Source organism: Octopus bimaculoides, chromosome 18, assembly GCF_046866305.1.
Source record: "Octopus bimaculoides isolate indiv1 chromosome 18, ASM4686630v1, whole genome shotgun sequence".
NCBI classification, from domain to species: Eukaryota; Metazoa; Mollusca; class Cephalopoda; order Octopoda; family Octopodidae; genus Octopus; species Octopus bimaculoides.
Genome location: NC_142945.1, coordinates 41354593 through 41426681, shown reverse-complemented (window position 1 = coordinate 41426681; position 72089 = coordinate 41354593).

The window sequence follows — 72089 nt, the reverse complement described above, 5'->3', positions numbered from 1 at the left end:
ATATATATATATCTATATTTATATATATATATATATATATACTTATTTATATATACATATATATTTATTTATATACATACATATATATATATATTTTTATATATATATTTATTTATATATATATATATATTTATAGGTAAATGATAGGATTGCCTCAATCCTTCATATGAATATTTATTTATATATATATATATATATATATATATATTTATTTATATATATATATATACATTTATATATATATATATATATTTACTTATCTATATATACATTTATTTATATATATATATTTATGTATATATATATATTTTTTTATATATTTATTAATGTATATATATGTATATATATGTATATATATATATATATATATATATATATATATATATATATATATATATATATAAATATTTATTTATATATATTTATATTTTTTTTATTTATGTGTTTCAGCCAAGTGGCTGCGGTCATGCTGGTGCACCACCGTAATTTTCACGTTCCTCGCATGGCTCTTCTCCCCCACCTGATATGGTCCAGTCAAGAGTTTTGATGGCACATCTGGTGTATAAGAGAATTTGACATAGCTGCCCTAAACTGCGTCTCATTACGAACCATTGGTTCGTCTGGTATCGTGGAGAGGAAAGTGTCAAGTTTTGTCTTGAAGACCTCCGCATCCATGTCTTGCATGTCTCTCAAATGTTTTGGCAGGGCATTGAAGAGCTGAGGTCCTCTGAAACCGAGGCTGCTGCAGTATCTCGTTCTTATGTGAGATGCAGTGGACGGTACCTTTGGCATCATGCAGTGTGACCCGTGCGGGCATTCCTGTAGTACTTGGTGCCAAATTTTGGCACCAGTCCTTCCAGTATTTTCCATATGTATATTAATACATATCTCTCCCGCCTGCGCTCCAGGGAGTAGAGACCTAGTGCCTTCAGTCGCTCCCTGTAGTTCATCTGTTGGACTGTGGCGATCTTTTTTGTATAGTGCCGCTGAATTGCCTTGAGTTCTGCTGTCCGCCTAACACTGTGTGGTGACCACAATTCAGAGCAATAGTCTAGGCGGCTCAGAACAAATGTCTTCCACAGAGTCAACATGACTTTTTGATCCCTTGTGCGGAATGTCCTCAGTATCCACCCTGCCAGTTGTCTGCACTTCGCTGTCAACTTGACAATGTGCATGTGAAATGATGCATCACTACACATGTTGATGCCCAGATCTCTTACTGTTTGTGGTTCTGGGATTGCAGTACCTCCAGGCTCTGTGTATGCCAGTTGGGAGGTACTTGTGGTCTTGTAGCGCAGTACTTGAAATTTCTTTGCATTGAACTGCATATTATTTTGCTCTGCCCACTCATATATTGCATTTAGGTCATTCTGCAGGCTTACAATATCATCAGGATTCTTTATTGCCTGAGATATCTTTGTGTCATCAGCATAGCTAATGACAGTGGCTCTCCGAGTGACCGTGGGCATGTTCAGAAGGGCCACTATGAACAGTAGTGGCCCCAGAACAGTTCCTTGTGGTACACCGCTCAATATTTGTGTTTCCCTAGATAGTTCTCCATTGGCTGCAATGTATATTTATTTATATTTATATATTTAATAATGTATATTTATAAATATATATATTTATTTATATTTATTTATATATATATATATATATATATATATATATATATATATATATTAATATATTTATATATATATATATTTATTTATATATATATATATTTATATATAAATATATATTTATTTATATGTATATATATATTTATTTGTTTATATATATATTGATTTATATAAATATTTATTTACATATTTATATTTATATATATATATATATATATATATATATATATATATATATATATATATATATTTACTTATATATATATATATATATATATATATATATATATATATATATATATATATTTATTTATATATATATATATTTATATATATATATATATATATATATATTGATTATATATATATATATATATATATATATATATATATATATATATATATATATATATATATATATATATATATATATATATAAATAAATACATATATATATATATAAATATTTATTTATATATACACGTTTGTTTATTCGTTATTACGTAAGTTCGTTCGCTCTTTCTTACGTACGTCCTTCTCAACGTATATACGTACGTTCGTATGTTAGCTCGTTCTTTCGTGCCTAAGTACGTACGTTCTTTCGTATGTACGTATGTACGTTCGTTTGTTCATGCGCTCGTACGTACATGCGTTCATTGAATCGTTCGTTCGTACGATCTTAAGTACGTACGTACGTTCCTACGTTCGTTCGTTCGTGCGTGCTTACGTACGTACGTTCGTTCTTTCGTTCGTTCGTTCGTACGTTCGTTCGTTATTTCATTCGTACGTTCCTACGGTCGCTCTTGCGTTCGTTCGTTCGATCGTAAATACTTAATTACGTACGTACGATCGTTCGTACGTACGTTCGTTTGCTTGCTCCTTCATTTCGTTTGTTCGTTCGTTCGTACATACGTTCATTTGCTCGTACGTAGATGCTTTCGTTCGTGCTTGCGTACGTACGTTCATTCTTTCGTACGTACGTTCGTTCGTTCGTCCGTTCGGTCTTTCGTACGTATGTACGTACGTTCGTGCGTTATTTCATTCGTACGAACGTACGTTCCTACGGTCGCTCTTTCGTTCGATCGTAAATACGTAATTACGTACGTACGATATTTCGTTCGTTCGTACGTATATAAGTTCATTCGTTAGTTCGTTCGTACGTTCGCTTGATCCTTCATCTCGTTCTTTCGTTACTTCGTTTGTTCGTACTTACGTTCGTTTGTTTTTTTGTGAATTCGTGCGTACGTACATTCGTTCGTTAGTTCGTTCGTACGTTTAATGGTAGTACGTACGTTCCTACGTTCGTTCGTTCCATCGTTCATTCGTTCTTTCGTTCGTTCGTCCGTCCGTTCGGTCGTTCGTTCGTTATTTCATTCGTACGAACGTACGTTCCTACGGTCGCTCTTGCGTTCGTTCGTTCGATCGCTCGTTTGTTCGTTCGTACGTACTATCGTTCGTTCGTTCGATCGTAAATACCTAGTTACGTACTACGATATTTCGTTCGTTCGTACGTACATACGTAATTTCATTTGTTAGTTCGTTCGTTCGTACGTTCGCTTGCTCCTTCATTTCCTTCGTTCTTTACTTCGTTCGTTCGTACGTACGTTCGTACGCACGTTCGTTCATTTGTGCGATCGTTCGTTCTTTCGTACGTATGTACTTACGTACGTTCATTTCTCGTTTGTTCGTTCGTACCTAGGTACATACATTCGTTCGTTCCTTCAATCGTTCTTTCTTTTGTTTGTACGATTATTCATTCATTGGACCGTTCGTACGTACGTACGTACGTTCGTTCGTTGGATCACTCGTTCATTGGTATCTACATGCGTACGTATATACGTTGGTTCGTTTGTACGTACGCACTTACGTACGTGCTTACGTACGTACGTTCGTTCGTTGGATCGGTCTTTTGTTCTTTTGTGCATCCGTAGGTACGTACGTTCGTTCGTTCGTGCTTACGTACGTACGTTCGTTCTTTTGTTCGTACGTCCGTCCTTTCGTTCGGTCGTTCGTACGTACGTTCGTTCGTTCTTTCGTACGTACGTTCGTTCTTTCGTTCGTACCTACGTATATACTTACATTCGTTCGTTCCTTCAATCGTCCTTTCCTTTGTTTGTTCGATCGATCGTTCATTGGTCCGTTCGTACGTACGTTCGTTCGTTGGATCGTACGTTCATTCGTACGTATGTACGTACGTTCGTTCTTTCGTTCGTACGAAAGTACGTTCGTTCGAACAGACGTACGTACGTACGTATATGCGTTGGTTCGATTGTACTTACGTAATTACATACGTGCGTACGTTCGTTCGTTAGATCGTTCGTTTGTTCTTTTCCGCATTCGTACGTACGTACGTTCCTTTATTAGTTCGTACGTTCGTAGGTACGTACGTTCCTACGTTCGTTTGTTTCGATCGTTCGTTCGTTCTTACGCACGTACGTTCGTTCGTCCGTCCGCACGTACGTACGTTCGTTCGTTATTTCATTCGTACGAACGTACGATCCTACAGTCGCTCTTGCGTTCGTTCGTTCGCTCGTAAATACGTAATTACGTACGTACGATATTTTGTTCGTTCGGACGTACATACGTAAGTTCATTCTTTAGTTCGTTCGTACGTTCGTTCTTACGTTCGCTTGCTCCTTCATTTCGTTGGTACGTACTATCGTTCGTTCGTACATACGTTCATTCTCTCGTTCGTACGTACGGAGGTACGTAGATGCTTTCGTTCGTTTATTCTGGCGTCCGTCCGTACGATCGTTCGTTCTTTCGTACGTACGTTTCCTCGAACGAACGAACGAAATGAAGCAGCAAGCGACCGTACGAACGAACGTACGACCGAACTAACGAATGAACTTACGTACGTACAAACGAACCAACGTATATACGTACGTATGTACGAATGAACGAACGATCCAACGAAAGAACGAACGAAAGTACGTACGTACGGACGGACGAAAGAATAAACGAACGAAAGCATCTACGAACGAACGAACGAGCGAATGAACGTATGTACAAACGAACGATAGTACGTACGTTCGAATGAAAAACGAAATGAAGGAGCAAGCAAACGAACGTACGTGCGAACGAACTAATGAATGAAATTACGTATGTAACGATCGAACGAACGTAGGAACGTACGTACGAATGCACAACAGAACAAACGAACGATCCAACAAACGAACGTACGTTCAAACGGACCAACGTATATACGTACGTATGTACGTACGAATGAACATACGTAAGTACGAACGAACGAACGTACTTTCGTACGAACGAAAGAACGAACGTACCTACGTACGTACGAATGAACGAAAGATCCAACGAACGAACGAACGTACGTAAGAACGAACGATCGAACAAACAAAAGAAAGAACGATTGAAGGAACGAAAGAATGTAAGTATGTACGTAGGTACGAACGAAAGAACGAACGAACGAACAAACGAACGTACGTACGAACGATCGAACGAACGTACGGACGGACGCCAGAATAAACGAACGAAAGCATCTACGTACCTCCGTACGTACGAACGAGAGAATGAACGTATGTACGAACGAACGATAGTACGTACCAACGAAATGAAGGAGCAAGCGAACGTACGAACGAAATAAAGAATGAACTTACGTATGTACGTCCGAACGAACAAAATATCGTACGTACGTAATTACGTATTTACGATCGAACGAGCGAACGAACGAACGCAAGAGCGACCGTAGGATCGTACGTTCGAACGAATGAAATAACGAACGAACGTACGTACGTGCGGACGGACGAACGAACGTACGTACGTACGTACCTACGAACGAACGATCGAAACAAACGAACGTAGGAACGTACGAACTAACAAACGAACGTACGTACGTACGAATCCAGAAAAGAACAAACGAACGATCGAAAGTACGTACGTACGGACGAAAAAATAAACGAACGAAAGCATCTACGTACGAACGAACGAGCAAATGAACGTATGTACGAACGAACGAACGAAATGAAGGAGCAAGCAAAGGAACGTACGTGCGAACGAACTAACGAATGACCTTACGTACGTTTGTACGTACGAAGGAACGAAATATCGTATATACGTATTTACGATCGAACGAACGAACGCAACTGCGACCGTAGGAACGTACGTTCGTACGAGTGAAATAACGAACGAACGTACGTACGTAAGCACGAACGAACGTACGATCGATCGAACGAACGTAGGAACGTACGTACGAATGCACAAAAGAACAAACGAACGATCCAACAAACGAATGTACGTTCAAACGAACCAACGTATATACGTACGTATGTACGTACGAATGAACATACGTAAGTACGAACGAACGTACGTACTTTCGTACGAACGAAAGAACGAACGTACCTACGTACGTACGAATGAACGAAAGATCCAACGAACGAACGAACGTACGTAAGAACGAACGATCGAACAAACAAAAGAAAGAACGATTGAAGGAACGAACGAATGTAAGTATGTACGTAGGTACGAAAGAAAGAACGAACGTACGAACAAACGAACGTACGTACGAACGATCAAACGAACGTACGTACGAACGATCAAACGAACGTACGGACGGACGCCAGAATAAACGAACGAAAGCATCTACGTACCTCCGTACGCACGAACGAGAGAATGAAAGTATGTACGAACGAACGATAGTACGTACCAACGAAATAAAGGAGCAAGCGAACGTACGAACGAACTAAAGAATGAACTTACGTATGTACGTCCGAACGAACAAAATATCGTACGTACGTAATTACGTATTTACGATCGAACGAGCGAACGAACGAACGCATGAGCGACCGTAGGATCGTACGTTCGAACGAATGAAATAACGAACGAACGTACGTACGTGCGGACGGACGAACGAACGTACGTACGTACGTAAGAACGAACGAACGATCGAAACAAACGAACGTAGGAACGTACGAACTAACAAACGAACGTACGTATGTACGAATCCAGAAAAGAACAATCGAACGATCCAACGAACGAACGTACGCACATATTTAATTACGTAAGTACAATAGAACCAACGCATATACGTATGTACGTACGTATATAGGTATGTACGAACGAACGTACGTACGTACGAACGAACGAACGAAATGAAGCAGCAAGCGAACGTACGAATGAACGTACGACCGAACTAACGTATGAACTTACGTACGTACGAACGAACGAAATACCGTACGTACGTAATTACGTATTTACGATCGAACGAACAAACGAAAGTACGTACGAACGCAAGTGCGACCGTAGGAACGTACGTTCGTACGAATTAAATAATTAACGAACGACCGAACGGACGGACGAACGAACGAACGTACGTACGAACGAACAAACGAATGAACTAACGTACGTACGTACGAATGCACAAACGAACGATACAACGAACGTACGTACAAACGAACCAACGTATATACGTACGTACGTACGAATGAACGAACGATCCAACGAAAGAACGAAGAAATGTACGTACGTACGACCGGACCAATGGACGAATGATCAAACAAACAAGAGAAAGAACGATTGAAGGAAAGAACGAATGTAAGTATGTACGTAGGTACGAACGAGCAAACGAGGAAACGAACGTAAGTAATTACGGACTGACGAAAGAACGAACGAAAGTGCGTACGTACGGACGGACGGACGGACGAAAGAATAAACGAACGAAAGCATCTACGTACGAACGAACGAGCGAATGAACGTATGTACAAACGAACGATAGTACGTACGTTCGAATGAACGAACGAAAGTAGGAACGTACGTACGAATGCACAAAAGAACTAACGAAAGATCCAACAAACGAACGTACGTTCAAACGAACCAACGTATATACGTACGTATGTACGTACGTATGTACGTACGTATGTACGTACGAATGAACGAAAGATACAACGAACGAACGAACGTACGTAAGAACGAACGATCGAACAAACAAAAGAAAGAACGATTGAAAGAAAGAACGAATGTAAGTATGTACGTAGGTACGAACGAACAAACGAGAAACGAATGTACGTATGTACGTACTGACGAAAGAACGAACGAAAGTACGTACGTACGGACGAAAAAATAAACGAACGAAAGCATCTACGTACGAACGAACGAGCAAATGAACGTATGTACGAACGAACGAACGAAATGAAGGAGCAAGCAAAGGAACGTACGTGCGAACGAACTAACGAACTAACGTTTGTACGTACGAAGGAACGAAAGATCGTATATACGTATTTACGATCGAACGAACGAACGCAACTGCGACCGTAGGAACGTACGTTCGTACGAGTGAAATAACGAACGAACGTACGTACGTAAGCACGAACGAACGTACGATCGATCTAACGAACGTAGGAACGTACGTACGAATGCACAAAAGAACAAACGAACGATCCAACAAACGAATGTACGTTCAAACGAACCAACGTATATACGTACGTATGTACGTACGAATGAACATACGTAAGTACGAACGAACGTACGTACTTTCGTACGAACGAAAGAACGTACCTCCGTACGTACGAACGAGAGAATGAACGTATGTACGAACGAACGATCGTACGTACCAACGAAATGAAGGAGCAAGCGAACGTACGAACGAACTAAAGAATGAACTTACGTATGTACGTCCGAACGAACAAAATATCGTACGTACGTAATTACGTATTTACGATCGAACGAGCGAACGAACGAACGCAAGAGCGACCGTAGGATCGTACGTTCGAACGAATGAAATAACGAACGAAGGTACGTACGTGCGGACGGACGAACCGACGTACGTACGTACGTAAGAACGAACGAACGATCGAAACAAACGAACGTAGGAACGTACGAACTAACAAACGAACGTACGTACGTACGAATCCAGAAAAGAACAAACGAACGATCCAACGAACGAACGTACGCACGTATGTAATTACGTAAGTACAATCGAACCAACGCATATACGTATGTACGTACGTATGTTCGAACGAACGTACTTTCGTACGAACGTACTTTCGTACGAACGAAAGAACGAGGAAACGAACGTACGTAATTACGTATTTACGATCGAACGAACAAACGAAAGTACGTACGAACACAAGTGCGACCGTAGGAACGTACGTTCGTACGAATTAAATAACTAACAAACGACCGAACGTACGTTCAAACGAACCAACGTATATACGTACGTATGTACGTACGAATGAACATACGTAAGTACGAACGAACGAACGTACCTGCGTACGTACGAATGAACGAAAGATCCAACGAACGAACGAACGTACGTACGAAAGAACGAGCGTACGTACGGACGGACGCCAGAATAAACGAACGAAAGCATCTACGTACCTCCGTACGTAAGAACGAGAGAATGAACGTATGTACGAACGAACGATAGTAAGTACGAACGAAATGAATGAGCAAGCGAACGTAAGAACGAACGTACGAACGAACTAAAGAATGAACTTACGTATGTACGTCCGAACGAACAAAATATCGTACGTACATAATTACGTATTTACGATCGAACGAACAAACAAAAGTACGTACGAACGCAAGTGCGACTGCAGGAACGTACGTTCGTACGAATTAAATAACTAACGGACGAACGAACGAACGTACGTACGAACGAACAAACGAATGAACTAACGTACGTACGTACGTACGAATGCACAAACGAACGATACAACGAACGTACGTACAAACGAACCAACGTATATATGTACGTACGTACGAATGAACGAACGATCCAACGAAAGAACGAACGAATGTACGTACGTCCGACCGGACCAATGGACGAACGATCAAACAAACAAGAGAAAGAACGATTGAAGGAAAGAACGAATGTAAGTATGTACGTAGGTACGAACGAACAAACGAGGAAACGAACGTACGTAAGTACGTACTGACGAAAGAACGAACGAAATTACGTACGTACGGACGGACGAAAGAATAAACGAACCAAAGCATCTACGTACGAACGAACGAGCGAATGAACGTACAAACGAACCAACGTATATACGTACGTACGTACGTATGAACGAACGATCCAACGAAAGAACGAACAAATGTACGTAAGTACGACCGGACCAATGGACGAACGATCAAACAAACAAGAGAAAGAACGAATGTAAGTATGTACGTAGGTACGAACGAACAAACGAGGAAACGAACGTACGTATGTACGTACGAAGGAACGAAATATCGTACATACGTATTTACGAACGAACGAACGAACGCAAGTGCGACCGTAGGAACGTACGTTCGTACGAATGAAATAACGAACGAACGTACGTACATACGTAAGCACGAGCGCAAGCTCTTGCGTTCGTTCGATCGTAAATACATAATTATGTACGTACGATATTTTGTTCGTTCGGACGTACATACGGAAGCTCATTCTTTAGTTCGTTCGTACGTTCGTTCTTACGTTCGCTTGCTCCTTCATTTCATTGGTACGTACTATCGTTCGTTCGTACATACGTTCATTCGCTCGTTCGTACGTACGGAGTTACGTAGATGCTTTCGTTCGTTTTTTCTTTCGTCCGTCCCTACGCACGTACGTACGTTCGTTCGTACTTACGTACGTTCGTTTCCTCGTTCTTTCGTTCGTAGGAAAGTACGTTCGTACGAAAGTACGTTCGTACGAAAGTACGTTCGTTCGAACATACGTATATGCGTTGGTTCGATTGTACTTACGTAATTACATACGTGCGTACGTTCGTTCGTTGGATCGTTCGTTTGTTCTTTTCTGCATTCGTACGTACGTCCGTTCGTTTGTTAGTTCGTACGTTCGTAGGTTCGTACGTTCCTATGTTCGTTTGTTTCGATCGTTCGTTCGTTCTTACGTACGTACATACGTTCGTTCGTCCGTCTGAATGAAATAACGAACAAACGTACGATCCTACGGTCGCTCTTGCGTTCGTTCGTTCGCTCGTTCGATCGTAAATATGTAGTTACGTGCGTACGATATTTTGTTCGTTCGGACGCACATACGTAAGTTCATACTTTAGTTCGTTCGTACGTTCGCTTGCTCCTTCATTTCGTTGGTACGTACTATCGTACGTTCGTACATACGTTCATTCTTTCGTTCGTACGTATGGAGGTACGTAGATGCTATCGTTCGTTTATTCTGGCGTCCGTACGTTCGTTCGATCGTTCGTACGTACGTTCGTTTGTTCGTTCGTTCGTTCTTTCGTTCGTACCTACGTACATACTTACATTCGTTCGTTCCTTCAATCGTTCTTTCTTTTGTTTGTTCGATCGTTCGTTCTTACGTACGTTTGTTCGTTCGTCGGATCTTTCGTTCATTCGCACGTACGTACGTACGTTCGTTCTTTCGTTTGTACGAAAGTACGTTCGTTCGTTCGTACTTACGTTCATTCGTACGTATATACGTTGGTTCGTTGTTTCTTTTGTGCTTTCGTACGTACGTTCCTACGTTCGTTCGATCGATCGAGCGTTCGTTCGTGCGTACGTACGTACGTTCGTTCGTTATTTCACTCGTACGATCGTACGTTCCTACGGTCGAACTTGCGTTCGTTCCTTCGTACGTACATACGTACGTAAGTTCATTCGTTAGTTCGTTCGCACGTACGTTCGTTTGCTTGCTCCTTCATTTCGTTTGTTCGTTCGTACGTACGTACTATCGTTCGTTCGTACATACGTTCATTCGCTCGTTCGTTCGTACGTAGATGCTTTCGTTTGTCTATTCTTTCGTCCGTCCGTACGTACGTAATTTCGTTCGTTCTTTCGTCAGTACGTACTCACGTACGGTCGTTTCCTCGTTTGTTCGTTCGTACCTACGTACATACTTACATTCGTTCTTTCCTTCAATCGTTCTTTCTCTTGTTTGTTTGATCGTTCGTCCATTGGTCCGGTCGTACGTACGTACATTCGTTCGTTCATTCGTACGTACGTACGTATATACGTTGGTTCATTTGTACGTACGTTCGTTGTATCGTTCGATTGTTCCTTTGTGCATTCGTACGTACGTACGTTAGTTCATTCGTTCGTTCGTTCGTACGTCCGTTCGTTCATTAGTTATTTAATTCGTACGAACGTACGTTCCTACGGTCGCACTTGCGTTCGTACGTACTTTCGTTTGTTCGTTCGATCGTAAATAAATACGTAATTACGTACGTACGATATTTCGTTCGTTCGTACGTACGTAAGTTCACTCGTTAGTTCGGTCGTACGTTCGTTCGTACGTTCGCTTGCTGCTTCATTTCGTTCGTACGTACATACTTACATTCGTTCGTTCCTTCAATCGTTCTTTCTTTTGTTTGTTCGATCGTTCGTTCTTACGTACGTTCGTTCGTTCGTTGGATCTTTCGTTCATTCGTACGTACGAAGGTACGTTCGTTCTTTCGTTCGTACGAAAGTAGGTTCGTTCGTTCGTACTAACGTATGTTCATTCGTACGTAAATACGTACGTATATACGTTGGTTCGTTTGAACGTACTTTCTTTTGTTGGATCGTTCGATTGTTCTTTTGTGCATTCGTACGTACATTCCTACGTTCGTTCGATCGATCGTGCGTTCGTACGTGCTTACGTACGTACGTTCGTTCGTTATTTCATTCGTACGAACGTACGATCCTACGGTTGCTCTTGCGAACGAAATGAAGCAGCAAGCGAACGTACGAACGAGCGTACGACCGAACTAACGAATGAACTTACGAACGAACGAAATATCGTACGTACGAACGAACGAAATATCGTACGTACGTTATTCCGTATTTACGATCGAACGAGCGAACGAACGAACGAGCGAACGAACGAACGCAAGAGCGATCGTAGGATCGTGTGTTCGAACGAATGAAACAACGAACGAACGTACGTACGTGCGGACGGACGAACGAACGTACGTACGTACGTAAGAACGAACGAACGATCGAAACATACGAACGTAGGAACGTACGAACTAACAAACGAACGTACGTAAGTACGAACGACAGTACGTACGTGCGTAGGGACGGACGCAAGAAAAAACGAACGAAAGCATCTACGTAACTGCGTACGTACGAACGAGCGAATGAACGTATATAGGTATGTACGAATGAACGTATATAGGTATGTACGAACGAACGTACGTACGTACGAACAAACGAACGAAATGAAGCAGCAAGCGAACGTACGAACGAACGTACGACCGAACTAACCAATGAACTTACGTACGTACGAACGAACGAAATATCGTACGTACGTATTTACGTATTTACGATCGAACGAACAAACGAAAGTACGTACGAACGCAAGTGCGACCGTAGGAACGTACGTTCGTACGAATTAAATAACTAACGAACGACCGAACGGACGGACGAACGAACGAACGTACGTACGAACGAACAAACGAATGAACTAACGTACGAATGCACAAACGAACGATACAACGAACGTACGTACAAACGAACCAACGTATATACTTACGTACGTACGCATGAACGAACGATCCAACGAAAGAACGAACGAATGTACGTACGTACGACCGGAACAATGGACGAACGATCAAACAAACAAGAGAAAGAACGATTGAAGGAAAGAACGAATGTAAGTATGTACGTAGGTACGAACGAACAAACGAGGAAACGAACGTAAGGAATTACGTACTGACGAAAGAACGAACGAAAGTACGTACGTACGGACGGACGGACGCACGGACGAAAGAATAAAGGAACGAAAGCATCTACGTACGAACGAACGAGCGAATGAACGTATGTACAAACGAACGATAGTACGTACGTTCGAATGAACGAACGAAATGAAGGAGCAAGCAAACGAACGTACGTGCGAACGAACTAATGAATGAAATTACGTATGTACGTACGAAGGAACGAAATATCGTACATACGTATTTACGATCGAACGAACGGACGCAAGTGCGACCGTAGGAACGTACCTTCATACGAGTGAAATAACGAACGAACGTACGTACTTACGTAAGCACGAACGAACGCACGATCGATCGAACGAAAGTAGAAACGTACGTACGAATGCACAAAAGAACTAACGAACGATCCAACAAACGAACGTACGTTCAAACGAACCAACGTATATACGTACGTATGTACGTACGTATGTACGTACGTATGTACGTACGAAGGAACGAAAGATACAACGAACGAACGAACGTACGTAAGAACGAACGATCGAACAAACAAAAGAAAGAACGATTGAAGGAAAGAACGATTGAAGGAAAGAAGGAATGTAAGTATGTACGTAGGTACGAACGAGCAAACGAGAAACGAACGTACGTAAGTACGTACTGACGAAAGAACGAACGAAAGTACGTACGGACGGACGGACGAAAAAATAAACGAACGAAAGCATCTACGTACGAAAGAAGGAGCGAATGAACGTATGTACGAACGAACGAACGAAATGAAGAAGCAAGCAAACGAACGTACGTGCGAACGAACAAACGAATGAACTTACGATCGAAACAAACGAACGTAGGAACGTACGAACTAACAAACGAACGATCCAACGAACGAACGTACGCACTTATGTAATTACGTAAGTACAATCGAACCAACGCATATACGTATGTACATACGTATGTTCGAACGAACGTACTTTCGTACGAACGAAAGAACGAGGAGACGAACATACGTAAGTACGAACGAACGTACCTAAGTACGAACGAACGTACGTACGTGCGTAGGGACGGACGAAAGAAAAAACGAACGAAAGTATCTACGTTACTCCGTACGTACGAACTAGCGAATGAACGTATATAGGTATTTACGAATGAACGTATATAGGAATGTACGAACAAACGTACGTACGTACGAACGAACGAACGAAATGAAGCAGCAAGCGAACGTACGAACGAACGTACGACCGAACTAACGAATGAACTTACGTACGTACGAACGAACGAAATATCGTACGTACGTAATTACGTATTTACGATCGAACGAACAAACGAAAGTACGTACGAACGCAAGTGCGACCGTAGGAACGTACGTTCGTACGAATTAAATAACTAACGAACGACCGAACGGACGGACGAACGAACGAACGTACGTACGAACGAACAAACGAATGAACTAACGTACGTACGTAAGCACAAAACAACAAACGAACGATCCAACAAACGAACGTACGTTCAAACGAAACAACGTATATACGTACGTATGTACTGACAAATGAACATACGTAAGTACGAACGAACGAACGTACTTTCGTACGAACGAAAGAACGAACGTACCTACGTACGTACGAATGAACGAAAGATCCAACGAACGAACGATCGTACGTAAGAACGAACGATCGAACAAACAAAAGAAAGAACGATTGAAGGAACGAACGAATGTAAGTATGTACGTAGGTACGAACGAAAGAACGAACGAACGAACAAACGAACGTACGTACGAACGATCGAACGAACGTACGGACGGACGCCAGAATAAACGAACGAAAACATCTACGTACCTCCGTACGTACGAACGAGAGAATGAACGTATGTACGAACGAACGATAGTAAGTACCAACGAAATGAAGGAGCAAGCGAACGTACGAACGAACTAAAGAATGAACTTACGTATGTACGTCCGAACGAACAAAATATCGTACGTACGTAATTACGTATTTACGATCGAACGAGCGAACGAACGAACGCAAGAGCGACCGTAGGATCGTACGTTCGAATGAATGAAATAACGAACGAACGTACGTACGTGCGGACGGACGAACGTACGTACGTACGTACGTACGTAAGAACGAACGAACGATCGAAACAAACGAACGTAGGAACGTACGGACTAACAAACGAACGTACGTACGTACGAATCCAGAAAAGAACAAACGAACGATCCAACGAACGAACGTACGCACGTATGTAATTACGTAAGTACAATCGAACCAACGCATATACGTATGACCGTACGTATGTTCGAACGAACGTACTTGCGTACGAACGAAAGAACGAGGAAACGAACGTACGTAAGTACGAACGAACGTACGTACGTGCGTAGGGACGGACGAAAGAAAAAACGAACGAAAGCATCTACGTAACTCCGTACGTACGACCCAACTAACGAATGAACTTACGTATGTACGAACGAACGAAATATCGTACGTACGTAATTACGTATTTACGATCGAACGAACAAACGAAAGTACGTACGAACGCAAGTGCGACCGTAGGAACGTACGTTCGTACGAATTAAATAACTAACGAACGACCGAACGGACGGACGAACGAACGTACGTACGAACGAACAGACGAATGAACTAACGTACGTATGTACGAATGCACAAACGAACGATACAACGAACGTACGTACAAACGAACCAACGTACATACGTACGTACGTACGAATGAACGAACGATCCAACGAAAGAACGAACGAATGTACGTACGTACGACCGGACCAATGGACGAACGATCAAACAAACAAGAGAAAGAACGATTGAAGGAAAGAACGAATGTAAGTATGAACGTAGGTACGAACGAACAAACGAGGAAACGAACGTAAGTAATTACGTACTGACGAAAGAACGAACGAAAGTGCGTATGTACGGACGGACGGACGGACGGACGAAACAATAAACGAACGAAAGCATCTACGTACGAACGAACTAGCGAATGAACGTATGTACAAACGAACGATAGTACGTACGTTCGAATGAACGAACGAAATGAAGGAGCAAGCAAACGAACGTACGTGCGAACGAACTAATGAATGAAATTACGTATGTACGTACGAAGGAACGAAATATCGTACATACGTATTTACGATCGAACGAACGGACGCAAATGCGACCGTAGAAACGTACCTTCGTACGAGTGAAATAACGAACGAACGTACGTACTTACGTAAGTACCAACGAACGCACGATCGATCGAACGAAAGTAGGATCGTACGTACGAATGCACAAAAGAACTAACGAACGATCCAACAAACGAACGTACGTTCAAACGAACCAACGTATATACGTACGTATGTACGTACGAATGAACGAAAGATACAATAAACGCACGAACGTACGTAAGAACGAACGATCGAACAAACAAAAGAAAGAACGATTGAAGGAAAGAACGATTGAAGGAAAGAACGAATGTAAGTATGTACGTATGTACGAACGAACAAACGAGAAACGAACGTACGTAAGTACGTACTGACGAAAGAACGAACGAAAGTACGTACGTTCGGACGGACGGACGAAAAAATAAACGAACGAAAGCATCTACGTACGAACGAACGAGCGAATGAACGTATGTACGAACGAACGAACGAAATGAAGGAGCAAGCAAACGAACGTATGTGCGAACGAACTAACGAATGAACTTACGTACGTTTGTACGTACGAAGGAACGAAATATCGTATATACGTATTTACGATCGAACGAACGAACGCAACTGCGACCGTAGGAACGTACGTTCGTACGAGTGAAATAACGAACGAATGTACGTACGTAAGTGCGAACGAACGCACGATCAATCGAAAGAACTTAGGAACGTACGTACGAATGCACAAAAGAAAAACGAACGATCCAACAAACGAACGTACGTTCAAACGAACCAACGTATATACGTACCTATGTACGTACGAATGAACATACGTAAGTACGAACGAACGAACGTACCTGATTTCGTTCGTTTATTTTTCGTCCGTCCGTCCGTACGTACGTAATTTCGTTCGTTCTTTCGTCAGTACGTAATTACTTACGTTCGTTTCCTCGTTTGTTCGTTCGTACCTACGTACATACTTACATTCGTTCTTTCCTTCAATCGTTCTTTCTCTTATTTGTTTGATCGTTCGTCCATTGGTCCGGTCGTACGTACGTACATTCGTTCGTTCTTTCGTTGGATCGTTCGTTTATTCGTACATAAGTTTATACGTTGGTTCGTTTGTACGTACGTTCGTTGTATCGTTCGATTGTTCCTTTGTGCATTCGTACGTACATACATTAGTTCATTCTTTCGTTCGTACGGACGTTCGTTCGTTCGTACGTACGTTCGTTCGTTCGTACGTACGTTCGTTCGTTCGACCGTCCGTTCGGTCGCTCGTTCGTTATTTTATTCGTACGAAAGTACGATCCTACGGTCGCTCTTGCGTTCGTTCGTTCGCTCGTTCGATCGTAAATACGTAATTACGTACGTACGATATTTTGCTCGTTCGGTCGGACATACGTAAGTTCATTCTTTAGTTCGTTCGTACGTTCGCTTGCTCCTTTATTTCGTTGGTACGTACTATCGTTCGTTCGTACATACGTTCATTCTCTCGATCGTACGTACGGAGGTACGTAGATGCTTTCGTTCGTTTATTCTGGCGTCCGTCCGTCCGTACGTTCGTTCGATCGTTCGTACGTACGTTCGTTTGTTCGTTCATTCGTACCTACGGACATACTTACATTCGTTCGCTCATTCGTACGTACGTACGTACGTTCATTGTATCGTTCGTTTGTTCCTTTGTGCATTCGTACGTACGTACGTTAGTTCGTTCGGTCGTTCGTTTGTTATTTAATTCGTGCGAACCTACGTTCCTACGGTCGCATTGCGTTCGTACGTACTTTCGTTTGTTCATTCGATCGTAAATACTTAATTACGTACGAACGATATTTCGTTTGTTCGTACGCACGATATTTCGTTCGTTCGTAAGTTCATTCGTTAGTTCGGTCGTACGTTCGTTCGTACGTTCGCTTGCTGCTTCATTTCGTTCGCAAGAGCGACCGTAGGATCGTACGTTCGTACGAATGAAATAACGAACGAACGTACGTACGTACGTAAGCACGTACGAATGCACAAAAGAACAATCGGACGATCCAACTAACGAAAGTACGTTCAAACGAACCAACGTATATACGTACGTATGTACGTACGAATGAACATACGTAAGTACGAACGAACGATCCTACTTTCGTACGAACGAAAGAACGAACGTACCTTCGTACGTACGAATGAACGAAAGATCCAACGAACTAACGAACGTACGTAAGAACGAACGATCGAACAAACAAAAGAAAGAACGATTGAAGGAACGAACGAATGTAAGTATGTACGTACGAACGAAATGAAGCAGCAAGCGAACGGACGAACGAACGTACGACCGAACTAACGAATGAACGTACGTACGTACGAACGAACGAAATATCGTACGTACGTAATTACGTATTTATTTACGATCGAACGAACAAAGGAAAGTACGTACGAACGCAAGTGCGACCGTAGGAACGTACGTTCGTACGAATTAAATAACTAATGAACGAACGGACGTACGAACGAACGAACGAATGAACTAACGTACGTACGTACGAATGCACAAAGGAACAATCGAACGATACAACGAACGTACGTACAAACGATCCAACGTATATACGTACGTACGTACGAATGAACGAACGATCCAACGAAAGAACGAATGTAAGTATGTAAGTAGGTACGAACGAACAAACGAGGAAACGAACGTACGTAAGTACGTACTGACGAAAGAACGAACGAAATTACGTACGTACGGACGAAAGAATAAACGAACGAAAGCATCTACGTACGAACGAACGAGCGAATGAACGTATGTACGAACGAACGATAGTACGTACGAACGAACGAACGAAATGAAGGAGCAAGCAAACGAACTAACGAATGAATTTACGTACGTACGTATGTACGTACGAAGGAACGAAATATCGTACATACGTATTTACGAACGAACGAACGAACGCAAGTGCGACCGTAGGAACGTACGTTCGTACGAGTGAAATAACGAACGAACGCATGTACGTACGTAAGCATGAGCGAACGCACGATCGATCGAACGAACGTAGGAACGTACGTACGAATGCACAAAAGAACGATCCAACAAACGAACGTACGTTCAAACGAACCAACGTATATACGTACGAATGAACATACGTAAGTACGAACGAACGAACGTACGTAAGAACGAACGATCGAAAAAACAAAAGAAAGAACGATTGAAGGAACGAACGAATGTAAGTATGTACGTAGGTACGAACGAACGAACAAACGAACGTACGTACGAACGATCGAACGAACGTCCGGACGGACGCCAGAATAAACGAACGAAAACATCTACGTACCTCAGTACGTACGAACGAGTGAATGAACGTATGTACGAACGAACGATAGTACGTAAGAACGAAATGAAAGAGCAAGCGAACGTACGAACGAACTAAAGAATGAACTTACGTATGTACGTTCGAACGAACAATATATCGTACGTACGTAATTACGTATTTACGATCGAACGAGCGAACGAACGAACGCAAGAGCGACTGTAGGATCGTACGTTCGAACGAATGAAATAACGAACGAACGTACGTACGTGCGGACGGACGAACGAACGTACGTACGTACGTAAGAACGAACAAACGATCGAAACAAACGAACGTTGGAACGTACGAACTAACAAACGAACGTACGTACGTACGAATCCAGAAAAGAACAAACGAACGATCCAACGAACGAACGTACGCACGTATGTAATTACGTAAGTACAATCGAACCAACGCATATACGTATGTACGTACGTATGTTCGAACGAACGTACTTTCGTACGAACGAAAGAACGAGGAAACGAACGTACGTACGTGCGTAGGGACGGACGAAAGAAAAAACGAACGAAAGCATCTACGTAACTCCGTACGTACGAACGAGCGAATGAACGTATATAGGTAAGTACGAATGAACGTATATAGGTATGTACGACCGAACGTACGTACGTACGAACGAACGTACGTACGTACGAACGAACGTACGTACGTACGAACGAACGAACGAAATGAAGCAGCAAGCGAACGTAATATCGTACGTACGTAATTACGTATTTACGATCGAACGAACAAACGAAAGTACGTACGAACGCAAGTGCGACCGTAGGAACGTACGTTCGAACGAATTAAATAACAAGCGAACGACCGAACGGACGGACGAACGAACGAACGTACGTACGAACGAACAAACGAATGAACTAACGTATGTACGTACGAATGCACAAACGAACGATACAACGAACGTACGTACAAACGAACCAACGTATATATGTACGTACGTACGAATGAACGAACGATCCAACGAAAGAACGAACGAATGTACGTACGTACGACCGGACCAATCGACGAACGATCAAACAAACAAGAGAAAGAACGATTGAAGGAAAGAACGAATGTAAGTATGTACGTAGGTACGAACGAACAAACGAGGAAACGAACGTAAGTAACTACGTACTGACGAAAGAACGAACGAAAGTACGTATGTACGGACGGACGGACGGACGAAAGAATAAACGAACGAAAGCATCTACGTACGAACGAACTAGCGAATGAACGTATGTACAAACGAACGATAGTACGTACGTTCGAATGAACAAACGAAATGAAGGAGCAAGCAAACGAACGTACGTGCGAACGAACGAATGAATGAAATTACGTATGTACGTACGAAGGAACGAAATATCGTACATACGTATTTACGATCGAACGAACGGACGCAAGTGCGACCGTAGGAACGTACCTTCGTACGAGTGAAATAACGAACGAACGTACGTACTTACGTAAGCAGGAACGAACGCACGATCGATCGAACGAAAGTAGGAACGTACGTACGAATGCACAAAAGAACTAACGAACGATCCAACAAACGAACGTACGTTCAAACGAACCAACGTACATACGTACGTATGTACGTCCGTATGTACGTACGAATGAACGAAAGATACAACGAACGAACGAACGTACGGAAGAACGAACGATCGAACAATCAACAGAAAGAACGATTGAAGGAATGAACGATTGAAGGAAAGAACGAATGTAAGTATGTACGTAGGTACGAACGAACAAACAAGGAAACGAACGTAAGTAATTACGTACTGACGAAAGAACGAACGAAAGTACGTACGGACGGACGGACGGACGAAAAAATAAACGAACGAAAGCATCTACGTACGAACGAACGAGCGAATGAACGTATGTACGAACGAACGAACGAAATGAAGGAGCAAACAAACGAACGTACGTGCGAACGAACAAACAAATGAACTTACGATCGAAACAAACGAACGTAGGAACGTACGAACTAACAAACGAACGTACGTACGTACGAATCCAGAAAAGAACAAACGAACGATCCAACTAATGAACGTACGCACGTATGTAATTACGTAAGTACAATCGAACCAACGCATATACGTATGTACGTACGTATGTTCGAACGAACGTACTTTCGTACGAACGAAAGAACGAGGAAACGAACGTACGTAAGTACGAACGAACGTACGTAAGTACTAACGAACGTACGTACGTGCGTAGGGACGGACGAAAGAAAAAACGAACGAAAGCATCTACGTAACTCCGTACGTATGAACGAGCGAATGAACGTATATAGGTATGTACGAATGAACGTATATAGGTATGTACGAACGAACGTACGTACGTACGAACGAACGAACGAAATGAAGCAGCAAGCGAACGTACGAACGAACGTACGACCGAACTAACGAAGGAACTTACGTACGTACGAACGAACGAAATATCGTACGTACGTAATTACGTATTTACGATCGAACGAACAAACGAAGGTACGTACGAACGCAAGTGCGACCGTAGGAACGTACGTTCGTACGAATTAAATAACTAACGAACGACCGAACGGACGGACGAACGAACGTACGTACGAACGAACAAACGAATGAACTAACGTACGTATGTACTAATGCACAAACGAACGATACAACGAACGTACGTACAAACGAACCAACGTATATACGTACGTACGTACGAATGAACGAACGATCCAACGAAAGAACGAACGAATGTACGTACGTACGACCGGACCAATGGACAAACGATCAAACAAACAAGAGAAAGAACGATTGAAGGAAAGAACGAATGTAAGTATGTACGTAGGTACGAACGAACAAACGAGGAAACGAACGTAAGTAATTACGTACTGACGAAAGAACGAACGAAAGTACGTACGTACGGACGGACGGACGGACGAAAGTATAAACGAACGAAAGCATCTACGTACGAACGAACGAGCGAATGAACGTATATACAAACGAACGATAGTACGTACGTTCGAATGAACGAACGAAATGAAGGAGCAAGCAAACGAACGTACGTGCGAACGAACTAATGAATGAAATTACGTATGTACGTACGAAGGAACGAAATATCGTACATACGTATTTACGATCGAACGAACGGACGCAAGTGCGACCGTAGGAACGTACCTTCGTACGAGTGAAATAACGAACGAACGTACGTACTTACGTAAGCACGAATGAACGCACGATCGATCGAACGAAAGTAGGAACGTACGTACGAATGCACAAAAGAACTAACGAACGATCCAACAAACGAACGTACGTTCAAACGAACCAACGTATATACGTACGTATGTACGTACGAATGAACGAAAGATACAACGAACGAACGAACGTACGTAAGAACGAACGATCGAACAAACAAAAGAAAGAACGATTGAAGGAAAGAACGATTGAAGGAAAGAAGGAATGTAAGTATGTACGTAGGTACGAACGAACAAACGAGAAACGAACGTACGTAAGTACGTACTGACGAAAGAACGAACGAAAGTACGTACGTACGGACGGACGGACGAAAAAATAAACGAACGAAAGCTTCTACGTACGAACGAACGAGTGAATGAACGTATGTACGAACGAACGAACGAAATGAAGGAGCAAGCAAACGAACGTACGTGCGAACGAACTAACGAATGAACTTACGTACGTTTGTACGTACGAAGGAACGAAATATCGTATATACGTATTTACGATCGCACGAACGAACGCAACTGCGACCGTAGGAACGTACGTTCGTACGAGTGAAATAACGAACGAACGTACGTACGTAAGTGCGAACGAAGGTACGGACGGACGCCAGAATAAACGAACGAAAGCATCTACGTACCTCCGTACGTACGAACGAGAGAATGAACGTTTGTTTCGTACGTTCGTTTCCTCGTTCATTCGTTCGTACGAAAGTACGTTCGTAGGAACGTACGTACGAATGCACAAAAGAAAAACGAACGATCCAACAAACGAACGTACGTTCAAACGAACCAACGCATATACGTACCTATGTACGTACGAATGAACATACATAAGTACGAAAGAACGAACGTACCTGATTTCGTTCGTTTATTTTTCGTCCGTCCGTACGTACGTAATTTCTTTCGTTCTTTCGTCAGTACGTAATTACTTACGTTCGTTTCGTCGTTTGTTCTTTCGTACCTACGTACATACTTACATTCGTTCTTTCCTTCAATCGTTCTTTCTCTTGTTTGTTTGATCGTTCGTCCATTGGTCCGGTCGTACGTACGTACATTCGTTCGTTCTTTCGTTGGATCGTTCGTTTATTCGTACGTACGTGCGTTTATACGTTGGTTCGTTTGTACGTACGTTCGTTGTATCGTTCGATTGTTCCTTTGTGCATTCGTACGTACGTTCGTTCGTACGTACGTACGTTCGTTCGTTCGACCGTCCGTTCGGTCGTTCGTTCGTTATTTCATTCGTACGAACGTACGATCCTACGGTCGCTCTTGCGTTCGTTCGTTCGCTCGTTCGATCGTAAATACGTAATTACGTACGTACGATATTTTGTTCGTTCGGACGGACATACGTAAGTTCATTCTTTATTTCGTTCGTACGTTCGCTTGCTCCTTCATTTCGTTGGGACGTACTATCGTTCGTACGTACATACGTTCATTCTCTCGTTCGTACGTACGGAGGTTCGTAGATGCTTTCGTTCGTTTATTCTGGCGTCCGTCCGTCCGTACATTCGTTCGATCGTTCGTACGTACGTTCGTTTGTTCGTTCGTTCGTACCTACGGACATACTTACATTCGTTCGTTCATTCGTACGTACGTACGTATATACGTTGGTTCGTTTTATACGTACATTCGTTGTATCGTTCGTTTGTTCCTTTGTGCATTCGTACGTACGTACGTTAGTTCGTTCGGTCGTTCGTTCGTTATTTAATTCGTACGAACCTACGTTCCTACGGTCGCACTTGCGTTCGTACGTACTTTCGTTTGTTCATTCGATCGTAAATACGTAATTACGAACGTACGATATTTCGTTCGTTCGTACGTACGATATTTCGTTCGTTCGTACGTACGATATTTCGTTCGTTCGTACGTACGATATTTCGTTCGTTCGTAAGTTCATTCGTTAGTTCGGTCGTACGTTCGTTCGTACGTTCGCTTGCTGCTTCATTTTGTTCGCAAGAGCGACCGTAGGATCGTACGTTCGTACGAATGAAATAACGAACGAACGTACGTACGTACGTAAGCACGTACGAATGCACAAAAGAACAATCGGACGATCCAACTAACGAAAGTACGTTCAAACGAACCAACGTATATACGTACCTATGTACGTACGAATGAACATACGTAAGTACGAACGAACGAACCTACTTTCGTACGAACGAAAGAACGAACGTACCTTCGTACGTACGAATGAACGAAAGATCCAACGAACGAACGAACGTACGTAAGAACGAACGATCGAACAAACAAAAGAAAGAACGATTGAAGGAACGAACGAATGTAAGTATGTACGTACGAACGAAATGAAGCATCAAGCGAACGTACGACCGAACTAACGAATGAACTTACGTACGTACGAACGAACGAAATATCGTACGTACGTAATTAGGTATTTATTTACGATCGAACGAACAAAGGAAAGTACGTACGAACGCAAGTGCGACCGTAGGAACGTACGTTCGTACGAATTAAATAACTAACGAACGACCGATCGAACGGACGTACGAACGAACGAACGTACGTACGAATGCACAAAGGAACAATCGAACGATACAACGAACGTACGTACAAACGAACCAACGTATATACGTACGTACGTACGAATGAACGAACGATCCAACGAATGAACGAACGAATGTACGTACGTACGACCGGACCAATGGACGAACGATCAAACAAACAAGAGAAAGAACGATTGAAGGAAAGAACGAATGTAAGTATGTACGTAGGTACGAACGAACAAACGAGGAAACGAACGTACGTAAGTACGTACTGACGAAAGAACAAACGAAATTACGTACGTACGGACGAAAGGATAAACGAACGAAATCATCTACGTACGATCGAACGAGCGAATGAACGTACGTAAGTTCATTCTTTAGTTCGTTCGTACGTTCGTTCTTACGTTCGCTTGCTCCTTCATTTCGTTCGTACGTACTATCGTTCGTTCGTACGTACGTTCAATCTCTCGTTCGTTCGTACATACGTTCATTCTCTCGTTCGTACGTACGGAGGTACGTAGATGCTTTCGTTTCTTTATTCTGGCGTCCGTCCGTGCGTTCGTTCTTTCGTACGTTCATTCGTTTCCTCGTTTGTTCGTTCTTTCGTTCGTACCTACGTACATACTTACATTCGTTCGTTCCTTCAATCGTTCTTTCTTTTGTTTGTTCGATCGTTCGTTCATTCGTACGTACGTACGTATATACGTTGGTTCGTTTGTACGTACGTTCGTTGTATCGCTCGTCTGTGCATTCGTACGTACGTACGTACGTATAAACGTTGGTTCATTTGAACGTAATTTCGTTTGTTGGATCGTTCGATTGTTCTTTTGTGCATTCGTACGTACGTTCCTACGTTCGTTCGATCGATCGTGCGTTCGTACGTGCTTACGTACGTACGTTCGTTCGTTATTTCTTTCGTACGAACGTACGATCCTACGGTCGCTCTTGCGAACGAAATGAAGCAGCAAGCGAACGTACGAACGAACGTACGACCGAACTAACGAATGAACTTACGAACGAACGAAATATCGTACGTACGAACGAACGAAATATCGTACGTACGTAATTACGTATTTACGATCGAATGAACAAACGAAAGTACGTACGAACGCAAGTGCGACCGTAGGAACGTAGGTTCGTACGAATTAAATAACTAACGAACGACCGAACGAACTAACGTACGTACGTACGAATGCACAAAGGAACAAACGAACGTACGTACAAACGAACCAACGTATATACGTACGTACGTACGAACGATCGAACGAACGTACGGACGGACGGACGCCAGAATAAACGAACGAAAGCATCTACGTACCTCCGTACGTACGAACGAGAGAATGAACGTATGTACGTACGAACGGTAGTACGTACCAACGAAATGAAGGAGCAAGCGAACTTACTTACGTATTTACGATCGAACGAGCGAACGAACGAACGCAAGAGCGACCGTAGGATCGTACGTTCGTACGAATGAAATAACGAACGAACGACCGAACGGACGGTCGAACGAACGAACGTACGTACGAACGAACGAACGTACGTACGAACGAACGAACGTACGTACGAACGAACGAATGAACTAACGTACGTACGTACGAATGCACAAAGGAACAATCGAACGATACAACGAACGTACGTACAAACGAACCAACGTATATACGTACGTACGTACGAATAAACGAACGATCCAACGAAAGAACGAACGAATGTACGTACGTACGACCGGACCAATGGACGAACGATCAAACAAACAAGAGAAAGAACGATTGAAGGAAAGAACGAATGTAAGTATGTACGTAGGTACGAACGAACAAACGAGGAAACGAACGTAAGTAATTACGTACTGACGAAAGAACAAACGAAATTACGTACGTACGGACGGACGTACGAAAGAATAAACGAACGAAATCATCTACGTACGATCGAACGAACGTACGTAAGTTCATTCTTTAGTTCGTTCGTACGTTCGTTCTTACGTTCGTTTGCTCCTTCATTTCGTTCGTACGTACTATCGTTCGTTCGTACATACGTTCATTCTCTCGTTCGTTCGTACATACGTTCATTCTCTCGTTTGTACGTACGTAGATGCTTTCGTTTGTTCATTCTGGCGTCCGTCCGTACGTTCGTTCGTTCTTTCGTACGTACATTCGTTTCCTCGTTTGTTCGTTCTTTCGTTCGTACCTACGTACATACTTACATTCGTTCGTTCCTCAATCGTTCTTTCTTTTGTTTGTTCGGTCGTTCGTTCTTACGTACGTTCGTTGGATCTTTCGTTCATTCGTATGTACGTAGGTACGTTCGTTCTTTCGTTCGTACGAAAGTACGTTCGTACTTACGTATGTTCATTCGTACGTATATACGTTCGTATATACGTTGGTTCGTTTGAACGTACGTTCGTTTCTTGGATCGTTCGTTCATTCGTACGTACGTATATACGTTGGTTCGTTCGTCTGTGCATTCGTACGTACGTACGTTAGTTCATTCGTTCGTACTTACGTTCATTCGTACGTATATACGTTGGTTCGTTTGAACGTACGTTCGTTTGTTGGATCGTTCGTTTGTTCTTTTGTGCATTCGTACGTACGTTCCTACGTTCGTTCGATCGGGCGTTCGTTCGTGCTTACGTACGTACGTACGTTCGTTCGTTATTTCACTCGTACGATCGTACGTTTCTACGGTCGCACTTGCGTTCGTTCCTTCGTACGTACATACGTACGTAAGTTCATTCGTTATTTCGTTCGCACGTACGTTCGTTTGCTTGCTCCTTCATTTCGTTTGTTCGTTCGTACGTACGTACTATCGTTCGTTCGTACATACGTTCATTCGCTCGTTCGTTCGTACGTAGATGCTTTCGTTCGTTTATTCTTTCGTGCGTCCGTACGTACGTAATTTCGTTCGTTCTTTCGTCAGTACCTACTTACGTACGTTCGTTTCCTCGTTTGTTCGTTCGTACCTACGTACATACTTACATTCGTTCTTTCCTTCAATCGTTCTTTCTCTTGTTTGTTTGATCGTTCGTCCATTGGTCCGGTCGTACGTACGTACATTCGTTCGTTCTTTCGTTGGATCGTTCGTTCATTCGTACGTACGTACATATATACGTTGGTTCGTTTGTACGTACGTTCGTTGTATCGTTCGTTTGTGCATTCGTACGTACGTACGTTAGTTCATTCGTTTGTTCGTTCGTACGTACGTTCGTTCGTTAGTCCGTCCGTTCGGTCGTTCGTTACTTATTTAATTCGTACGAACGTACGTTCCTACGGTCGCACTTGCGTTCGTACGTACTTTCGTTTGTTCGTTCGATCGTAAATACGTAATTACGTACGTACGATATTTCGTTCGTTCGTACGTACGTAAGTTCATTCGTTAGTTCGGTCGAACGTACTGAGTTACGTAGATGCTTTCGTTCGTTTTTTCTTTCGTCCGTCCCTACGCACGTACGTACGTTCGTTTCCTCGTTCTTTCGTTCGTACGAAAGTACGTTCGTTCGTTGGATCGTTCTTTTGTTCTTTTCTGGATTCGTACGTACGTACGTTCGTTTGATTGTTCGTACGTTCCTACGTTCGTTTGTTTCGATCGTTCGTTCGTTCTTACGTACGTACGTACGTTCGTTCGTCCATCCGCACGTACGTACGTTCGTTCGTTATTTCATTCGTTCGAACGTACGATCCTACAGTCGCTCTTGCGTTCGTTCGTTTGCTCGTAAATACGTAATTACGTACGTACGATATTTTGTTCGTTCGGACGTACATACGTATGTTCATTCTTTAGTTCGTTCGTACGCTCGCTTGCTCCTCCAATTCGTTGGTACGTCCTATCGTTCGTTCGTACATACGTTCATTCTCTCGTTCGTACTTACGGAGGTACGTAGATGCTTTCGTTCGTTTATTCTGGCGTCCGTCCGTACGTTCGATCGTTCGTACGTACGTTCGTTCGTTCGTACCTACGTACATACTTACATTCGTTCGATCCTTCAATCGTTCTTTCTTTTGTTTGTTCGATCGTTCGTTCTTACGTACGTTAGTTCGTTCGTTCGTTCGTACTTACGTATGTTCATTCGTACGTACATACGTATATACGATGGTTCGTTTGAACGTACGCTCGTTTGTTGGATCGTTCTTTTGTTCGTTTGTGCATTCGTACGTACGTTCCTACGTTCGTTCGATCGTGCGTTCGCTCGTGCTTACGTACGTACGTACGTTCGTTCGTTATTTCACTCGTACGAACGTACGTTCCTACGGTCGCACTTGCGTTCGTTCGTTTGTTCGTAAATACGTATTTACGATATTTCGTTCCTTCGTACGTACATACGTACGTACGTAAGTTCATTCGTTAGTTCGTTTGCTTGCTCCTTCATCTCGTTCGTTCGTTCGTACGTACGTACGTACTATCGTTCGTTTGTACATACGTTCATTTGCTCGTTCGTTCGTACGTAGAAGCTTTCGTTCGTTTATTCTTTCGTCCGTCCGTCCGTACGTACGTAATTTCGTTCGTTCTTTCGTCAGTACGTACTTACGTACGTTCGTTTCCTCGTTTGTTCGTTCGTACCTACTTACATACTTACATTCGTTCTTTCTCTTGTTTGTTTGATCGTTCGTCCATTGGTCCGGTCGTACGTACGTACATTTGTTCGTTCTTTCGTTGGATCGTTCGTTCATTCGTACGTACGTACGTATATACGTTCGTTCGTTTGTACGTACGTTAGTTGTATCGTTCGATTGTTCCTTTGTGCATTCGTACGTACGTACGTTAGTTCATTCGTTCGTTCGTTCGTACGTCCGTTCGTTCGGTCGTTCGTTAGTTATTTAATTCGTACGAACGTACGTTCCTACGGTCGCACTTGCGTTCGTACGTACTTTCGTTTGTTCGTTCGATCGTAAATACGTAATTACGTACGTACGATAGTTCGTTCGTTCGTACGTACGTACGTTCATTCGTTAGTTCGGTCGAACGTTCGCTTGCTGCTTCATTTCGTTCGTTCGTTCGTACGTACGTACGTTCGTTCGTACATACCTATATACGTTCATTCGTACATACCTATATACGTTCATTCGCTCGTTCGTACGTACGGAGTTACGTAGATGCTTTCGTTCGTTTTTTCTTTCGTCCGTCCCTACGCACGTACGTACGTACGTTTCCTCGTTCTTTCGTTCGTACGAAAGTACGTTCGTTCGTTGGATCGTTCTTTTGATCTTTTCTGGATTCGTACGTACGTACGTTCGTTTGTTAGTTCGTACGTTCCTACGTTCGTTTGTTTCGATCGTTCGTTCGTTCTTACGTACGTACGTACGTTCGTTCGTCCGTTCGCACGTACGTACGTTCGTTCGTTATTTCATTTGTTCGAACGTACGATCCTACAGTCGCTCTTGCGTTCGTTCGTTCGCTCTTGCGTTCGTTCGTTCGCTCTTGCGTTCGTTCGTTCGCTCGTAAATACGTAATTAGGTACGTACGATATTTTGTTCGTGCGGACGTACATACGTAAGTTCATTCTTTAGATCGTTCGTACGTTCGCTTGCTCCTTCATTTCGTTGGTACGTACTATCGTTCGTTCGTACATACGTTCATTCTCTCGTTCGTACGTACGGAGGTACGTAGATGCTTTCGTTCGTTTATTCTGGCGTCCGTCCGTACGTTCGATCGTTCGTACGTACGTTCGTTCGTTCGTACCAACGTACATACTTACATTCGTTCGATCCTTCAATCGTTCTTTCTTTTGTTTGTTCGATCGTTCGTTCTTACGTACGTTCGTTCGTTCGTACTTACGTATGTTCATTCGTACGTACATAGTTCGTATATACGTTGGTTCGTTTGAACGTACGTTCGTTTGTTGGATCGTTCTTTTGTTCGTTTGTGCATTCGGACGTACGTTCCTACGTTCGTTCGATCGTGCGTTCGCTCGTGCTTACGTACGTACGTACGTTCGTTCGTTATTTCACTCGTACGATCGTACGTTCCTACGGTCGCACTTGCGTTCGTTCGTTCGTTCGTAAATACGTATGTACGATATATCGTTCCTTCGTACGTACATACGTACGTACGTAAGTTTATTCGTTAGTTCGTTTGCTTGCTCCTTCATCTCGTTCGTTCGTTCTTTCGTCAGTACGTACTTACGTACGTTCGTTTCCTCGTTTGTTCGTTCGTACCTACTTACATACTTACATTCGTTCTTTCCCTTGTTTGTTTGATCGTTCGTTCATTGGTCCGGTCGTACGTACGTACATTTGTTCGTTCTTTCGTTGGATCGTTCGTTCATTCGTACGTACGTACGTATATACGTTCGTTCGTTTGTACGTACGTTAGTTGTATCGTTCGATTGTTCCTTTGTGCATTCGTACGTACGTACGTTAGTTCATTCGTTCGTTCGTTCGTACGTCCGTTCGTTCGGTCGTTCGTTAGTTATTTAATTCGTACGAACGTACGTTCCTACGGTCGCACTTGCGTTCGTACGTACTTTCGTTTGTTCGTTCGATCGTAAATACGTAATTACGTACGTACGATATTTCGTTCGTTCGTACGTACGTACGTTCATTCGTTAGTTCGGTCGTACGTTCGCTTGCTGCTTCATTTCGTTCGTTCGTTCGTACGTACGTACGTTCGTTCGTACATACCTATATACGTTCATTCGTACATACCTATATACGTTCATTCGCTCGTTCGTACGTACGGAGTTACGTAGATGCTTTCGTTCGTTTTTTCTTTCGTCCGTCCCTACGCACGTACGTACGTTCGTTTCCTCGTTCTTTCGTTCGTACGAAAGTACGTTCGTTCGTTGGATCGTTCTTTTGTTCTTTTCTGGATTCGTACGTACGTACGTTCGTTTGTTTCGATCGTTCGTTCGTTCTTACGTACGTACGTACGTTCGTTCGTCCGTTCGCACGTACGTACGTTCGTTCGTTATTTCATTTGTTCGAACGTACGATCCTACAGGCGCTCTTGCGTTCGTTCGTTCGCTCTTGCGTTCGTTCGTTCGCTCTTGCGTTCGTTCGTTCGCTCTTGCGTTCGTTCGGTCGCTCGTAAATACGTAATTATGTACGTACGATATTTTGTTCGTGCGGACGTACATACGTAAGTTCATTCTTTAGATCGTTCATACGTTCGCTTGCTCCTTCATTTCGTTGGTACGTACTATCGTTCGTTCGTACATACGTTCATTCTCTCGTACGTACGTACGGAGGTACGTAGATGCTTTCGTTCGTTTATTCTGGCGTCCGTCCGTACGTTCGATCGTTCGTACGTACGTTCGTTCGTTCGTACCAACGTACATACTTACATTCGTTCGATCCTTCAATCGTTCTTTCTTTTGTTTGTTCGATCGTTCGTTCTTACGTACGTTCGTTCGTTCGTTCGTACTTACGTATGTTCATTCGTACGTACATAGTACGTATATACGTTGGTTCGTTTGAAAGTACGTTCGTTTGTTGGATCGTTCTTTTGTTCGTTTGTGCATTCGTACGTACGTTCCTACGTTCGTTCGATCGTGCGTTCGCTCGTGCTTACGTACGTACGTACGTTCGTTCGTTATTTCACTCGTACGATCGTACGTTCCTACGGTCGCACTTGCGTTCGTTCGTTCGTTCGTAAATACGCATGTACGATATATCGTTCCTTCGTACGTACATACATACGTACGTAAGTTCATTCGTTAGTTCTTTTGCTTGCTCCTTCATCTCGTTTGTTCGTTCGTACGTAGAAGCTTTCGTTCGTTTATTCTTTCGTCCGTCCGTCCGTACGTACGTAATTTCGTTCGTTCTTTCGTCAGTACGTACTTACGTACGTTCGTTTCCTCGTTTGTTCGTTCGTACCTACTTACATACTTACATTCGTTCTTTCTCTTGTTTGTTTGATCGTTCGTCCATTGGTCCGGTCGTACGTACGTACATTTGTTCGTTCTTTCGTTGGATCGTTCGTTCATTCGTACGTACGTACGTATATACGTTCGTTCGTTTGTACGTACGTTAGTTGTATCGTTCGATTGTTCCTTTGTGCATTCGTACGTACGTAGGTTAGTTCATTCGTTCGTTCGTTCGTACGTCCGTTCGTTCGTTAGTTATTTAATTCGTACGAACGTACGTTCCTACGGTCGCACTTGCGTTCGTACGTACTTTCCTTTGTTCGTTCGATCGTAAATAAATACGTAATTACGTACGTACGATATTTCGTTCGTTCGTACGTACGTAAGTTCATTCGTTAGTTCGGTCGTACGTTCGTTCGTACGTTCCTTCAATCGTTCTTTCTTTTGTTTGTTCGATCGTTCGTTCTTACGTACGTTCGTTCGTTCGTGGGATCTTTCGTTCATTCGTACCTACGAAGGTACGTTCGTTCTTTCGTTCGTACGAAAGTAGGTCCGTTCGTTCGTACTTACGTATGTTCATTCGTACGTACATTACGTACGTATATACGTTGGTTCGTTTGAACGTACTTTCGTTTGTTGGATCGTTCGATTGTTCGTTTGTGCATTCGTACGTGCTTACGTACGTACGTACGTTCGTTCGTTATTTCATTCGTACGAACGTACGATCCTACGGTCGCTCTTGCGAACGAAATGAAGCAGCATGCGAACGTACGAACGAACGTACGACCGAACTAACGAATGAACTTACGAACGAACGAAATATCGTACGTACGAACGAACGAAATATCGTACGTACGTAATTACGTATTTACGATCGAACGAGCGAGCGAATGAACGAGCGAACGAACGAACGCAAGAGCGACCGTAGGATCGTATGTTCGAACGAATGAAATAACGAACGAACGTAAGTACGTGCGGACGGACGAACGAACGTACGTACGTACGTAAGAACGAACGAACGATCGAAACAAACGAAAGTTGGAACGTACGAACTAACAAACGAACGTACGTACGTACGAATCCAGAAAAGAACAAACGAACGATCCAACGAACGAACGTACGCATGTATGTAATTACGTAAGTACAATCGAACCAACGCATATAAGTATGTACGTACGTATGTTCGAACGAACGTACTTTCGTACGAACGAAAGAACGAGGAAACGAACGTACGTAAGTACGAACGAACGTACGTAAGTACGAACGACAGTACGTACGTGCGTAGGGACGGACGAAAGAAAAAACGAACGAAAGCATCTACGTAACTGCGTACGTACGAACGAGCGAATGAACGTATATAGGTATGTACGAATGAACGTATATAGGTATGTCCGAACGAACGCACGTACGTACGAACGAACTAACGAAATGAAGCAGCAAGCGAACGTACGAACGAACGTGCGACCGAACTTACGAATGAACTTACGTACGTACGTACGAACGAAATATCGTACGTACGTCATTTCGTATTTACGATCGAACGAACAAACGAAAGTACGTACGAACGCAAGTGCGACCGTAGGAACGTACGTTCGTACGAATTAAATAACTAACGAACGACCGAACGGACGGACGAACGAACGAACGTACGTACGAACGAACAAACGAATAAACTAACGTACGTACGTACGAATGCACAAACGAACGATACAACGAACGTACGTACAAACGAACCAACGTATATACGTACGTCCGTACGAATGAACGAACGATCCAACGAAAGAACGAACGAATGTACGTACGTACGACCGGACCAATGGACGAACGATCAAACAAACAAGAGAAAGAACGATTGAAGGAAAGAACGAATGTAAGTATGTACGTAGGTACGAACGAACAAACGAGGAAACGAACGTAAGTAATTACGTACTGACGAAAGAACGAACGAAAGTAGGTACGTACGGACGGACGAAAGAATAAACGAACGAAAGCATCTACGTACGAACGAACGAGCGAATGAACGTATGTACGTTTATTTTTTCGTCCGTCCGTCCGTACGTACGTACTTTCGTTCGTTCTTTCGTCAGTACGTACTTACGTACGTTCGTTTCTCGTTTGTTCGTTCGTACCTACGTACATACTTACATTCGTTCTTTCCTTCAATCGTTCTTTCCTTCAATCGTTCTTTCCTTCAATCGTTCTTTCCTTCAATCATTCTTTCTTTTGTTTGTTCGATCGTTCGTTCTTACGTACGTTCGTTCGTTCGTTGTATCTTTCGTTCATTCGTACGTACATACGTACGTACATACGTACGTATATACGTTGGTTCGTTTGAACGTACGTTCGTTTGTTGGATCGTTCGTTAGTTCTTTTGTGCATTCGTACGTAAGTTCCTACTTTCGTTCGATCGATCGTGCGTTCGTTCGTGCTTACGTAAGTACGTACGTTCGTTCGTTATTTCACTCGTACGATGGTACGTTCCTACGGTCGCACTTGCGTCCGTTCGTTCGATCGTAAATACGTATGTACGATATTTCGTTCCTTCGTACGTACATACGTAATTTCATTCATTAGTTCGTTCGCACGTACGTTCGTTTGCTTGCTCCTTCATTTCGTTAGTTCATTCGAACGTACGTACTATCGTTCGTTTGTATATACGTTCATTCGCTCGTTCGTTCGTACGTAGATGCTTTCGTTCGTTTATACTTTCGTCCGTCCGTCCGTACGTACGGACTTTCGTTCGCTCTGTCGTCAGTACGTAATTACTTACGTTCGTTTCCTCATTTGTTCGTTCGTACCTACGTACATACTTACATTCGTTCTTTCCTTCAATCGTTCTTTCTCTTGTTTGTTTGATCGTTCGTCCATTGGTCCGGTCGTACGTACGTACATTCGTTCGTTCTTTCGTTGGATCGTTCGTTCATTCGTACGTACGTACGTATATACGTTGGTTCGTTTGTACGTACGTTCGTTGTATCGTTCGTTTGTGCATTAGTACATACGTACGTTAGTTCATTCGTTTGTTCGTTCGTACGTGCGTTCGTTCGTCCGTCCGTTCGGTCGTTCGTTAGTTATTTAATTCGTACGAACGTACGTACCTACGGTCGCACTTGCGTAAGTACGTACCTTCGTTTGTTCGGTCGATCGTAAATACGTAATTACGTACGTACGATATTTCGTTCGTTCGTACGTACGTAAGTTCCTTCGTTAGTTCGGTCGTACGTTCGTTCGTACGTTCGCTTGCTGCTTCATTTCGTTCGTTCGTTCGTACGTACGTACGTTCGTTCGTACATACCTATATACGTTCATTCGTACATACCTATATACGTTCATTCGCTCGTTCGTACGTACGGAGTTACGTAGATGCTTTCGTTCGTTTTTTCTTTCGTCCGTCCCTACGCACGTACGTACGTTCGTTCGTACTTACGTACGTTCGTTCGTACTTACGTACGTTCGTTCGTACTTACGTACGTTCGTTCGTACTTACGTACGTTCGTTCGTACTTACGTACGTTCGTTCGTACTTACGTACGTTCGTTCGTACTTACGTACGTTCGTTTCCTCGTTCTTTCGTTCGTACGAAAGTACGTTCGTTCGAACATACGTACGTACATACGTATATGCGTTGGTTCGATTGTACTTACGTAATTACATACCTGCGTACGTTCATTAGTTGGATCGTTCGTTTGTTCTTTTCTGGATTCGTACGTACGTACGTTCGTTTGTTAGTTCGAACGTTCCTACGTTCGTTTGTTTCGATCGTAAGTTCATTTGTTTGTTCGTTCGCACGTACGTTCGTTTGCTTGTTCCTTCATTTCGTTCGTTCGTTCGTACATACGTTCATTCGCTCGTTCGTTCGTACGTAGATGCTTTCGTTCGTTTATTTTTTCGTCCGTCCGTCCGTCCGTACGTACTTTCGTTCGTTCTTTCGTCAGTACGTAATTACTTACGTTCGTTTCCTTGTTTGTTCGTTCGTACCTACGTACATACTTACATTCGTTCTTTCCTTCAATCGTTCATTCCTTCAATCGTTCTTTCTTTTGTTTGTTCGATCGTTCGTTCTTCCGTACGTTCGTTCGTTCGTTGTATCTTTCGTTCATTCGTACGTACATACGGACGTACATACGTACGTATATGCCTTGGTTCGTTTGAACGTACGTTCGTTTGTTGGATCGTTCGTTAATTCTTTTGTGCATTCGTACGTACGTTCCTATTTTCGTTCGATCGATCGTGCGTTCGTTCGTGCTTACGTAAGTACGTACGTTCGTTCGTTATTTCACTCGTACGAAGGTACGTTCCTACGGTCGCACTTACGTCCGTTCGTTCGATCGTAAATACGTATGTACGTTATTTCGTTCCTTCGTACGTACATACGTAATTTCATTCATTAGTTCGTTCGCACGTACGTTCGTTTGCTTGCTCCTTCATTTCGTTCGTTCATTCGAACGTACGTACTATCGTTCGTTTGTACATACGTTCATTCGCTCGTTCGTTCGTACGTAGTTGCTTTCGTTCGTTTATACTTTCGTCCGACCGTACGTACGTACGTACTTTCGTTCGTTCTTCCGTCAGTACGTAATTACTTACGTTCGTTTTCGCGTTTGTTCGTTCGTACCTACGTACATACTTACATTCGTTCATTCCTTCAATCGTTCTTTCTCTTGTTTGTTTGATCGTTCGTCCATTGGTCCGGTCGTACGTACGTACATTCGTTCGTTCTTTCGTTGGATCGTTCGTTCATTCGTACGTACATACGTATATACGTTGGTTCGTTTGTACCTACGTTCGTTGTATCGTTCGTTTGTGCATTCGTACGTACGTACGTTCGTTCGTCCGTCCATTCGGTCGTTCGTTAGTTATTTAATTCGTACGAACGTATGTTCCTACGGTCGCACTTGCGTTCGTACGTACTTTCGTTTGTTCGTTCGATCGTAAATACGTAATTACGTACATACGATATTTCGTTCGTACGTACGTACGTAAGTTCATTCGTTAGTTCGGTCGTACGTTCGTTCGTACGTTCGCTTGCTGCTTCATTTCGTTCGTTCTTTCGTACGTACGTACGTTCGTTCGTACATACCTATATACTTTCATTCGTACATACCTATATACGTTCATTCGCTCGTTCGTACGTACGGAGTTACGTAGATGCTTTCGTTCGTTTTTTCTTTCGTCCGTCCCTACGCACGTACGTACGTTCGTTCGTACTTACGTACGTTCGTTTCCTCGTTCTTTCGTTCGTACGAAAGTACGTTCATTCGAACATACGTACGTACATACGTATTTGCGTTGGTTCGATTGTACTTACGTAATTACGTACGTGCGTACGTTCGTTCGTTGGATCGTTCGTTTGTTCTTTTCTGGATTCGTACGCACGTACGTTCGTTTGTTAGTTCGTACATTCCTATGTTCGTTTGTTTCGATCGTTCGTTCGTTCGTTCGTACGTACGTTCGTTCGTCCATCCGCACGTAAGTACGTTCGTTCGTTATTTCATTCGTTCGAACGTACGATTCTACGGTCGCTCTTGCGTTCGTTCGTTCGCTCGTTCGATCGTAAATACGTAATTACGTACGTACGATATTTTGTTCGTTCGGACGTACATACGTAAGTTCATTCTTTAGTTCGTTCGTACGTTCGCTTGCTCCCTCATTTCGTTGGTACGTACTATCGTTCGTTCGTACATACGTTCATTCTCTCGTTCGTACGTACGGAGGTACGTAGATGCTTTCGTTCGTTTATTCTGGCGTCCGTCCGTACGTTCGTTCGATCGTTCGTACGTACGTTCGTTTGTTCGTTCGTTCGTTCTTTCGTTCGTACCTACGTACATACTTACATTCGTTCGTTCCTTCAATCGTTCTTTCTTTTGTTTGTTCGATCGTTCGTTCTTACGTACGTTAGTTCGTTCGTTGGATCTTTCGTTCATTCGTACGTACGTCGGTACGTTCGTTCTTTCGTTCGTACGAAAGTACGTTCGTTCGTTCGTACTTACGTATGTTCATTCGTACGTACATACGTACGTATATACGTTGGTTCGTTTGAACGTACGTTCGTTTGTTGGATCGTTCGTTTGTTCTTTTGTGCATTCGTACGTACGTTCCTACGTTCGTTCGATCGATCGTGCGTTCGTTCGTGCTTACGTACGTACGTTCGTTTGTTATTTCACTCGTACGAACGTACGTTCCTACGGTCGCAGTTGCGTTCGTTCGTGCGATCGTTCGATCGTAAATACGTAATTACGTACGTACGATATTTTGTTCGTTCGGACGGACATACGTAAGTTAATACTTTAGTTCGTCCGTACGTTCGCTTGCTCCTTCATTTCGTTGGTACGTACTATCGTTCGTATGTACATACGTTCATTCTCTCGTTCGTACGTACGGAGGTACGTAGATGCTTTCGTTCTTTTATTCTGGCGTCCGTACGTTCGTTCGATCGTTCGTACGTATGTTCGTTTGTTCGTTCGTTCGTACCTACGGACATACTTACATTCGTTCGTTCATTCGTACGTACGTACGTATATACGTTGGTTCGTTTGTACGTACGTTCGTTGTATCGTTCGATTGTTCCTTTGTGCATTCGTATGTACGTACATTAGTTCATTCGTTCGTTCGTACGAACGTTCGTTCGTTCGTACGTACGTACGTTCGTTCGTTCGACCGTCCGTTCGGTCGTTCGTTCGTTATTTCATTCGTACGAACGTACGATCCTACGGTCGCTCTTGCGTTCGTTCGTTCGCTCGATCGCTCGTTCGATCGTAAATACGTAATTACGTACGTACGATATTTTGTTCGTTCGGACGGACATACGTAAGTTCATTCTTTAGTTCGTTCGTACGTTCGCTTGCTCCCTCATTTCGTTGGTACGTACGTTCGTTGTATCGATCGTTTGTTCCTTCGTGCATTCGTACGTACGTACGTTCGTTCGTCCGTCCATTCGGTCGTTCGTTAGTTATTTAATTCGTACGAACCTACGTTCCTACGGTCGCACTTGCGTTCGTACGTACTTTCGTTTGTTCATTCGATCGTAAATACGTAATTACGTACGTACGATATTTCGTTCGTTCGTAAGTTCGTTCGGTCGTACGTTCGCTTGCTGCTTCATTTCGTTCGCAAGAGCTACCGTAGGATCGTACGTTCGTACGAATGAAATAACGAACGAACGTACGTACATAAGCACGTACGAACGCACGATCGATCGAACGAACGTAGGAACGTACGTACGAATGCACAAAAGAACAATCGAACGATCCAACAAACGAAAGTACGTTCAAACGAACCAACGTATGTACGTACGAATGAACATACGTAAGTACGAACGAACGAACCTACTTTCGTACGAACGAAAGAACGAACGTACCTTCGTACGTACGAATGAACGAAAGATCCAACGAACGAACGAACGTACGTAAGAACGAACGATCGAACAAACAAAAGAAAGAACGATTGAAGGAAAGAACGATTGAAGGAAAGAACGAATGTAAGTATGTACGTAGGTACGAACGAACAAACGAGGAAACGAACGTAAGTAATTACGTACTGACGAAAGAACGAACGAAATTACGTACGTACGGACGGACGGACGAAAAATAAACGAACGAAATCAGGTACATTCGTTCGTTCGTACTTACGTATGTTCATTCGTACGTACATAGGTACGTATATACGTTGGTTCGTTTGAACGTACGTTCGTTTGTTGGATCGTTCGTTTTTCTTTTGTGCATTCGTACGTACGTTCCTACGTTCGTTCGATCGATCGTGCGTTCGTTCGCACTTACGTACGTACGTTCGTTCGTTATTTCACTCGTACGAACGTACGTTCCTACGGTCGCAGTTGCGTTCGTTCGTTCGATCGTAAATACGTATATACGATATTTCGTTCCTTCGTACGTACAAACGTACGTAAGTTCATTCGTTAGTTCGTTCGCACGTACGTTCGTTTGCTTGCTCCTTCATTTCGTTCGTTCGTTCGTACATACGTTCATTCACTCGTTCGTTCGTACGTAGATGCTTTCGTTCGTTTATTTTTTCGTCCGTCCGTCCGTACGTACGTACGATCTTTCGTTCATTCGTACGTACGTAGGTACGTTCGTTGTTTCGTTCGTACGAAAGTACGTTCGTTCGTTCGTACTTACGTATGTTCATTTGTCAGTACATACGTACGTATATACGTTGTTTCGTTTGAACGTACGTTCGTATGTTGGATCGTTCGTTTGTTGTTTTGTGCTTACGTACGTACGTTAGTTCATTCGTTTGTTCGTACGTACGTACGTTCGTTCGTTCGTCCGTCCGTTAGGTCGTTCGTTAGTTATTTAATTCGTACGAACGTACGTTCCTACGGTCGCACTTGCGTTCGTACGTACATTCGTTTGTTCGTTCGATCGTAAATACGTAATTACGTACGTACGATATTTCGTTTGTTCGTACGTACGTAAGTTCATTCGTTAGTTCGGTCGTACGTTCGTTCGTACGTTCGCTTGCTGCTTCATTTCGTTCGTTCGTTCGTACGTACGTGCGTTCGTTCGGACATACCTATATACGTTCATTCGTACATACCTATATACGTTCATTCGCTCGTTCGTACGTACGCAGTTACGTAGATGATTTCGTTCGTTTTTTCTTTCGTCCGTCCCTACGCACGTACGTACTGTCGTTCGTACTTACGTACGTTCGTTCGTACTTACGTACGTTTGTTTCCTCGTTCTTTCGTTCGTACGAAAGTACGTTCGTTCGAACATACGTACGTACATACGTATATGCGTTGGTTCGATTGTACTTACGTAATTACATACGTGCGTACGTTCGTTCGTTGGATCGTTCGATCGTAAATACGTAATTACGTACGTCCGATATTTTGCTCGTTCGGACGTACATACGTAAGTTCATTCTTTAGTTCGTTCGTACGTTCGCTTGCTCCCTCATTTCGTTGGTACGTACTATCGTTCGTTCGTACATACGTTCATTCTCTCGATCGTACGTACGGAGGTACGTAGATGCTTTCATTCGTTTATTCTGGCGTCCGTCCGTCCGTACGTTCGTTCGATCGTTCGTACGAACGTTCGTTTGTTCGTTCGTTCGTACCTACGGACATACTTACATTCTTTCGCTCATTCGTACGTACGTACGTACGTATATACGTTGGTTCGTTTGTACGTACGTTCGTTGTATCGTTCGTTTGTTCCTTTGTGCATTCGTACGTACGTACGTTAGTTCGTTCGGTCGTTCGTTAGTTATTTAATTCGTACGAACCTACGTTCCTACGGTCGCATTGCGTTCGTACGTACTTTCGTTTGTTCATTCGATCGTAAATACGTAATTAAGTACGTACGATATTTCGTTCGTTCGTAAGTTCATTCGTTAGTTCGGTCGTACGTTCGTTCGTACGTTCGCTTGCTGCTTCATTTCGTTCGCAAGAGCGACCGTAGGATCGTACGTTCGTACGAATGAAATAACGTACGTACGTACGATATTTCGTTCGTTCGTACGTACGTAAGTTCATTCGTTAGTTCGAACCAACGTATATACGTACGTACGAACGAATGAACGAACGATCCAACGAAAGAACAAACAAATGTACGTACGTACGACCGGACCAATGGACGAACGATCAAACGAACAAGAGAAAGAACGAATGTAAGTATGTAAGTAGGTACGAACGAACAAACGAGGAAACGAACATACGTAAGTACGTACTGACGTAATTACGTACGTACGGACGAAAGAATAAACGAACGAAAGCATCTACGTACGAACGAACGAGCGAATAAACGTATGTACGAACGAACGGTAGTACGAACGAACAAAATGAAGGAGCAAGCAAACGAACTAACGAATGAACTTACGTACATACGTATTTACGAACGAACGAACGAACGCAAGTGCGACCGTAGGAACGTACGTTCGTACGAGTGAAATAACGAACGTACGTACGTACGTAGGCACGAGCGAACGCATGTAGGAACGTACCTACGAATGCACAAAAGAACAAAAGAACGATCCAACAAACGAACGTACGTTCAAACGAACCAACGTATATACGTACGTATGTACGTACGAATGAACATACATAAGTGCGAACGAACGTACGTAAGAACGAACGATCGAACAAACAAAAGAAAGAACGATTGAAGGAACGAACGAATGTAAGTATGTACGTAGGTACGAACGACCGAACAAACGAACGTACGTACGAACGATTGAACGAACGTACGGACGGACGCCAGAATAAACGAACGAAAGCATCTACGTACGCACGAACTAAAGAATGAACTTACGTATGTACGTCCGAACGAACAAAATATCGTACGTACGTAATTACGTATTTACGACCGAACGAGCGAACGAACGAACGCAAGAGCGACCGTAGGATCGTACGTTCGAACCAATGAAATAAAGAACGAACGTAAGTACGTGCGGACGGACGAACGAACGTACGTACGTACGTAAGAACGAACGAACGATCGAATCAAACGAACGTAGGAACGTACGAACTAACAAACGAACATACGTACGTACGAATCCAGAAAAGAACAAACGAACGATCCAACGAACGAACGTACGCACGTATGTAATTACGTAAGTACAATCGAACCAACGCATATACGTATGTACGTACGTATGTTCGAACGAACGTACTTTCGTACGAACGAAAGAACGAGGAAACGAACGTACGTAAGTACGAGCGAACGTACGTAAGTACGAACGAACGTACGTAAGTACGAACAAACGTACGTACGTGCGTAGGGACGGACGAAAGAAAAAACGAACGAAAGCATCTATGTAACTCTGTACGTACGAACGAACGAACGAAATGAAGCAGCAAGCGAACGTACGACGGAACTAACGAATGAACTTACGTACGTACGAACGAACGAAATATCGTACGTACGTAATTACGTATTTACGATCGAACGAACAAAGGAAAGTACGTACGAACGCAAGTGCGACCGTAGGAACGTACGTTCGTACGAATTAAATAACTAACGAACGACCGAACGGACGGACGAACGAACGAACGTACGTACGAACGAACAAACGAATGAACTAAAGTACGTACGTACGAATGCACAAACGAACGATACAACGAACGTACGTACAAACGAACCAACATATATATGTACGTACGTATGAATGAACGAACGATCCAACGAAAGAAAGAACGAATGTACGAACGTACGACCGAACCAATGGACGAACGATCAAACAAACAAGAGAAAGAACGATTGAAGGAAAGAACGAATGTAAGTATGTACGTAGGTACGAACGAACAAACGAGGAAACGAACGTACGTAAGTACGTCCTGACGAAAGAATAAACGAACGAAAGCATCTACGTATGAACGAACGAGCGAATGAAAGTATGTACGAACTAACGATAGTACGTACGTAAGAACGAACGAACGTACGGACGGACGCCAGAATAAACGAACGAAAGCATCTACGTACCTCCGTACGTACGAACGAGAGAATGAACGTATGTACGAACGAACGATAGTACGTACGAACGAAATGAAGGAGCAAGCGAACGTAAGAACGAACGTACGAACGAACTAAAGAATGAACTTACGTACGTTCGTTCGATCGTACGTAGATGATTTCGTTCGTTTATTCTTTCGTCCGTCCGTCCGTACGTACGTAATTTCGTTCGTTCTTTCGTCAGTACGTAATTACTTACGTTCGTTTCCTCGTTTGTTCCTTCGTACCTACGTACATACTTACATTCGTTCTTTCCTTCAATCGTTCTTTCTCTTGTTTGTTTGATCGTTCGTCCATTGGTCCGGTCGTACGTACGTACATTCGTTCGTTCTTTCGTTGGATCGTTCGTTTATTCATACGTACGTACGTTTATACGTTGGTTCCTTTGTACGTACGTTCGTTGTATCGTTCGATTGTTCCTTTGTGCATTCGTACGTACGTACGTTAGTTCATTCGTTCGTTCGTACGTACGTTCGTTCGTACGTATGTACGTTCGTTCGTTCGACCGTCCGTTCGGTCGTTCGTTCGTTCGTTCGTAGGATCGTACGTTCGAACCAATGACATAAAGAACGAACGTAAGTACGTGCGGACGGACGAACGAACGTACGTGCGTACGTAAGAACGAACGAACGATCGAATCGAACGAACGTAGGAACGTACGAACTAACAAACGAACGTACGTACGTACGAATCCAGAAAAGAACAAACGAACGATCCAACGAACGAACGTACGCACGTATGTAATTACGTAAGTACAATCGAACCAACGCATATACGTATGTACGTACGTATGTTCGAACGAACGTACTTTCGTACGAACGAAAGAACGAGGAAACGAACGTACGTAAGTACGAACGAACGTACGTACGTGCGTAGGGACGGACGAAAGAAAAAACGAACGAAAGCATCTACGTAACTCCGTACGTACGAACGAGCGAATGAACGTATATAGGCATGTACGAATGAACGTATATAGGTATGTACGAACGAACGTACGTACGTACGAACGAACGTACGTACGTACGAACGAACGAACGAAATGAAGCAGCTAGCGAACGTACGACCGCACTAACGAATGAACTTACGTACGTACGAACGAACGAAATATCGTACGTACGTAATTACGTATTTACGATCGAACGAACAAACGAAAGTACGTACGAACGCAAGTGCGACCGTAGGAACGTACGTTCGTACGAATTAAATAACAAACGAACGACCGAACGGACGGACGAACGAACGAACGTACGTACGAACGAACAAACGAATGAACTAACATACGTACGTACGAATGCACAAACGAACGATACAACGAACGTACGTACAAACGAACCAACGTATATATGTACGTACGTACGAATGAACGAACGATCCAACGAAAGAAAGAACGAATGTACGTACGTACGACCGGACCAATGGACGAATGATCAAACAAACAAGAGAAAGAACGATTGAAGGAAAGAACGAATGTAAGTATGTACGTAGGTACGAACGAACAAACGAGGAAACGAACGTACGTAAGTACGTACTGACGAAAGAACAAACGAAATTACGTACGTACTGACGAAAGGATAAACGAACGAAATCATCTACGTACGATCGAACGAGCGAATGAACGTACGTAAGTTCATTCTTTAGTTCGTTCGTACGTTCGTTCTTACGTTCGCTTGCTCCTTCATTTCGTTCGTACGTACTATCGTTCGTTCGTACATACGTTCAATCTCTCGTTCGTTCGTACATACGTTCATTCTCTCGTTCGTACGTACGGAGGTACGTAGATGCTTTCGTTTGTTTATTCTGGCGTCCGTCCGTGCGTTCGTTCTTTCGTACGTTCATTCGTTTCCTCGTTTGTTCGTTCTTTCGTTCGTACCTACGTACATACTTACATTCGTTCGTTCCTTCAATCGTTCTTTCTTTTGTTTTTTCGATCGTTCGTTCATTCGTACGTACGTACGTATATACGTTGGTTCGTTTGTACGTACGTTCGTTGTATCGTTCGTCTGTGCATTCGTACGTACGTACGTACGTATATACGTTGGTTCGTTTGAACGTACTTTCGTTTGTTGGATCGTTCGATTGTTCTTTTGTGCATTCGTACGTACGTTCCTACGTTCGTTCGACCGATCGTGCGTTCGTACGTGCTTACGTACGTACGTTCGTTCGTTCATTCTTTCGTACGAACGTACGATCCTACGGTCGCTCTTGCGAACGAAATGAAGCAGCAAGCGAACGTACGAACGAACGTACGACCGAACTAACGAATGAACTTACGAACGAACGAAATATCGTACGTACGAACGAACGTAATATCGTACGTACGTAATTACGTATTTACGATCGAATGAACAAACGAAAGTACGTACGAACGCAAGTGCGACCGTAGGAACGTAGGTTCGTACGAATTAAATAACTAACGAACGACCGAACGGACGGACGAACGAACGAACGTACGTACGAACGAATGCACAAAGGAACAAACGAACGTACGTACAAACGAACCAACGTATATACGTACGTACGTACGAACGATCGAACGAACGTACGGACGGACGGACGCCAGAATAAACGAACGAAAGCATCTACGTACCTCCGTACGTACGAACGAGAGAATGAACGTATGTACGTACGAACGATAGTACGTACCAACGAAATGAAGGAGCAAGCGAACGTAATTACGTATTTACGTTCGTAGGAATGAAATAACGAACGAACGACCGAACGGACGGTCGAACGAACGAACGTACGTACGAACGAACGAACGTACGTACGAACGAACGAATGAACTAACGTACGTACGTACGAATTCACAAAGGAACAATCGAACGATACAACGAACGTACGTACAAACGAACCAACGTATATACGTACGTACGTACGAATAAACGAACGATCCAACGAAAGAACGAACGAATGTACGTACGTACGACCGGATCAATGGACGAACGATCAAACAAACAAGAGAAAGAACGATTGAAGGAAAGAACGAATGTAAGTATGTACGTAGGTACGAACGAACAAACGAGGAAACGAACGTAAGTAATTACTTACTGACGAAAGAACAAACGAAATTACGTACGTACGGACGGACGGACGAAAGAATAAACGAACGAAATCATCTACGTACGATCGAACGAACGTACGTAAGTTCATTCTTTAGTTCGTTCGTACGTTCGTTTTTACTTTCGCTTGCTCTTTCATTTCGTTCGTACGTACTATCGTTCGTTCGAACATACGTTCATTCTCTCGTTCGTTCGAACATACGTTCATTCTCTCGTTCGTACGTACCTAGATGCTTTCGTTTGTTTATTCTGGCGTCCGTCCCTACGTTCGTTCGTTCTTTCGTACGTACATTCGTTTCCTCGTTTGTTCGTTCTTTCGTTCGTACCTACGTACATACTTACATTCGTTCGTTCCTGAATCGTTCTTTGTTTTGTTTGTTCGATCGTTCGTTCTTACGTACGTTCGTTGGATCTTTCGTTCATTCGTATGTACGTAGGTACGTTCGTTCTTTCGTTCGTACGAAAGTACGTTCGTACTTACGTATGTTCATTCGTACGTATATACGTTCGTATATACGTTGGTTCGTTTGAACGTACGTTCGTTTCTTGGATCGTTCGTTCATTCGTACGTACGTATATACGTTGGTTCGTTTGTACGTACGTTCGTTGTATCGTTCGTCTGTGCATTCGTACGTACGTACGTTAGTTCACTCGTTTGTACTAAAGTACGTTCGTTCGTTCGTACTTACGTTCATTCGTACGTATATACGTTGGTTCGTTTGAACGTACGTTCGTTTGTTGGATCGTTCGTTTGTTCTTTTGTGCATTCGTACGTACGTTCCTACGTTCGTTCGATCGGGCGTTCGTTCGTGCTTACGTACGTACGTTCGTTCGTTCGTTATTTCACTCGTACGATCGTACGTTTCTACGGTCGCATTTGCGTTCGTTCCTTCGTACGTACATACGTACGTAAGTTCATTCGTTATTTCGTTCGCACGTACGTTCGTTTGCTTGCTCCTTCATTTCGTTTGTTCGTTCGTACGTACGTACTATCGTTCGTTCGTACATACGTTCATTCGCTCGTTCGTTCGTACGTAGATGCTTTCGTTCGTTTATTCTTTCGTGCGTCCGTACGTACGTAATTTCGTTCGTTCTTTCGTCAGTACGTACTTACGTACGTTCGTTTCCTCGTTTGTTCGTTCGTACCTACGTACATACTTACATTCGTTCTTTCCTTCAATCGTTCTTTCTCTTGTTTGTTTGATCGTTCGTCCATTGGTCCGGTCGTACGTACGTACATTCGTTCGTTCTTTCGTTGGATCATTCGTTCATTCGTACGTACGTACACATATACGTTGGTTCGTTTGTACGTACGTTCGTTCGTTCGTCCGTCCGTTCGGTCGTTCGTTAGTTATTTAATTCGTACGAACGTACGTTCCTACGGTCGCACTTGCGTTCGTACGTACTTTCGTTTGTTCGTTCGATCGTAAATACGTAATTACGTACGTACGATATTTCGTTCGTTCGTACGTACGTAAGTTCATTCGTTAGTTCGTACGTACGGAGGTACGTAGATGCTTTCGTTCGTTTTTTCTTTCGTCCGTCCCTACGCACGTACGTACGTTCGTTTCCTCGTTCTTTCGTTCGTACGAAAGTACGTTCGTTCGTTGGATCGTTCTTTTGTTCTTTTCTGGATTCGTACGTACGTACGTTCGTTTGTTTGTTCGTACGTTCGTACGTTCGTTTGTTTCGATCGTTCGTTCGTTCTTACGTACGTACGTACGTTCGTTCGTCCGTTCGCACGTACGTATGTTCGTTCGTTATTTCATTCGTTCGAACGTACGATCCTACAGTCGCTCTTGCGTTCGTTCGTTTGCTCGTAAATACGTAATTACGTACGTACGATATTTTGTTCGTTCGGACGTACATACGTAAGTTCATTCTTTAGTTCGTTCGTACGCTCGCTTGCTCCTTCATTTCGTTGGTACGTACTATCGTTCGTTCGTACATACGTTCATTCTCTCGTTCGTACGTACGGAGGTACGTAGATGCTTTCGTTCGTTTATTCTGGCGTCCGTCCGTACGTTCGATCGTTCGTACGTACGTTCATTCGTTCGTACCTACGTACATACTTACATTCGTTCGATCCTTCAATCGTTCTTTCTTTTGTTTGTTCGATCGTTCGTTCTTACGTACGTTCGTTCGTTCGTTCGTTCGTACTTACGTATGTTCATTCGTACGTACATACGTATATACGTTGGTTCGTTTGAACGTACGTTCATTTGTTGGATCGTTCCTTCGTACGTACATACGTACGTACGTAAGTTCATTCGTTAGTTCGTTTGCTTGCTCCTTCATCTCGTTCGTTCGTTCGTACGTACGTACGTACTATCGTTCGTTCGTACATACGTTCATTCGCTCGTTCGTTCGTACGTAGAAGCTTTCGTTCGTTTATTCTTTCGTCCGTCCGTCCGTACGTACGTAATTTCGTTCGTTCTTTCGTCAGTACGTACTTACGTACGTTCGTTTCCTCGTTTGTTCGTTCGTACCTACTTACATACTTACATTCGTTCTTTCTCTTGTTTGTTTGATCGTTCGTCCATTGGTCCGGTCGTACGTACGTACATTTGTTCGTTCTTTCGTTGGATTGTTCGTTCATTCGTACGTACGTACGTATATACGTTCGTTCGTTTGTACGTACGTTAGTTGTATCGTTCGATTGTTCCTTTGTGCATTCGTACGTACGTAGGTTAGTTCATTCGTTCGTTCGTTCGTACGTCCGTTCGTTCGTTAGTTATTTAATTCGTACGAACGTACGTTCCTACGGTCGCACTTGCGTTCGTACGTACTTTCCTTTGTTCGTTCGATCGTAAATAAATACGTAATTACGTACGTACGATATTTCGTTCGTTCGTACGTACGTAAGTTCATTCGTTAGTTCGGTCGTACGTTCATTCGTACGTTCCTTCAATCGTTTTTTCTTTTGTTTGTTCGATCGTTAGTTCTTACGTACGTTCGTTCGTTCGTTGGATCTTTCGTTCATTCGTACGTACGAAGGTATGTTCGTTCTTTCGTTCGTACGAAAGTAGGTTCGTTCGTTCGTACTTACGTATGTTCATTCGTACGTACATACGTACGTATATACGTTGGTTCGTTTGAACGTACTTTCGTTTGTTGGATCGTTCGATTGTTCTTTTGTGCATTCGTACGTTCTTACGTACGTTCGTTCGTTATTTCATTCGTACGAACGTACGATCCTACGGTCGCTCTTGCGAACGAAATGAAGCAGCAAGCGAACGTACGAACGAACGTACGACCAAACTAACGAATGAACTTACGAACGAACGAAATATCGTACGTACGAACGAACGAAATATCGCACGTACGTAATTACGTATTTACGATCGAACGAGCGAACGAATGAACGAGCGAACGAACGAACGCAAGAGCGACCGTAGGATCGTATGTTCGAACGAATGAAATAACGAACGAACGTAAGTACGTGCGATCGGACGAACGAACGTACGTACGTACGTAAGAACGAACGAACGATCGAAACAAACGAACGTAGGAACGTACGAACTAACAAACGAACGTACGTACGTACGAATCCAGAAAAGAACAAACGAACGATCCAACGAACGAAAGTAGGCACGTATGTAATTACGTAAGTACAATCGAACGAACGCATATACGTATGTACGTACGTATGTTCGAACGAACGTACTTTCGTACGAACGTACGTAAGTACGAGCGAACGTACGTAAGTACGAACGAACGTACGTAAGTACGAACGAACGTACGTACGTGCGTAGGGACGGACGAAAGAAAAAACGAACGAAAGCATCTACGTAACTCCGTACGTACGAACGAGCGAATGAACGTATATAGGTATTTACGAATGAACGTATATAGGTATGTACGAACGAACGTACGTACGTACGAGCGCTAGTGCGACCGTAGGAACGTACGTTCGTACGAATTAAATAACTAACGAACGACCGAACGGACGGACGAACGAACGAACGTACGTACGAACGAACAAACGAATGAACTAACGTACGTACGTACGAATGCACAAACGAACGATACAACGAACGTACGTACAAACGAACCAACGTATATACGTACGTACGTACGAATGAACGAACGATCCAACGAAAGAACGAACGAATGTACGTAAGTACGACCGGACCAATCGACGAACGATCAAACAAACAAGAGAAAGAAAGATTGAAGGAAAGAACGAATGTAAGTATGTACGTAGGTACGAACGAACAAACGAGGAAACGAACGTAAGTAATTACGTACTGACGAAAGAACGAACGAAAGTACGTTTGTACGGACGGACGGACGGACGAAAGAATAAACGAACGAAAGCATCTACGTAGGAACGAACGAGCGAATGAACGTATGTACAAACGAACGATAGTACGTACGTTCGAATGAACGAACGAAATGAAGGAGCAAGCAAACGAACGTACGTGCGAACGAACTAATGAATGAAATTACGTATGTACGTACGAAGGAACGAAATAACGTACATACGTATTTACGATCGAACGAACGGACGTAAGTGCGACCGTAGGAACGTACCTTCGTACGAGTGAAATAACGAACGAACGTACGTACTTACGTAAGCACGAACGAACGCACGATCGATCGAACGAAAGTAGGAACGTACGTACGAATGCACAAAAGAACTAACGAACGATCCAACAAACGAACGTACGTTCAAACGAACCAACGTATATACGTACGTATGTACGTACGAAAGAACGAAAGATACAACGAACGAACGAACGTACGTAAGAACGAACGATCGAACAAACAAAAGAAAGAACGATTGAAGGAAAGAACGATTGAAGGAAAGAACGAATATAAATATGTACGCAGGTGCGAACGTACGAACGAGAAACGAATGTACGTAAGAACGTACTGACGAAAGAACGAACGAAAGCATCTACGTACGAACGAACGAGCGAATGAACGTATGTACGAACGAACGAACGAAATGAAGGAGCAAGCAAACGAACGTACGTGCGAACGAACTAACGAATGAACTTACGTACGTTTGTACGTACGAAGGAACGAAATATCGTATATACGTATTTACGATCGCACGAACGAACGCAACTGCGACCGTAGGAACGTACGTTCGTACGAGTGAAATAACAAACGAACGTACGTACGTAAGCACGAACGAACGCACGATCGATCGAACGAACGTAGGAACGTACGTCCGAATGCACAAAAGAACAAACGAACGATCCAACAAACGAACGTACGTTCAAACGAACCAACGTATATACGTACGTATGTACGTACGAATGAACATACGTAAGTACGAACGAACGAAGTACTTTCGTACGAACGAAAGAACGAACGTACCTACGTACGTACGAATGAACGAAAGATCCAACGAACGAACTAACGTACGTAAGAACGAACGATCGAACAAACAAAAGAAAGAACGATTGAAGGAACGAACGAATGTAAGTATGTACGTAGGTACGAACGAAAGAACGAACGAACGAACAAACGAACGTACGTACGAACGATCGAACGAACGTACGGACGGACGCCAGAATAAACGAACGAAAGCATCTACGTACCTCCGTACGTACGAACGAGAGAATGAACGTATGTACGAACGAACGATAGTACGTACCAACAAAATGAGGGAGCAAGCGAACGTACGAACGAACTAAAGAATGAACTTACGTATGTACGTCCGAACGAACAAAATATCGTACGTACGTAATTACGTATTTACGATCGAACGAGCGAACGAAAGAACGCAAGAGCGACCGTAGGATCGTACGTTCGAACGAATGAAATAACGAACGAACGTACGTACGTGTGGATGGACGAACGAACGTACGTACGTACGTAAGAACGAAAGAACGATCGAAACAAACGAACGTAGGAATGTACGAACTAACAAACGAACGTACGTGCGTACGAATCCAGAAAAGAACAAACGAACGATCCAACGAACGAACGTACGCACGTATGTAATTACGTAAGTACAATCGAACCAACGCATATACGTATGTACGTACGTATGTTCGAACGAACGTACTTTAGTACGAACGAAAGAACGAGGAAACGAACGTACGTAAGTACGAACGAACGTACGTACGTGCGTAGGGACGGACGAAAGAAAAAACGAACGAAAGCATCTACGTAACTCCGTACGTACGAACGAGTGAATAAACGTATATAGGTATGTACGAATGAACGTATATAGGTATATACGAACGAACGTACGTACGAACGAACGAACGAAATGAAGCAGCAAGCGAACGTACGAACGAACGTACGACCGCACTAACGAATGAACTTACGTACGTACGAACGAACAAAATATCGTACGTACGTAATTACGTATTTACGATCGAACGAACAAACGAAAGTACGTACGTACGCAAGTGCGACCGTAGGAACGTACGTTCGTACGAATTAAATAACTAACGAACGACCGAACGGACGGACGAACGAACGAACGTACGTACGAACGAACAAACGAATGAACTAACGTACGTACGTACGAATGCACAAACGAACGATACAACGAAGGTACGTTCAAACGAACCAACGTATATACGTACGTACGTACGAATGAACGAATGATCCAATGAAAGAACGAACAAATGTACGTACGTACGACCGGACCAATGGATGAACGATCAAACAAACAAGAGAAAGAACGATTGAAGGAAAGAACGTATGTAAGTATGTACGTAGGTACGAACGAACAAACGAGGAAACGAACGTAAGTAATTACGTACTGACGAAAGAACGAACGAAAGTACGTACGTACGGACGGACGGACGGACGAAAGAATAAACGAACGAAAGCATCTACGTACGAACGGAGGAGCGAATGAACGTATGTACAAACGAACGATAGTACGTACGTTCGAATGAACGAACGAAAATCGAACGAAAGTAGGAACGTACGTACGAATGCACAAAAGAACTAACGAACGATCCAACAAACGAACGTACGTTCAAACGAACCAACGTATATACGTACGTATGTAAGTACGTATGTACGTACGAATGAAAGAAAGATACAACGAACGAACGAGCGAATGAACGTATGTACGAACGAACGAACGAAATGAAGGAGCAAGCAAACGAACGTACGTGCGAACGAACAAACGAATGAACTTACGATCGAAACAAACGAACGTAGGAACGTACGAACTAACAAACGAACGTACGTACGTACGAATCCAGAAAAGAACAAACGAACGATCCAACGAACGAACGTACGCACGTATGTAATTACGTAAGTACAATCGAACCAACGCATATACCTATGTACGTACGTATGTTCGAACGAACGTACTTTCGTACGAACGAAAGAACGAGGAAACGAACGTACGTAAGTACGAACGAACGTACGTAAGTACGAACGAACGTACGTACGTGCGTAGGGACGGACGAAAGAAAAAACGAACGAAAGCATCTACGTAACTCCGTACGTACGAACGAGCGAATGAACGTATATAGGTATTTACGAATGAACGTATATAGGTATGTACGAACGAACGTACGTACGTACGAACGAACGAACGAAATGAAGCAGCAAGCGAACGTACGAACGAACGTACGACCGAACTAACGAATGAACTTACGTACGTACGAACGAACGAAATATCGTACGTACGTAATTACGTATTTACGATCGAACGAACAAAGGAAAGTACGTACGAACGCAAGTGCGACCGTAGGAACGTACGTTCGTACGAATTAAATAACTAACGAACGACCGATCGAACGGACGTACGAACGAACGAACGTACGTACGAATGCACAAAGGAACAATCGAACGATACAACGAACGTACGTACAAACGAACCAACGTATATACGTACGTACGTACGAATGAACGAATGATCCAACGAAAGAACGAACGAATGTACGTACGTACGACCGGACCAATGGACGAACGATCAAACAAACAAGAGAAAGAACGATTGAAGGAAGGAACGAATGTAAGCATGTACGTAGGTACGAACGAACAAACGAGGAAACGAACGTACGTAAGTACGTACTGACGAAAGAACAAACGAAATTACGTACGTACGGACGAAAGGATAAACGAACGAAATCATCTACGTACGATCGAACGAGCGAATGAACGTACGTAAGTTCATTCTTTAGTTCGTTCGTACGTTCGTTCTTACGTTCGCTTGCTCCTTCATTTCGTTCGTACGTTCTATCGTTCGTTCGTACATACGTTCAATCTCTCGTTCGTTCGTACATACGTTCATTCTCTCGTTCGTACGTACGGAGGTACGTAGATGCTTTCGTTTGTTTATTCTGGCGTCCGTCCGTGCGTTCGTTCTTTCGTACGTTCATTCATTTCCTCGTTTGTTCGTTCTTTCGTTCGTACCTACGTACATACTTACATTCGTTCGTTCCTTCAATTGTTCTTTCTTTTGTTTGTTCGATCGTTCGTTCATTCGTACGTACGTACGTATATACGTTGGTTCGTTTGTACGTACGTTCGTTGTATCGTTCGTCTGTGCATTCGTACGTACGTACGTACGTATATACGTTGGTTCGTTTGAACGTACTTTCGTTTGTTGGATCGTTCGATTGTTCTTTTGTGCATTCGTACGTACGTTCCTACGTTCGTTCGATCGATCGTGCGTTCGTACGTGCTTACGTACGTACATTCGTTCGTTATTTCTTTCGTACGAACGTACGATCCTACGGTCGCTCTTGCGAACGAAATGAAGCAGCAAGCGAACGTACGAACGACCGTACGACCGAACTAACGAATGAACTTACGAACGAACGAAATATCGTACGTACGAACGAACGAAATATCGTACGTACGTAATTATGTATTTACGATCGAATGAACAAACGAAAGTACGTACGAACGCAAGTGCGACCGTAGGAACGTAGGTTCGTACGAATTAAATAACTAACGAACGACCGTACGAACTAACGTACGTACGTACGAATGCACAAAGGAACAAACGAACGTACGTACAAACGAACCAACGTATATACGTACGTACGTACGAACGAACGTACGGACGGACGGACGCCAGAATAAACGAACGAAAGCATCTACGTACCTCCGTACGTACGAACGAGAGAATGAACTTATGTACGTACGAACGATAGTACGTACCAACGAAATGAAGGAGCAAGCGAACGTACTTACGTATTTACGATCGAACGAGCGAACGAACGAACGCAAGAGCGACCGTAGGATCGTACGTTCGTACGAATGAAATAACGAACGAACGACCGAACGGACGGTCGAACGAACGAACGTACGTACGAACGAACGAACGTACGTACGAACGAACGAACGTACGTACGAACGAACGAATGAACTAACGTACGTACGTACGAATGCACAAAGGAACAATCGAACGATACAACGAACGTACGTACAAACGAACCAACGTATATACGTACGTACGTACGAATAAACGAACGATCCAACGAAAGAACGAACGAATGTACGTACGTACGACCGGACCAATGGACGAACGATCAAACAAACAAGAGAAAGAACGATTGAAGGAAAGAACGAATGTAAGTATGTACGTAGGTACGAACGAACAAACGAGGAAACGAACGTAAGTAATTACGTACTGACGAAAGAACAAACGAAATTACGTACGTACGGACGGACGTACGAAAGAATAAACGAACGAAATCATCTACGTACGATCGAACGAACGTACGTAAGTTCATTCTTTAGTTCGTTCGTACGTTCGTTCTTACGTTCGCTTGCTCCTTCATTTCGTTCGTACGTACTATCGTTCGTTCGTACATACGTTCATTCTCTCGTTCGTTCGTACATACGTTCATTGTCTCGTTCGTACGTACCTAGATGCTTTCGTTTGTTTATTCTGGCGTCCGTCCGTACGTTCGTTCGTTCTTTCGTACGTACATTCGTTTCTTCGTTTGTTCGTTCTTTCGTTCGTACCTACGTACATACTTTCGTTCGTTCCTCAATCGTTCTTTCTTTTGTTTGTTCGATCGTTCGTTCTTACGTACGTTCGTTGGATCTTTCGTTCATTCGTATGTACGTAGGTACGTTCGTTCTTTCGTTCGTACGAAAGTACGTTCGTACTTACGTATGTTCATTCGTACGTATATACGTTCGTATATACGTTGGTTCGTTTGAACGTACGTTCGTTTCTTCGATCGTTCGTTCATTCGTACGTACGTATATACGTTGGTTCGTTTGTACGTACGTTCGTTGTTTCGTTCGTCTGTGCATTCGTACGTACGTACGTTAGTTCACTCGTTTGTACTAAAGTACGTTCGTTCGTTCGTACTTACGTTCATTCGTACGTATATACGTTGGTTCGTTTGAACGTACGTTCGTTTGTTGGATCGTTCGTTTGTTCTTTTGTGCATTCGTACGTACGTTCCTACGTTCGTTCGATCGGGCGTTCGTTCGTGCTTACGTACGTACGTTCGTTCGTTCGTTATTTCACTCGTACGATCGTACGTTTCTACGGTCGCATTTGCGTTCGTTCCTTCGTACGTACATACGTACGTAAGTTCATTCGTTATTTCGTTCGCACGTACGTTCGTTTGCTTGCTCCTTCATTTCGTTTGTTCGTTCGTACGTACGTACTATCGTTCGTTCGTACATACGTTCATTCGCTCGTTCGTTCGTACGTAGATGCTTTCGTTCGTTTATTCTTTCGTGCGTCCGTACGTACGTAATTTCGTTCGTTCTTTCGTCAGTACGTACTTACGTACGTTCGTTTCCTCGTTTGTTCGTTCGTACCTACGTACATACTTACATTCGTTCTTTCCTTCAATCGTTCTTTCTCTTGTTTGTTTGATCGTTCGTCCATTGGTCCGGTCGTACGTACATACATTCGTTCGTTCTTTCGTTGGATCATTCGTTCATTCGTACGTACGTACATATATACGTTGGTTCGTTTGTACGTACGTTCGTTCGTTCGTCCGTCCGTTCGGTCGTTCGTTAGTTATTTAATTCGTACGAACGTACGTTCCTACGGTCGCACTTGCGTTCGTACGTACTTTCGTTTGTTCGTTCGATCGTAAATACGTAATTACGTACGTACGATATTTCGTTCGTTCGTACGTACGTAAGTTCATTCGTTAGTTCGTACGTACGGAGGTACGTAGATGCTTTCGTTCGTTTTTTCTTTCGTCCGTCCCTACGCACGTACGTACGTTCGTTTCCTCGTTCTTTCGTTCGTACGAAAGTACGTTCGTTCGTTGGATCGTTCTTTTGTTCTTTTCTGGATTCGTACGTACGTACGTTCGTTTGTTTGTTCGTACGTTCCTACGTTCGTTTGTTTCGATCGTTCGTTCGTTCTTACGTACGTACGTACGTTCGTTCGTCCGTTCGCACGTACGTATGTTCGTTCGTTATTTCATTCGTTCGAACGTACGATCCTACAGTCGCTCTTGCGTTCGTTCGTTTGCTCGTAAATACGTAATTACGTACGTACGATATTTTGTTCGTTCGGACGTACATACGTAAGTTCATTCTTTAGTTCGTTCGTACGCTCGCTTGCTCCTTCATTTCGTTGGTACGTACTATCGTTCGTTCGTACATACGTTCATTCTCTCGTTCGTACGTACGGAGGTACGTAGATGCTTTCGTTCGTTTATTCTGGCGTCCGTCCGTACGTTCGATCGTTCGTACGTACGTTCATTCGTTCGTACCTACGTACATACTTACATTCGTTCGATCCTTCAATCGTTCTTTCTTTTGTTTGTTCGATCGTTCGTTCTTACGTACGTTCATTCGTTCGTTCGTTCGTACTTACGTATGTTCATTCGTACGTACATACGTATATACGTTGGTTCGTTTGAACGTACGTTCATTTGTTGGATCGTTCCTTCGTACGTACATACGTACGTACGTAAGTTCATTCGTTAGTTCGTTTGCTTGCTCCTTCATCTCGTTCGTTCGTTCGTACGTACGTACGTACTATCGTTCGTTCGTACATACGTTCATTCGCTCGTTCGTTCGTACGTAGAAGCTTTCGTTCGTTTATTCTTTCGTCCGTCCGTCCGTACGTACGTAATTTCGTTCGTTCTTTCGTCAGTACGTACTTACGTACGTTCGTTTCCTCGTTTGTTCGTTCGTACCTACTTACATACTTACATTCGTTCTTTCTCTTGTTTGTTTGATCGTTCGTCCATTGGTCCGGTCGTACGTACGTACATTTGTTCGTTCTTTCGTTGGATTGTTCGTTCATTCGTACGTACGTACGTATATACGTTCGTTCGTTTGTACGTACGTTAGTTGTATCGTTCGATTGTTCCTTTGTGCATTCGTACGTACGTAGGTTAGTTCATTCGTTCGTTCGTTCGTACGTCCGTTCGTTCGTTAGTTATTTAATTCGTACGAACGTACGTTCCTACGGTCGCACTTGCGTTCGTACGTACTTTCCTTTGTTCGTTCGATCGTAAATAAATACGTAATTACGTACGTACGATATTTCGTTCGTTCGTACGTACGTAAGTTCATTCGTTAGTTCGGTCGTACGTTCATTCGTACGTTCCTTCAATCGTTTTTTCTTTTGTTTGTTCGATCGTTAGTTCTTACGTACGTTCGTTCGTTCGTTGGATCTTTCGTTCATTCGTACGTACGAAGGTATGTTCGTTCTTTCGTTCGTACGAAAGTAGGTTCGTTCGTTCGTACTTACGTATGTTCATTCGTACGTACATACGTACGTATATACGTTGGTTCGTTTGAACGTACTTTCGTTTGTTGGATCGTTCGATTGTTCTTTTGTGCATTCGTACGTTCTTACGTACGTTCGTTCGTTATTTCATTCGTACGAACGTACGATCCTACGGTCGCTCTTGCGAACGAAATGAAGCAGCAAGCGAACGTACGAACGAACGTACGACCAAACTAACGAATGAACTTACGAACGAACGAAATATCGTACGTACGAACGAACGAAATATCGCACGTACGTAATTACGTATTTACGATCGAACGAGCGAACGAATGAACGAGCGAACGAACGAACGCAAGAGCGACCGTAGGATCGTATGTTCGAACGAATGAAATAACGAACGAACGTAAGTACGTGCGATCGGACGAACGAACGTACGTACGTACGTAAGAACGAACGAACGATCGAAACAAACGAACGTAGGAACGTACGAACTAACAAACGAACGTACGTACGTACGAATCCAGAAAAGAACAAACGAACGATCCAACGAACGAAAGTAGGCACGTATGTAATTACGTAAGTACAATCGAACGAACGCATATACGTATGTACGTACGTATGTTCGAACGAACGTACTTTCGTACGAACGTACGTAAGTACGAGCGAACGTACGTAAGTACGAACGAACGTACGTAAGTACGAACGAACGTACGTACGTGCGTAGGGACGGACGAAAGAAAAAACGAACGAAAGCATCTACGTAACTCCGTACGTACGAACGAGCGAATGAACGTATATAGGTATTTACGAATGAACGTATATAGGTATGTACGAACGAACGTACGTACGTACGAGCGCTAGTGCGACCGTAGGAACGTACGTTCGTACGAATTAAATAACTAACGAACGACCGAACGGACGGACGAACGAACGAACGTACGTACGAACGAACAAACGAATGAACTAACGTACGTACGTACGAATGCACAAACGAACGATACAACGAACGTACGTACAAACGAACCAACGTATATACGTACGTACGTACGAATGAACGAACGATCCAACGAAAGAACGAACGAATGTACGTAAGTACGACCGGACCAATCGACGAACGATCAAACAAACAAGAGAAAGAAAGATTGAAGGAAAGAACGAATGTAAGTATGTACGTAGGTACGAACGAACAAACGAGGAAACGAACCTAAGTAATTACGTACTGACGAAAGAACGAACGAAAGTACGTTTGTACGGACGGACGGACGGACGAAAGAATAAACGAACGAAAGCATCTACGTAGGAACGAACGAGCGAATGAACGTATGTACAAACGAACGATAGTACGTACGTTCGAATGAACGAACGAAATGAAGGAGCAAGCAAACGAACGTACGTGCGAACGAACTAATGAATGAAATTACGTATGTACGTACGAAGGAACGAAATAAGGTACATACGTATTTACGATCGAACGAACGGACGTAAGTGCGACCGTAGGAACGTACCTTCGTACGAGTGAAATAACGAACGAACGTACGTACTTACGTAAGCACGAACGAACGCACGATCGATCGAACGAAAGTAGGAACGTACGTACGAATGCACAAAAGAACTAACGAACGATCCAACAAACGAACGTACGTTCAAACGAACCAACGTATATACGTACGTATGTACGTACGAAAGAACGAAAGATACAACGAACGAACGAACGTACGTAAGAACGAACGATCGAACAAACAAAAGAAAGAACGATTGAAGGAAAGAACGATTGAAGGAAAGAACGAATATAAATATGTACGCAGGTGCGAACGTACGAACGAGAAACGAATGTACGTAAGAACGTACTGACGAAAGAACGAACGAAAGCATCTACGTACGAACGAACGAGCGAATGAACGTATGTACGAACGAACGAACGAAATGAAGGAGCAAGCAAACGAACGTACGTGCGAACGAACTAACGAATGAACTTACGTACGTTTGTACGTACGAAGGAACGAAATATCGTATATACGTATTTACGATCGCACGAACGAACGCAACTGCGACCGTAGGAACGTACGTTCGTACGAGTGAAATAACAAACGAACGTACGTACGTAAGCACGAACGAACGCACGATCGATCGAACGAACGTAGGAACGTACGTCCGAATGCACAAAAGAACAAACGAACGATCCAACAAACGAACGTACGTTCAAACGAACCAACGTATATACGTACGTATGTACGTACGAATGAACATACGTAAGTACGAACGAACGAAGTACTTTCGTACGAACGAAAGAACGAACGTACCTACGTACGTACGAATGAACGAAAGATCCAACGAACGAACTAACGTACGTAAGAACGAACGATCGAACAAACAAAAGAAAGAACGATTGAAGGAACGAACGAATGTAAGTATGTACGTAGGTACGAACGAAAGAACGAACGAACGAACAAACGAACGTACGTACGAACGATCGAACGAACGTACGGACGGACGCCAGAATAAACGAACGAAAGCATCTACGTACCTCCGTACGTACGAACGAGAGAATGAACGTATGTACGAACGAACGATAGTACGTACCAACAAAATGAGGGAGCAAGCGAACGTACGAACGAACTAAAGAATGAACTTACGTATGTACGTCCGAACGAACAAAATATCGTACGTACGTAATTACGTATTTACGATCGAACGAGCGAACGAAAGAACGCAAGAGCGACCGTAGGATCGTACGTTCGAACGAATGAAATAACGAACGAACGTACGTACGTGCGGATGGACGAACGAACGTACGTACGTACGTAAGAACGAAAGAACGATCGAAACAAACGAACGTAGGAATGTACGAACTAACAAACGAACGTACGTGCGTACGAATCCAGAAAAGAACAAACGAACGATCCAACGAACGAACGTACGCACGTATGTAATTACGTAAGTACAATCGAACCAACGCATATACGTATGTACGTACGTATGTTCGAACGAACGTACTTTAGTACGAACGAAAGAACGAGGAAACGAACGTACGTAAGTACGAACGAACGTACGTACGTGCGTAGGGACGGACGAAAGAAAAAACGAACGAAAGCATCTACGTAACTCCGTACGTACGAACGAGTGAATAAACGTATATAGGTATGTACGAATGAACGTATATAGGTATATACGAACGAACGTACGTACGAACGAACGAACGAAATGAAGCAGCAAGCGAACGTACGAACGAACGTACGACCGCACTAACGAATGAACTTACGTACGTACGAACGAACAAAATATCGTACGTACGTAATTACGTATTTACGATCGAACGAACAAACGAAAGTACGTACGTACGCAAGTGCGACCGTAGGAACGTACGTTCGTACGAATTAAATAACTAACGAACGACCGAACGGACGGACGAACGAACGAACGTACGTACGAACGAACAAACGAATGAACTAACGTACGTACGTACGAATGCACAAACGAACGATACAACGAAGGTACGTTCAAACGAACCAACGTATATACGTACGTACGTACGAATGAACGAATGATCCAACGAAAGAACGAACAAATGTACGTACGTACGACCGGACCAATGGATGAACGATCAAACAAACAAGAGAAAGAACGATTGAAGGAAAGAACGTATGTAAGTATGTACGTAGGTACGAACGAACAAACGAGGAAACGAACGTAAGTAATTACGTACTGACGAAAGAACGAACGAAAGTACGTACGTACGGACGGACGGACGGACGAAAGAATAAACGAACGAAAGCATCTACGTACGAACGGAGGAGCGAATGAACGTATGTACAAACGAACGATAGTACGTACGTTCGAATGAACGAACGAAATGAAGGAGCAAGCACACGAACGTACGTGCGAACGAACTAATGAATGAAATTACGTATGTACGTACGAAGGAACGAAATATCGTACATACGTATTTACGATCGAACGAACGGACGCAAGTGCGACCGTAGGAACGTACCTTCGTACGAGTGAAATAACGAACGAACGTACGTACTTACGTAAGCACGAACGAACGCACGTTCGATCGAACGAAAGTAGGAACGTACGTACGAATGCACAAAAGAACTAACGAACGATCCAACAAACGAACGTACGTTCAAACGAACCAACGTATATACGTACGTATGTAAGTACGTATGTACGTACGAATGAAAGAAAGATACAACGAACGAACGAGCGAATGAACGTATGTACGAACGAACGAACGAAATGAAGGAGCAAGCAAACGAACGTACGTGCGAACGAACAAACGAATGAACTTACGATCGAAACAAACGAACGTAGGAACGTACGAACTAACAAACGAACGTACGTACGTACGAATCCAGAAAAGAACAAACGAACGATCCAACGAACGAACGTACGCACGTATGTAATTACGTAAGTACAATCGAACCAACGCATATACGTATGTACGTACGTATGTTCGAACGAACGTACTTTCGTACGAACGAAAGAACGAGGAAACGAACGTACGTAAGTACGAACGAACGTACGTAAGTACGAACGAACGTACGTACGTGCGTAGGGACGGACGAAAGAAAAAACGAACGAAAGCATCTACGTAACTCCGTACGTACGAACGAGCGAATGAACGTATATAGGTATTTACGAATGAACGTATATAGGTATGTACGAACGAACGTACGTACGTACGAACGAACGAACGAAATGAAGCAGCAAGCGAACGTACGAACGAACGTACGACCGAACTAACGAATGAACTTACGTACGTACGAACGAACGAAATATCGTACGTACGTAATTACGTATTTACGATCGAACGAACAAAGGAAAGTACGTACGAACGCAAGTGCGACCGTAGGAACGTACGTTCGTACGAATTAAATAACTAACGAACGACCGATCGAACGGACGTACGAACGAACGAACGTACGTACGAATGCACAAAGGAACAATCGAACGATACAACGAACGTACGTACAAACGAACCAACGTTTATACGTACGTACGTACGAATGAACGAATGATCCAACGAAAGAACGAACGAATGTACGTACGTACGACCGGACCAATGGACGAACGATCAAACAAACAAGAGAAAGAACGATTGAAGGAAGGAACGAATGTAAGTATGTACGTAGGTACGAACGAACAAACGAGGAAACGAACGTACGTAAGTACGTACTGACGAAAGAACAAACGAAATTACGTACGTACGGACGAAAGGATAAACGAACGAAATCATCTACGTACGATCGAACGAGCGAATGAACGTACGTAAGTTCATTCTTTAGTTCGTTCGTACGTTCGTTCTTACGTTCGCTTGCTCCTTCATTTCGTTCGTACGTACTATCGTTCGTTCGTACATACGTTCAATCTCTCGTTCGTTCCTACATACGTTCATTCTCTCGTTCGTACGTACGGAGGTACGTAGATGCTTTCGTTTGTTTATTCTGGCGTCCGTCCGTGCGTTCGTTCTTTCGTACGTTCATTCATTTCCTCGTTTGTTCGTTCTTTCGTTCGTACCTACGTACATACTTACATTCGTTCGTTCCTTCAATTGTTCTTTCTTTTGTTTGTTCGATCGTTCGTTCATTCGTACGTACGTACGTATATACGTTGGTTCGTTTGTACGTAGGTTCGTTGTATCGTTCGTCTGTGCATTCGTACGTACGTACGTACGTATATACGTTGGTTCGTTTGAACGTACTTTCGTTTGTTGGATCGTTCGATTGTTCTTTTGTGCATTCGTACGTACGTTCCTACGTTCGTTCGATCGATCGTGCGTTCGTACGTGCTTACGTACGTACATTCGTTCGTTATTTCTTTCGTACGAACGTACGATCCTACGGTCGCTCTTGCGAACGAAATGAAGCAGCAAGCGAACGTACGAACGACCGTACGACCGAACTAACGAATGAACTTACGAACGAACGAAATATCGTACGTACGAACGAACGAAATATCGTACGTACGTAATTATGTATTTACGATCGAATGAACAAACGAAAGTACGTACGAACGCAAGTGCGACCGTAGGAACGTAGGTTCGTACGAATTAAATAACTAACGAACGACCGTACGAACTAACGTACGTACGTACGAATGCACAAAGGAACAAACGAACGTACGTACAAACGAACCAACGTATATACGTACGTACGTACGAACGAACGTACGGACGGACGGACGCCAGAATAAACGAACGAAAGCATCTACGTACCTCCGTACGTACGAACGAGAGAATGAACTTATGTACGTACGAACGATAGTACGTACCAACGAAATGAAGGAGCAAGCGAACGTACTTACGTATTTACGATCGAACGAGCGAACGAACGAACGCAAGAGCGACCGTAGGATCGTACGTTCGTACGAATGAAATAACGAACGAACGACCGAACGGACGGTCGAACGAACGAACGTACGTACGAACGAACGAACGTACGTACGAACGAACGAACGTACGTACGAACGAACGAATGAACTAACGTACGTACGTACGAATGCACAAAGGAACAATCGAACGATACAACGAACGTACGTACAAACGAACCAACGTATATACGTACGTACGTACGAATAAACGAACGATCCAACGAAAGAACGAACGAATGTACGTACGTACGACCGGACCAATGGACGAACGATCAAACAAACAAGAGAAAGAACGATTGAAGGAAAGAACGAATGTAAGTATGTACGTAGGTACGAACGAACAAACGAGGAAACGAACGTAAGTAATTACGTACTGACGAAAGAACAAACGAAATTACGTACGTACGGACGGACGTACGAAAGAATAAACGAACGAAATCATCTACGTACGATCGAACGAACGTACGTAAGTTCATTCTTTAGTTCGTTCGTACGTTCGTTCTTACGTTCGCTTGCTCCTTCATTTCGTTCGTACGTACTATCGTTCGTTCGTACATACGTTCATTCTCTCGTTCGTTCGTACATACGTTCATTGTCTCGTTCGTACGTACCTAGATGCTTTCGTTTGTTTATTCTGGCGTCCGTCCGTACGTTCGTTCGTTCTTTCGTACGTACATTCGTTTCTTCGTTTGTTCGTTCTTTCGTTCGTACCTACGTACATACTTTCGTTCGTTCCTCAATCGTTCTTTCTTTTGTTTGTTCGATCGTTCGTTCTTACGTACGTTCGTTGGATCTTTCGTTCATTCGTATGTACGTAGGTACGTTCGTTCTTTCGTTCGTACGAAAGTACGTTCGTACTTACGTATGTTCATTCGTACGTATATACGTTCGTATATACGTTGGTTCGTTTGAACGTACGTTCGTTTCTTCGATCGTTCGTTCATTCGTACGTACGTATATACGTTGGTTCGTTTGTACGTACGTTCGTTGTTTCGTTCGTCTGTGCATTCGTACGTATGTACGTTAGTTCATTCGTTTGTACGAAAGTACGTTCGTTCGTTCGTACTTACGTTCATTCGTACGTATATACGTTGGTTCGTTTGAACGTACGTTCGTTTGTTGGATCGTTCGTTTGTTCTTTTGTGCATTCGTACGTACGTTCCTACGTTCGTTCGATCGGGCGTTCGTTCGTGCTTACGTACGTACGTTCGTTCGTTCGTTATTTCACTCGTACGATCGTACGTTTCTACGGTCGCACTTGCGTTCGTTCCTTCGTACGTACATACGTAGGTAAGTTCATTCGTTATTTCGTTCGCACGTACGTTCGTTTGCTTGCTCCTTCATTTCGTTTGTTCGTTCGTACGTACGTACTATCGTTCGTTCGTACATACGTTCATTCGCTCGTTCGTTCGTACGTAGATGCTTTCGTTCGTTTATTCTTTCGTGCGTCCGTACGTACGTAATTTCGTTCGTTCTTTCGTCAGTACGTACTTACGTACGTTCGTTTCCTCGTTTGTTCGTTCGTACCTACGTACATACTTACATTCGTTCTTTCCTTCAATCGTTCTTTCTCTTGTTTGTTTGATCGTTCGTCCATTGGTCCGGTCGTACGTACGTACATTCGTTCGTTCTTTCGTTGGATCGTTCGTTCATTCGTACGTACGTACATATATACGTTGGTTCGTTTGTACGTACGTTCGTTGTATCGTTCGTTTGTGCATTCGTACGTACGTACGTTAGTTCATTCGTTTGTTCGTTCGTACGTACGTTCGTTCGTTCGTCCGTCCGTTCGGTCGTTCGTTAGTTATTTAATTCGTACGAACGTACGTTCCTACGGTCGCACTTGCGTTCGTACGTACTTTCGTTTGTTCGTTCGATCGTAAATACGTAATTACGTACGTACGATATTTCGTTCGTTCGTACGTACGTAAGCTCATTCGTTAGTTCGGTCGTACGTACGGAGTTACGTAGATGCTTTCGTTCGTTTTTTCTTTCGTCCGTCCCTACGCACGTACGTACGTTCGTTTCCTCGTTCTTTCGTTCGTACGAAAGTACGTTCGTTCGTTGGATCGTTCTTTTGTTCTTTTCTGGATTCGTACGTACGTACGTTCGTTTGATTGTTCGTACGTTCCTACGTTCGTTTGTTTCGATCGTTCGTTCGTCCATCCGCACGTACGTACGTTCGTTCGTTATTTCATTCGTTCGAACGTACGATCCTTCAATCGTTCTTTCTTTTGTTTGTTCGATCGTTCGTTCTTACGTACGTTCGTTCGTTCGTTCGTTCGTACTTACGTATGTTCATTCGTACGTACATACGTATATACGTTGGTTCGTTTGAACGTACATTCGTTTGAACGTACGTTCGTTTGTTGGATCGTTCTTTTGTTCGTTTGTGCATTCGTACGTACGTTCCTACGTTCGTTCGATCGTGCGTTCGCTCGTGCTTACGTACGTACGTACGTTCGTTCGTTATTTCACTCGTACGAACGTACGTTCCTACGGTCGCACTTGCGTTCGTTCGTTTGTTCGTAAATACGTATGTACGATATTTCGTTCCTTCGTACGTACATACGTACGTACGCAAGTTCATTCGTTAGTTCGTTTGCTTGCTCCTTCATCTCGTTCGTTCGGTCGTACGTACGTACGTACTATCGTTCGTTTGTACATACGTTCATTTGCTCGTTCGTTCGTACGTAGAAGCTTTCGTTCGTTTATTCTTTCGTCCGTCCGTCCGTACGTACGTAATTTCGTTCGTTCTTTCGTCAGTACGTACTTACGTACGTTCGTTTCCTCGTTTGTTCGTTCGTACCTACTTACATACTAACATTCGTTCTTTCTCTTGTTTGTTTGATCGTTCGTCCATTGGTCCGGTCGTACGTACGTACATTTGTTTGTTCTTTCGTTGGATCGTGCGTTCATTCGTACGTACGTACGTATATACGTTCGTTCGTTTGTACGTACGTTAGTTGTATCGTTCGATTGTTCCTTTGTGCATTCGTACGTACGTACGTTAGTTCATTCGTTCGTTCGTTCGTACGTCCGTTCGTTCGGTCGTTCGTTAGTTATTTAATTCGTACGAACGTACGTTCCTACGGTCGCACTTGCGTTCGTACGTACTTTCGTTTGTTCGATCGATCGTAAATACGTAATTACGTACGTACGATATTTCGTTCGTTCGTTCGTACGTACGTTCATTCGTTAGTTCGGTCGTACGTTCGCTTGCTGCTTCATTTCGTTCGTTCGTTCGTACGTACGTACGTTCGTTCGTACATACCTATATACGTTCATTCGTACATACCTACATACGTTCATTCGCTCGTTCGTACGTACGGAGTTACGTAGATGCTTTCGTTCGTTTTTTCTTTCGTCCGTCCCTACGCACGTACGTACGTTCGTTTCCTCGTTCTTTCGTTCGTTGGATCGTTCTTTTGTTCTTTTCTGGATTCGTACGTACGTACGTTCATTTGTTAGTTCGTACGTTCCTACGTTCGTTTGTTTCGATCGTTCGTTCGTTCTTACGTACGTACGTACGTTCGTTCGTCCGTTCGCACGTACGTACGTTAGTTCGTTATTTCATTCGTTCGAACGTACGATCCTACAGTCGCTCTTGCGTTCGTTCGTTCGCTCTTGCGTTCGTTCGTTCGCTCGTATATACGTAATTAGGTACGTACGATATTTTGTTCGTTCGGACGTACATACGTAAGTTCATTCTTTAGATCGTTCGTACGTTCGCTTGCTCCTTCATTTCGTTGGTACGTACTATCGTTCGTTCGTACATACGTTCATTCTCTCGTTCGTACGTACGGAGGTACGTAGTTGCTTTCGTTCGTTTATTCTGGCGTCCGTCCGTACGTTCGATCGTTCGTACGTACGTTCGTTCGTTCGTACCAACGTACATACTTACATTCGTTCGATCCTTCAATCGTTCTTTCTTTTGTTTGTTCGATCGTTCGTTCTTACGTACGTTCGTTCGTTCGTACTTACGTATGTTCATTCGTACGTACATAGTACGTATATACGTTGGTTCGTTTGAAGGTACGTTCGTTTGTTGGATCGTTCTTTTGTTCGTTTGTGCATTCGTACGTACGTTCCTACGTTCGTTCGATCGTGCGTTCGCTCGTGCTTACGTACGTACGTACGTTCGTTCGTTATTGCACTCGTACGATCGTACGTTCCTACGGTCGCACTTGCGTTCGTTCGTTCGTTCATAAATACGTATGTACGATATATCGTTCCTTCGTACGTACATACGTACGTACGTAAGTTCATTCGTTAGTTCGTTTGCTTGCTCCTTCATCTCGTTCGTTCGTTCGTACGTAGAAGCTTTCGTTCGTTTATTCTTTCGTCCGTCCGTCCGTACGTACGTAATTTCGTTCGTTCTTTCGTCAGTACGTACTTACGTACGTTCGTTTCCTCGTTTGTTCGTTCGTACCTACTTGCATACTTACATTCGTTCTTTCTCTTGTTTGTTTGATCGTTCGTCCATTGGTCCGGTCGTACGTACGTACATTTGTTCGTTCTTTCGTTGGATCGTTCGTTCATTCGTACGTACGTACGTATATACGTTCGTTCGTTTGTACGTACGTTAGTTGTATCGTTCGATTGTTCCTTTGTGCATTCGTACGTACGTAGGTTAGTTCATTCGTTCGTTCGTTCGTACGTCCGTTCGTTCGTTAGTTATTTAATTCGTACGAACGTACGTTCCTACGGTCGCACTTGCGTTCGTACGTACTTTCCTTTGTTCGTTCGATCGTAAATAAATACGTAATTACGTACGTACGATATTTCGTTCGTTCGTACGTACGTAAGTTCATTCGTTAGTTCGGTCGTACGTTCGTTCGTACGTTCCTTCAATCGTTCTTTCGTTTGTTTGTTCGATCGTTCGTTCTTACGTACGTTCGTTCGTTCGTAGGATCTTTCGTTCATTCGTACGTACGAAGGTACGTTCGTTCTTTCGTTAGTACGAAAGTAGGTTCGTTCGTTCGTACTTACGTATGTTCATTCGTACGTACATACGTACGTATATACGTTGGTTCGTTTGAACGTACTTTCGTTTGTTGGATCGTTCGATTGTTCTTTTGTGCATTCGTACGTGCTTACGTACGTACGTACGTTCGTTCGTTATTTCATTCGTACGAACGTACGTTTCTACGGTCGCACTTGCGTTCGTTCGTTTGTTCGTAAATACGTATGTACGATATTTCGTTCCTTCGTACGTACATACGTACGTACGCAAGTTCATTCGTTAGTTCGTTTGCTTGCTCCTTCATCTCGTTCGTTCGGTCGTACGTACGTACGTACTATCGTTCGTTTGTACATACGTTCATTTGCTCGTTCGTTCGTACGTAGAAGCTTTCGTTCGTTTATTCTTTCGTTCGTCCGTCCGTACGTACGTAATTTCGTTC